Genomic DNA, 50910 nt, shown 5'->3' with positions numbered 1-50910 from the left:
TAAATCCCCTAGACGGCTAGTCAAAAGCTTAAACAACATGGTTGAGAAAATATGTATTTATAGATACAAATACACATATAAGTATATAAATACTGATTATGGCGAGTTTCAACAATTTGACTTTATTTATTGCATATTCTTATGTTTATTATTATGTTATCAGTTTATCAACTGATAGCTGCTGGATAATTACTTCCGACTGTAATACTTATAGTTATAGTTATAGACTTATAGTTTTTTTTTCGCTTAATATGTACAAATTTGTATATACTTGTCTTGATTGCCAACTTCTGTTTGTTTGTTTTTAACTTAATCAATTAATCATTGCTACTGATTGATCACAATTGTACTCCTGTGCCATCATTGACATTGTCATATAATTATTTCACACTAACCTTAAACTCACTTCTTTTTAAGCTTCCTTTCTGGCTCCTACGGAAATTGCTCAGGTTGAAAAATGTGAAAAAAGACCAGTCCAAGTATCCTTCTGATTACTATAGCTATTCGGTGGCCAGATCAACATATTTATTGCTCATATACTGACTGCCTTCATTCGCACAAGTCTTTGGCAGTAGTGAATACCTTATTCTTATCCTATTTAAAGGTCTAACTGATGGAGATGGAGTTCCGATACTGTTCTGAGGCTCTTTATCTAAATTATTTACGTTGCCTGTTGACATTTACTCTTTCTTTTATCTTGTTTCCCTCCACAAAAATGGGCAATTCAAAATTTTACAAGTATAACCTTTCTCGCTGTGTATTAATTGTAGAAGCTGCTTCAATAAATGTATGTAAAAGCACTTATTTGATTTTCTTAAGCTCCATTTTTTTCTTGCTTTTTTTGTTTTTTGTTTTTTTTTTTTTGCTATATTGTGGAAAAGAAATTCATCAAAGGAATTATTAGAAAAGTTTTCTAGTTGGCACCGTTACTGCTGCTTGTCAAGAGACTCCGTTCAAACTATGCTTAAGATAGTGAGTGGGGTGCCTGAAGCCCCGTTCACCTCCCCCCTCTCTCCTCTCCATTCCCATCCAATGGCATCCACATCGTGAATAGGGTATGCTTAAGAGTGCTCCCAACCAGCAAGCAGCAAACAGCGAAGCCGCCAATAATGTTGAGCACGTCGAACGCGACGAAATAGATGAACAAACTTTAACAAACAAACAAATAAACAAGCCAACAAACAAAAAAAAAACATATACACAGACAGACTGAGAATACCAACTTACTTATTTATTACAAGTAAGAGTGCTGCAGAGTCAAAAGTGCCTTGGCTATTATATATCCTGCAAAAGCAGTGCTCCTTCATCATCTTCTTCTTCTGCTTCTCTGACTTAGAGAAGGGTTTATTTTAGTGTTTCATATTCGTTATCAATCCTGATATTAACCGAAAATGAAACTAATCGGAAAATGAATTGTCTGTTGATCCCAATTAAGAATATATATATATATATATAGATATATTTGGACTTAATGCTGTCGGAAATGCATCTTTCTGCAGTTCTCAATTTGCGTATACCCCTTTTACACATTGTTAATGGGAACAGGGTATTCAAAACGCAACGACGAACGCCAGCGAGCATAATGAAATTCTGTGCATATTCTCACACATACACACGCACACACACACACACACACACACACGCACATTTTTGCTTTTTTGCTCATAACTGTTCGTTGTATGCGGTTGTCTAGTTTAAATCTGTACATGTATCTATATCTATATCTATATCTATATCTATATCTATATCTATATCTATATCTATATCTATATCTACATCTATATGTATATCTATATATATATATCTATATCTATATCTACATCTATATCTATATAGATATTTGCACAAGTCCTTGGCAGCTGTGAATATCTTATTCTTAAGGTCTGACTGTCTATCTATATCTATACCTATATCTTTGGCTATAGCTATATCTACATCTCTATCTTTATCTATATCTATATCTTTATCTATATCTATATCTTTATCTATATCTATATCTATATCTATATCTATATCTATATCTATATCTATATCTATATCTATATCTATATCTATATCTATATCTATATCTATATCTATATCTATATCTATATCTACATCTATATATATATATATTTATATATATATCTGTGCAAATGTATCTACTGAATAGTTCGTCCTGGCCGGCTCCTTCGTCGTGTACGTGATGTTCATTTTCTCATAGATTCAATAATTTATAAATTGTATGCCCACACACACACATACATACACGCACATGTGTGTGTCCGTGTTTTAGCTGTCTGTGTGATCTCTGCGCTGATTTGCCAGTGTCTCTTTCTATCTATCTCTGTCTCTGTCTCTGTCTGTGCGTGTGTCGACAACTTTTATTGAATTCCTTGAGCACCTTCGAGCTTCAACTTTGTCTCGCATTTCCCTTTTCCCTTTCATGCTCGCCCTCCCTCCTCGCGCGCCTCCTTCTACGCACCATCCAGCACCCACCCGCCACACCATCCATCCTCCGTTGCCAGCAGCTGATTTTGGCAGCTGTGCCAAGTTTGCTGCCTGTTTGGCCAATGACTTTTGGCCATTTAGCAAATCTGGCAACATTTCTTTTAATTAGAACGCATAGATCAAACTTAAACTGAGATTCGAGCGAAACGCTAACAAAACTAATTTGTTTTCATCTCAAAAACTGAGTAAAGCGGACTAAAGAATATTTCCAGATGAATTGTGGACTAAACTCATGTTGCCAAATTTAAATGGATTAAGAATTAATTACATTTTCTATAATTATTTATTCTCTCTGCACCAAATATTTGAAATGAAGTGTTGTAAGCTTTTTTTTTCATTTTTTTTCTCATTTTTATAATTAATTTTTAACTTACAAGCAATAGTTTTTAACTCACAGCAAACTTCTCTTTTTTTATTTACATAATACAGAAAATACAAGAGTCTATTTTATAAAACTGGTTAAGCCTGGTAATCTGCTCTGATTTGCTTCTGATCAAGTATGATTGCCGTGATGTGGCCTGGGCTGTATCCACAACACCCACAAGATCAGCTTACTGTGTTCTATAAAATGGAGCAGAGTTCTGTTCAGATATGGTCTGATTTCAGACCTAAAAAAGTCCTCTCTATATTCCAAAACGGCCTTACAATACTCTTAAATAGCACACTCTATTCTCTATAAGCAGGAATCGAATTTAGTTTCCGATTCCGTTTTTGATATTTCAAATGTTAAACATATAAAAAACATGCGTAAAATATATTAAAAAAAAGTTATTCAAAGCTAAACTAAAATTATTAGTTTTTTTTAAACATTTAACATTTTTTCGAAGATTTGTGTTTATAGTCAAAGCTAACAATGAACTACAGATTTTATGTGATTGCACTTCCGTAGTTTGAGGGCGGGAGTGGGTTGGGCGGGGGTGGGGGTCTCAACAACAATCGCAGAACAAGGAAGTCACTGAAAAAGACGGAGAGGGAGAGGATGAGGAAGAAGAAGAAAAGCATGTTGGCAAATAAAAATACAACAAGCCGAAAACGACTCTCTTGTCTGACACTTTCTGTTTTTTAACTCAATTTTCAATAAAAACAGTGCACTAAACTTTCTTTCTTTTTTTTCATCGTTTTTTGTTTTTGTTTTTTTTTTTTTTGTCTTTGCTGCTGCTGCTGGTGCTGCTGCTGTTGCTGTGTTGTTAACTTAATTTTCGCTTGGCGCTGCGAGAGCTGCGATGCTAAAAGCATTTCATTGTTGTCCAACTAGCTTCTGCTGCTGCTGCTGCTGTTGGACGGGTGGGCGGGTTGCACGAGTAACTGTGTAGGCGTGGCACCCAAAAACCGAGCAACGGCATTTTACACGCACTGAAAGATTTCACTTACAGTGACAAACGGGCAGCAAGCGGGTGCAAGCGGGTGCAAGCGGGTGCAACGCAAATTTAAAGGGGCATGGGAATGGCTAAAAAGTCGTCTACAAAATGCAGTTAGTGTCAAATGTGAGTTAGAAGCAGCAGCAGAGAATACAGACAGACAGCAAGAGAGCGAGACAGGGAGAGACAGAGAGAGAGACAGAGAGAGAGAGAGAGCGAGAGAGAGGGAGTATGAATATTTTGGAAAATTCCCAAGTTGAGTTACGAATTGTTTTAAAAAAGTAACAGCAACAACAAATACATACTTTTCAGTTCAGATCAAGACGGCAAACCGATTTTGGACAAGCAAAATTGAATGAACCGTACCCAAAACCATATTAATCTTAATTATGAATATCATCCGGTTTTCATTTTTTTTGGGTTTCGTATCATGAACCGAACCTTAAAAATATACTTATTTAACTTCAATATTACGAATACGAGTACACTTTCTTTTTGTTTGTTATTTGATTGCTCTCTAGGCGAATGAGCAAGACTTGAAGATACCCTGCAACTAGCTATTCAAATTAAAGAGTTTTAAATCGATTAAGATTTGCAGAGTAAGTGTAACTAGATTATCATGCTACTCGCTTCTCATACAATTTATATATATTTTATATATATATTTGTAGTCCAACTTATATGGTGGGAGACATCTTTATCAATGTGATCCAAGCTAAACGACAAAACGAAAAAATATTAAAAGAAAACACAGGTTTTTTTTTTTAGCAAAAATGTGACCTTTTTACATTTAAATTTCGGGATATTACTGGCGCCAAGTTTTCCTGGAATTATTTTCTGTGTGGGGTGAGTGGGGGGTGTTGTGGTGGGGTGGGGAGGAGTAAGAGGGCGCTTTTATACTGAGAAAGTGTACGAGGAGGTACGAGTAAAATAATAAATATTTGTACTTATTTGTGAATCATATCGAATATCAGCCACCGATAGAAACGACGACCATCATTCAAAGATACACACACACGCACACTCGCACACACACAAATATCGGGCACACACACACACAAATATCGGGCACACAATGCAATTATTATTGTTGTCATTTTTAGTCACTAATCACTCTCAAATAACGGGCCGATGTTGTTGTTCTTGTTGTTGTTGTTGCCGCCGGCAGCGTCATAATAAAAATAATGATGTGACATAAAGAAAATGACTCCGTGTGTGTGTGTGTGTGTGTGTGTGTACACATATAGACAGACATACATACGTCTATGGAGCGTGTTGTCATAAATCTTTCATTGATTGCAAACGAAGACATCGAAGACAACGTTGACAACGTTCAACAAACGAACGAAGATGAGCCGTTGAATCAGCTGAAGGGTGTGGAGGGGGTGGATGAGGGGGTGATTGGGTAGGGGTATCAGATTGTTGCTGTTGTTGTTGCTGATATGGTGGTGGTTGGAAGCGGTTGCTAGCCGATATGCCAAAACAGCAACTGCTGTAGGAACTGAAATAGATATACTCCTTGCCGGAGAGAGATTCACTTGCGCTTTGCACGGGAATACCCTTGATGGCAGCGGGCATTGCCACTTGAAGAGGCAGCCTCATAACTTGCCACAGCATAACCCAAAAAAATGAAAAAATGTAAAGAAAATAATAAATAAAGAGATAGAAATTCGAACGATAAATTTATGAAATTACATCTCTTAAACATCTTAGGTGTATTTGTCCTTGATATAATTAACCTAATTTGGCTAGAATATATACTAATATTTAATGTGCAGAGATGCAGAGATATTATTGATGAACTACACAACCTATATTAGAGATCGGCAAATAGACACAGATTTTGCTCGCAAACTATTCTCAACAAGCCAACTCTGTATTTAATAGCTGTATTAGGGGTATTCACCAATTGAGCTATCTCAGCCATTGCTTCAATAATTATTTCATTTCTTACACAAATATTGCTTGAAAACGGTTTTTGAATACAAATGCAACTCAAATAGATTTTTTCTATTTTTGTTTTTCCTTATGTTGAGACCTTAAATATAAAATAATATTGGAAAAGAATTTCTCGTATAGCGCAGGCAGATCAAGCTAACCGTTTCGTGAATATCGATACAAATCGATAAACGATAGCAATTAAAGAAGTAGAAATGAACAAAAAATGTATATAAATAAATAAAAAATAATATGAAAAGGGTATACATTGTTCTTGCATATATTTATGTACACACTCACACACATTTATATATATATATATATATATGTATATATATATATATAAATATAGATTTTGTTGTGTTCGCTTATCTTGTTTATCATGGATTTTATTATGGCTTTGTGGTTGCGTGTCTTTTGCTTTGCGGTGGCTTATGTCGCCATTCGATTTTCAAAATGTAAATCTCTTGTTCACCATTCACGTGCCCCACAGCCACCCACTCAATAACCACCCCCTCACCCCGCTTCCCCTTCCCAACGCTCCCTTTCTTATGCTGCTGGCGGCGTCGTTTGTCAACATGTCAGTGGCGCTGATTGGTGATTTCGATCTGAATTATTAAGTTGCTTTTAATGCGTTTGCTTGCTGCTTGCAGCTTGCTGATTTTGCTTGCTGCTTGCTGCTCGCTGCTCGCTGCTTTTGCTTGCTGCTTGGTGCTTGGTGCTCGCTGCCTTTGCTTTGCACTTCGATTTTATGTGGCATACTTTTCAGCGCCAGACACAACAACTACAAACAGTTGCAAGTGGATCACTTGGTTTCGGTTTTGGTCCTTTGGTAATTGGTTCTTTGCATTATTTAGTGACATTTGACGTGCGATGCTAAGTATTTTTCGATTGCCCCAGAGAACAAACGAGAGACAGCCAGAAAGAGAGAGAGCGAGTAGCGATTTTAGGTGGTTAAGGCCAAGTGCCAAGTGCATTTTGCTAGGCCATGTTTTGTTTACAGCTGACAGCCAGCTCTTTAGGGCAAATGTTAATCGTTAATCGTTAGTCGGTAATCGATATCGTTGACATCCAACACTCATTTAGTGGTCGTTGCTTGCATTTTGCTCTAAATTAATTCAACTATTTTACCATTAAGCACGTGAGAACACTGCAGTTGTTGCTCTCCAGATTTTTGGGGGCGACAGCGGGCATGATCGAATAAAATCCTTGGAGTGGGTTGCCAGTAATCCACATTGCATGGCTTGTAACTTTAGCTCTTAAGTTTGCGGTATATGATTTGATCGATAATTAATCAAATCTTTTATCAACCATTAGAAAAATAATGTGAAGTTGTTTAATCTGAGGCAAATGATGCTAAGAGATAGGAAATATAGCAGAGCAAAATAGGATTAAAAGAAAAGCAGTAATACGAAATAAAAAAGTTGATAAGAGAAGAAAGACGAAGATGCAAAAGTAAAAGAGAAGCGGCTAAAAAGTTACAGGGTATGCAAAGAATAAATATGCATAGAGGCATTCATTATATATGTATATGGCACATGCATATAATATCCTGTACTTAGCATCACAGAGATCTGTTCAATATTACAATGACGGACAGCTGAACAGTTGGTCGGATATATGATATCTTAACTTCGGTATCAGAGTCAAATCCATGCCCCATTCTTATTTAGAGCAATCTCAAGCTGTGCAGCAAGTATCACATGGTAATTACGTATCCAAATATAAACGTGAGCTGTTTGAGGCGATGATTGAAGCCGAAGTCGAAACGAATTCGTCTATGAGATTTACGAGCTAATTTAGACAATGATTGAGGAAGAAGTCGCATCGAATTCATCGTCTTCGTCGAGTGCAAAACTTTCAATTGCAATTTTGGTCAAGTTTGCTGTGTGATATCTTAAATTGATTAACGTTGATTTGTATGTATGTGTGTGTGTGTGGTGGGATGTGGGTGGTGGGGTGTGGGTGGGGTGATTCAGTGCGGTGTTTGCCTCGTAAAGTATGTCATGTGTCATAAATGACAGATTTCTAGGCATACTTCATTGATCCCATTTTGGCCGCAACGACTTTTACGATTTACCCACCACCTCCAACAAGGCCAGCACCAAAACCTTGCCAAATTGTTGCAGTATCTGACGCACACTTACACACACACGCACACACACAGAGAGAGAGAGAGAGAGAGAGAGAGAGACAGAGAGAGAGATATGTAGTGCGTGTTTGAAGTTTGCTTTTGATAAATGAATGGATTTTCAAAGGCGACGTTAATGAAATACGCACACAACAACACAAAACACAAATACACAAACACACACACACACACACATACACACACACACACACACACACACACACATAGACACACATGTGCCGACATTTGTGTGTGTGTGTGTGCTTTCTCTATATATGCTTCAATCTATCAAACTCACGTGTCCGTCGTGTCTCAATTTACTCGCTTGGTTTATGTTCAACTGGCGGCGCTTTTCTTCATTCAATCTGTCTCCCCTCACCGAGAGAAAGAGGGAAAGAGCGCGAAATAGAGAGAGAGAGAGAGAGTGCGAGTATGTATTTTGATAGAGTCCATTTGGCATATTTATGAAGTCAAGCAGCGGGCATTGAAAGGACACAAACAGACCAAGACCAAGACTAAAAGCCAAAGGGGGAAGCGAGATGGGGGTCAAAGAGAGGGAGTGAGAGAGATAGAAAGAGATAGAGAGAGAGAGAGAGAGGAGTAATGACATGGACATAGACACATGACCCCAGTTGTCCTATTTTTTGTTTGTCTTTGCATAGAGCTGTGACGTCATCTCTCTTGATTTCTGCATAGAAAATCAAGGAATCTGAATTAACTAGCTTACCCCCATCCCCGCCCCACACACACACAGACAACAAGTTGCACAAATTATGAATTGAGTTGGAAATCAGTAGCTGTAAAAAAAAATAGATAACAGAAATTGGAAATCATATATAGAGAAAATAGAAAACATAAATGAGATCATTCCAATTAGGACAATATTAGCTCATTAGGGCAACAGTTTTTTATTATATAGGTGTATAAAAAATATATACATATAGATATATGTGTGTATTTACATAATTTCTGGCTGCCTTCGTATGGGTTTTGTTTTATTGGTGAACTCTTCCAAAAGGGAACAACTTTTAAAGACACCAAATGAGAAATGCGTAAATATTAATTACGACTGCATTTTCATCAGAAAATTTGCCGCCAACTCCCTCCATATCTCGTGGTCAAGAGAGAGAGAGAGAGAGAGAGCAGCTGGACAGGCTGTTAAGTGAAATCCCACGGCCGTATTATAAATTAAGCACAAGGCCAGCGCACAATAATTGCAAACAACTGAAGCATTTAATATTTTGAGTGCATTTCCGCGTTCCGCAATCGAAAAAAAAAGGAAAACAGCCGGAAGCCGTCAAAAGCCGTAAAGCAAGGTGCTAGAGGAGTGTGGGAGTGTGTGTGTGTGCGTGTGTGTGCGTGTGCGTTACCCGTCAAACCATATCAAATCGAATTGTATACAAGTAAGAACGAGAGAGAGAGAGAGAGATGTGAAAAAAGTGGGATAGTTGTGAATTTTACTGCAACCGGAAATTGATTTCTATCGACGGTGACTGTTATCGATAAAATGACAGAAGCGCGATTAACTCAAAATAGACGAGAACTTTTGTTCGTTTCCGTTTCATATGCTCTGAGATTGGGAGTTCATTTGGTTGCGGACATGCCTAGATCGATTATATATATATAAATATCAGTCCAACTTCATGATACCAGTTTCATAGCCATAGCCATTTTCAATGGAAAGAAACACATCACAATCGAGAGCCCGTTAAGAGGCGCTCGGCCAAAAGAGCCGTGGGCTCAGTTTCAGTTCGACGTTCCGTTCAGGTCGGTTTGAGTGTTGAGAGATTTACACACACACACACACAGTCCCTCCACCTCCCGTATACCCTGCAGAGCTATTCTGGAGCCCATTCTTGATTCGGTCAGCCGTAAAGTTAATAAAGCGCCCTGAAGGCGATAAACAATTTGCGTTGGCGCAAAAAAATCGCAAAGGGTGATTCTCCATTGATGTCGTGCTGTGTGCGTTGTGTGTGTAAGTTGCCCCGAGGTGTGCTTTCTCTCTCCCCCTCTCTTTCTCTGTCTCTCTGTGTCTCTGACTCTATTTACACGCTCGGCAGCTTCAACGGACTGCGAACTTGAAATTCTAATTGGCATTTTATGCCCACGGACCACGCCCACTCTGCCACACACAACAGTAGCGAGAGGTGATGAGCTGGGGCGGGGGCTGCGGGGGTATGGCCGTCAAACAGGTGCGAAATCGTTGACGAGTTCTCACGAATACGTTTAATCCGCTTTCTGATTTTCGTTGCAGTCGCACACGCCGATAGATGAAGGGGCAGGGGGCCGAGTGTTGGATGGGAGGAAGGTGGGCGATTCTACAGAGTGTTGTATCATGTGTGGATTAAAAGCGCACAGTGTTGCAAATTAATTTTGCTGCAAGTCTGCCGCCAACCAGCTGACACTGACAGAAAAAATTGTGCGTCCCAAGAGAATAATTCATTTATTTCTTATTATTATATATTATTAATATCATTTTCAATTTCGAAATTTCACGATAAGGCACAAGGCAGCTATAGGATATAGTAGTTTTTTTTAGTCCAAATCTGAGTTGAGTGCCCCTCGCGTTATTTAGAAAAAATTCAATATTTACAGAACCCAAAAAAAAAAATAATGTAAGAATTCTGTTATAATAATAATATATTAAATGTAGATAGATATATAGTAATGGTTACAGATGTATATACTTTCTGAATAATAAGCAGAGTCGTCGAAAGAGACTTTTAAATTCATGACTACTGTTTTTTTTTCTGAGTGTACTCCACTCTATAGTCTGTCTGTCTGTCTGTCTGCTTGTCTGACTGTGTGTAAGGTTTTTTGGGGCAAGGCACGTTGTATCCTCTTCACACTCCCTTTGGCATAGCTCTTTCGCCTTCTTTCGCTCGTCTGACCACAAAATGTTAAAGCGGCGTGACTTTCATTTAATTGTCTGTCTGTCTGTCTGTCTGTCTGATTGTTTGAGTGTGGTTTCAGTTTTCGTTTTTAGAATCGCTCCGAAATTATACAAAAACAGTAGTTCCATTTCAGCATAACAAGCTATTTGTTGAAAATTGAAATTAGAATCCCTTTTCTTGGTGTTGCTATGGTTGTAGTTGTTATGATTTGACTACTGTGCAGCGTTGCCAGTTTTATTGTATTCATTGTGTGTTAATAGTTGTGCTGCGCTTTATGCCATTCTTTAATATAATTTCACTTTTCCTGTGTTCTGTGGTAGGCAAAGTATTCATATCATTAAGAAAATAAGAAACCACACAAGCAATTAACATTAACACGATTGCATTGAGCGCGATCGATAACATGCAGCGTCCTAGAGATCGATAACTAACATAAGCTAATTCATTCTCTTTGCACGTTTCAAATGGCTGCCAGAATCTATTTCTAACTGTTGTAAATAGTTCAGTCATAGGCAGGAGTATCCGACTGGCACATACTCTTTAACTTTTTGTTTGACTTGTGGTTAAACAAGCCGCGTTCTTTATTTAAGTTACCTGAGGCAAAAATAACAATTAAATCGAATACAACTGTCGTGCTTTCTTCAGATCTGATTTCTTGCATTTCTTTATTTCCTTTTATGTCTCTCTCTTTCCACACCTGCTCTCAGTAGTCGTCATATCCTTCACTCTGTCCATTTAGCAACCAGCAACTGAATGAACACATTACAGTTAGGTGTAACTGTTCTCTTTGTGTTTGTTGTACGCATTTGTTTTGTCTTTGTTATTCTTCCCGCTCGGATAGTGGACGTTGTTAGTGATATAAAATAATTATTTTCAAGTTCAATTTATGGTTGCGCATATTTCGACTCTTTAATCAAATGCATTTAATACTATTATGTATTTCTTTCGACTCGAGCAGAGAGCTCTTGAAATGACGACATATTCCCATTCCAATTGGATGGGCGAAAGGACTCGTTTGACAACTCGTTAAGTTTCATATAAAAAAATATAAAAAATAAGAAAAATAAAGGCGATTACGACGGGCATTATCATAAAACCTAAAAATACATACATAAATGCCGATTAAATCTTTATTTTCTGCCCTGACGCACGCAACATTGCCAGTGGGCAGCAAAAAGGGCAATGGAGGGGTTCAGAATATTTGGTTACGCTTCACTTCTTTTTTCATTGTGTCTGTGTGTCTGTCTTGGAATATATTATTTCTGAATTAAATAATATAAATGCATTAATATTTGTACATTTATATGTAGACTGATTAAATCACTTTCTTCTGCACAGTCTGCCAACTCTTAAGAAATTCCTGCTAACGCTGACCTGCTGCTTGCTATGCACCTCCGCGCAGCGTTGCCATCCTTTTTACATACTTTATCTATAAATACAAATTGTATGTGTGTGAACAAAAACAAAAGAGAGTATTGCTCAGTCGGTTGATAATTTTCTTGTAGTTTTTTTTTTCTACTCCTCCTCCTAAATTTTGAGTGTTGACAGACATGTGACAGCGGTTTGGGGCGTGCTGCCTGATCGTGCAACCTGATGATTTAATAACTGGCAAATCCTGATTACAAGAGCAGGGTTGTATTTCGCGTCCAGCTTCTAACCGGCAGCAGGGGCTGCAAAATTTAAACACGGCAAGTTTGTAAATGCTTTGCGGCAGGGTGAGTGGTGAATGACTAGAAGTGACAGGGGTAGTGTGCAACACTAACCACCAAGGATAACGGTGCTTGTTGCTTCCACGTTGTGCTGTTGTAGTTGTACTTTTTGCTATGTGAGGATGTGTGTGTGTGTGTGTGTGTGTGTGTGCAGCGTGTGTGTGATTGATGACAACTCGAATAAGCGATGATTGATGCTTATTTTACACTTTACGTTACAACACACGGCGACACATGTTTATTTATGCATGTATGTGTGTGTGTGTGTGTGTGTTTGTGTGTGTTGGGATTTTTGGCTGGCTTATATATTGGGATTATTACGAGGCACACGTTCAAGCGTCTCCAGACGATGACAACAACAACACCAACAACAACAGTCGCAATCATCAATGTCAGCAGCCAGCGCATGTGTGTGTGTGTGTGAGTGGAATGGCAAACTCTGTTAGTGTTTGTAATTGTTTGTATATCCATGCATGCATGTGCATGTATATGCCTGTGTGTGTATGTGCTTGTGAGGTGTTGTTGTGGTTTACTTATTGCTATTCTGCAATACATCATCGGCTGGCAGTTATCGCCAGGCTGGTGCTGCAGAGGGAGAGGGAGGACAAACGGTAGATTCTGCAGTTATAGCTTAACTATAGCCTCCACCCTCCCCCCTTCCCACTTCTGGTTAGCCATCCTTCCCGTTCATTCCCACAACAAAATTGAAGCAAAAATCGCCATTTCGTTGACAACTTTAAAATGCAGTTTACAGCTGAATATAATGGAAATTTGTATTTAGTAAATGCTGTATTTACAAATTGCTCACTTCATTGGAGTGCTTGGCTTGTTATCGAGTTGTCATTGTTTCGATTCCAATTATTGCACTCAATAATAACACACATTGTAACTCTAAATTCATTTCGCATTGCGCAAATTTATGACAAATGATTTATGGCAGTGATCATCAATCAATTTGAGTTTGGTTTAGTTTAGTTTAGTTTAGTATTTGTATAAATGCGAAATAACTCATTAATGCAGCAGCTTGTGTGAGTGACAAGCAGTGAAGACAGCTGTCAGCCCTGGTAATGTCGTCATTCGTTATTCCAGTGAATTTCAGCGATTTATCGATCGGCTGACGTCATTGAACTGGGCAAATTTACAGAACTATTTATATTTATATTTATAATTGTAAAATGTGTGTTATGCATTTGATTTATTATGGCAAAAAAAAAACACTGTTTTTGGCACACTTGCATATTTATGTTAATTGCGGAGGCAGTTTTATGGTTGTTGCGTACGCGCAGTAAAGATGGCGGCCGGCGCAGTGCGTGGACGCAGGGGCGACGGCTGCGTGACGTCAGAGACCAGTGTCAGTGGCCAGAGCTGCAAATACACACAAATGAGAGAAATGAGAGCATGAGTGCACGAGTGCGAGCGAGACGGGAGAAGAGTGCTGGCTCACCTTTCTGTGTGCGCGTCGAAAGCGCTGACGATGCACCTGCGCCAATTTACCGTTGGAGAGCAAAGTGCGTTTGCGCCGCTGCCAAGACTGCAAGGGAGGGAATGAGACAAAGGCAAATGCGAAGTGAATATCTTTGTTTGTATGTTTGTATGTTTAACAGTTTGCGGACAGAATGAGACAGGGCATATTCTTCATACATATGTGGAGTAAATGAGAGAAAAGTATGCATACACTCAGAGAAAAAAGCGCACTGAAACGAGAAAATACTTTCTTATAAAAAAATAAAAACGTTTCGCATATTTATAAATTATTATTTTGAAAGCTTCACAACTAATCCACAAGTATTATTTTGACCGGCTTACTTGTGATAAATTTCACGATTTTGAGCATTTAAACGTCGTCAATATTATTACAGCCAATTTCAGTCTGCACTTATATTATTTTGATCGCCTCTACATATATATATATATATATCTTTGTTTACCTGCATATTGAGATCATATTTGATGCGTTGCGCCAAGGCCGGCGCTCGATCGTGCAGCTGACGTTGCAGCCAGGCCAAGCCGTGCCACACGTCTCGTTGGTGCCCCAGATGGCACATGTGCAGCGGACAGCCGCATTCGTTGGCCAGCTGTTCGAGCCGGAAGGCATGCGCCACATCGTAGAGCTGGATGCCATCGCAGTTGCGCCACGCGACCAGCAGCACCGGCTTGCCACGCAGCTCGCGATGCTCCAGGCAGCGCTGCAACAGCCGAAAGCTAACCAGGAGCTCCTCGTAGCTGTCGCTCAGCTCGTAGCAAAAGATGAGCGCATGGCAGCTGGCATAGTAGTGTGGCCAGATCCGCTGCATATCCTCGCTGCCACCCACCTTTAAACCGACACACATTTATTTATTTACATATATTTATTTGTATTATTTTGCAGATGATAATGTCACCTCGGTGAGGAGCAGCAGGCAGCCAGCGTCCGGTTGGCAGCGATAGCAGCGCACTCCGTTTGTGGGTCCCAAATCCGCCGCGTCCCGTTCCTCTCCGCTGAGCAGATGCCCCAATTGGGTCTTGCCGCTGCCAGCGGCACCCAGCAGCAGCACTTTGAAACGCTCCGTGGCAGCGGGCTCAGAACAGCAGCAACAGCACCAGGAGCAGGAGCAGGAGCTGGCGCACCAGGAGCAGCGGCGCAGCTTAGCGCATCGCAGCCCCATTCAGAAGCACATCTCGTTAAAAAATGTTTGCAAATACGTTTAATCAATTTCAGTTATTTGTTCATGTTCCTTTTACTATTTCTTTGTTTACAAGCAACCAATTTGCCACAGCTGACTTTTGGGTTGCCACGGGCAACAAGCGTGCTTTTTTTGGTGTTTTGGTCAATTCTTGTTGTTGGCATCACTAAGCAACTTTGTCGCTGTTAAAAACAGTTCATATACATTTATATACACTTTGTTAAAAGCATTTTCTTTTCAATCCAATTCGAATCGGAAACGTTTTAGTTCAAAAAAGCTGTTCTTATGTTAAGCATAACAAAGAGCTGTTGGTTAACAGTAGCTGTTAATTAACAGTGGCTGTTCGTTAACAGCTGCCTTGATTTCGATAAAGCTACGTTCTCAATGTTTGTTGGCTGACGTTGTCGCTAGATGGCGCCTGTTGTTGTCCCAACAAATTCGAAATGTAGCTTTTTTAAAATTACCATTAAGCACTTTATGGACTTAAATTGATTGCCTTCAAGCTGTTAAACATTGGGAATTTTTAAATGGGCTAAAGTCTTTTTATACTCTCTTGAGTATTAAGAACCAAAAAACTAATTTTTCTTATCAATCATATCTTTTTTTATATGATTCGATTTTCAAAAACCAGGGCTACTTCATAATGGTTCTACTGGAAAGGAAAACTAGGTTCAAAAACATTGAAAACGCGAATCAGACTCGACATTCATGTTAAAATTACTCCCTTTAAAAAGTGTCTGGGAAAATGGAATAAAAATGTTGTACATCATCTAGAATAGTGCTTCAAATACAGGGTATCTGTACAATCTTCCAATGGTAAGATAACCAAGGAGGATTCTTATCGAAAATATATGTAAAGACGTGAACAGACATGTACGCGGCACCAGTCGCGACCGTAATCAAACCTCACGCGATAATAGTTCTCCGAACTGATAGGATAATGAGTCTAGATGCATATGCAGCAGTAAATATGTAGCTAGATAATGTCCTAAGTAGGATAAGAATAATTGTATATAACTTTGAAGTTTTCAATAAACCTGCCGAAGCAATTCAGCAGCAGTCTATGTTCGATTCTTAAACAACGTCGTCGTGTTCTCAATTTGCTCTTGAGATCACCTTTCAGTTGTACTTGTGCTTTATTACTAAACCACTTGTAAATTAAATAGTATATTTAAGTCGAGCTTCACCAATGAGATCAGCGCAAATGGAGATTAATACAAAGCTTTAACCATGATTACAAATTAATGTAGGATTTATAAAGTGTGTTGCGAAGAAGAAGAACAACAGCGAGTATCAAGTACAGTAAACATACAACATACTCCAAGAAATGCTATAGATGAGAAATTCCATCAACTTTGGCACAATTACCTGCAACAAACTCTTTTCATTCCCCCTCCCAGCAAAGAAAAAACCCACCCCTACCAAATTGAAAAGTAAGCAAGCTAAACGTTCCCCGAACTTTGTGTCACCCCACTTGGTTTTTTATTTATTTTTTTCTTTTTCTTTTCTTGTGTGCTCCCCAAAAGTCTGTGTAGCCTTGAGGCTGACTGGCAAAACTCTTTTGTAGAGCCAAGCACAAACCTGTCCTCTCCTCAAGCTACCCCTACATGAATATGATGTCAGTTAGTCATTCAGTCAGTCTGATGTAGGCAACTTTAGTTCGTCTGGGCTGCCTCGTCGTCCATTTTAATATGCACATTAATGCGGCACAAAGCGTCGCGAAAAATGACAACTTGGCAAGCGCATATAGGTACACGAGGGGAGTGGGCTGTACTCCAAGGAGGAAAGGTGAATCGCCTTAGAGTCTCTGAAGACGCTCGTTTGTGCCAAAAGGTGCAGAGTTGCAGAGAGAGCGAGAGAATGAGAGAAATAGAGAGAGAGAGAGAGAGAGAGAGGGAGAGAGACATATGCAAATAGCTGGTTGATTGCCTGCACATATCTCAAACATTCCATTTGAAGCTGAGCACGTGTGCGAGGGCAGTTTGTCAAGTTGTCCAACGAGAGGAACGAAAACAAACACTTTACACCAGCAGCAAGTGTCCAGTTTTGGAGTCAGATTGAAAGTAGTATGGATCTAGAAGTCGAACATTGATGGAGTAGCCCTGGTTTTTGAAAATCGTAACCTGGCTGTGGAAAGTTTTTAACCATTTTACCACAAATTTTGCCATAAATACATTTTTTTAATTTTTGTTTGTATTTTTTTTGTGAATGTAAATAATAAAAATAATTTATATCCCAAATTGTGTGTCTTTCCAGCTCTGAATGCCTCTGAGATCTCACACTAGATCTACTCGTATTTTGATGTTGATCAAAAATGTATACAGTGTATATTTGTGTGTATACAATTGATGGTGTCGGAGTTGCTGCCAACTACCGGTTGCATACTCAAGCACAAAACCAGGAATAACTTTTCTAGTCTGATTCACGATGTCTGCTGAAACTGAAACTGTTTCGTTGACCCTCGCATGTGTGTTTGCTAAAGCTTAAGTCAAATATTTGAAGCAGCGTGGCAGAGTGGCAGAGTTTCCCAGCAGAATGGCAGCAAGCTAAATGAAGCGACACCGCGTAATCATTTGTCCCTGCATCCTTGGGACGCACTAATGCAATAAATGAGGAGCAGGAGGAAAAGGAGGAGGAGGAGGACGCGATGGAAGAGACGGAGGTGGAGGAGCAGGAGTAGAGGAAGGAATAGCTTCAATGTCCGCCACACTGTCAGCGGGATTCTGACTTTGGCTAACCGGGGAACCGGCGAATCGGGGCGCTGGCTTCACCTGCTGCTGTTCGTTGGTCCGGACAGACACACACACATACACACAGACACACACACAGAGTCATGGGGCTACGGTTCAGCTGCGGCTTTATTCGATTATTTGTGCGCAGCAGCATCATTTCGTTTGCTTTCCGGTTGTTTTCCTTTATCCTTGGCGACTGGGCGACTGCCTCCTGGACGCAACTCCTCTTTGACTGTGTGCCACACGGCGACGTCATATTTCCTTTGCAACGCGACTTTTCTGCCTTTCTACCCCGGCCCAGAAGCATACGCATTTTGTTGTGCCGCTTGTTAGAGACACGCATCTATTTGTTTAGATGCATTCTCATCACTCTGCAAACTTGGCAGATATCCATACAACTGATGATCGATTTTCATTATAAGAAATAAGATATTATCTTATTATTATTATTATTGTTATTCAGTTTTGTTCTTGCTTCATTTCCAAAATGCACAGACTTCTTAGAATAAGTATTTAGTTGCCTAATTTATTTGTAATAAATAAAATAAAGATTTGATTGATCTGCACGATTTAATGGCGATTCAAGCTGTTTCCCCCTCTGATTATTGTATTATATAGCTTTGCAATTGCTTGTCTTCACCACGGCAAGGGTATGCAATCTTCGACATTGTTAAGACTTGGCCAGCTTTTATTTTTTTTCTTGTGCAGGTTTTGGTTTTTGTGTTGGGCGTATTTTTTTTTTTTTTTTGAATTTAGCTCGGCGAGTCACTTGTCGAGTCGTTCACCAGGAGCTTGGAACTGGGCGCGCCAGCTTGCCTCGGATTTCATTTCCGGCATGTTGCGGTTACGTTAAGTAACGGAGATTGCATCGCTAATGATGCAATTGTGTTTGGCGGAAATGAAAGCGGTTTCATGTGACGACTTGCCAGCCCTCTAAGTCGACCGCAACGTCACACACACACACATACACATAGGCACACACACAGACTCGTACACACCTGAAGCAGACAGCGGCTCTTAAGAATTGCGAGTTGCTAGTCAGCCATCTCGAAAGCCAATGAAGCACAAGTAAAACTGTAAATTAAAAACTATGCGCTTGTGTGTTAATTGTATTTGGTGGCACGAAACGGAAGTGCAGCATGCAGCATGCTACACTCAGAGAAAATATGTGTAATCGCCTAGAGTAGCTCAACTTATTAATCTGAAATTATAATATCATAGTTGTGTCTTGTTTTCCTTTCCAGTGTTGGTTTTTATAAAATGCAGACCAATTATGTCTCGCGCTTTTTTAAATTTCAGTGTGCTTTTTTGTTGAGTGTAAAAGTAGCTGGAAGCGCTTTCTGCTTTCTGTTTTCAGATCTCAGGTCTCTATTCTCTGAACTAGTTAGAAGAGAAATCTAATTTAATAGCTTGAGGAAAGATTTTCAAAGCAGATTGAATGAGTCTTTAAGCAGGCGTCGCTCTCAAACGACTTACAACATTCAAAGTTATTAATTTGGCAACTGTATATTGGAAGAAAGTATTTGTTTAGTTTTTGTTACAACACAGATAAGTATTGGGTAGAATTCTTGAGGTCAATTTTATTTGGCAAGCATGCACAAGGAGCAAGGTCCGTCGCCACAAAATGATTTGAACAATACGCCGGAACATCTGCGACCTGGTTTCAATGAACAGCAGCCAGTGCGACAATACGATCCTCGTGATTTTGGACTGACAGGCAACGAGGAGTGGCGCCATCCGGGCTTCTTTCGCAACCTAAGATGTTTGTAGTTGCTGTGCAGTTGTGTAGCATTCTGACCAACCCTAATCCAATTGCAGATGAGACTGACGATGAGCCCCGTCAGCAGCAACAGCACCAGCGACAAGCGAGGTATTATCCATTTCAGTCCCTTAATCTGAACAATCTGCCGGAGGAACAACTGGCGGATATGTCGGCACCAGCATACAATGTATCCATTCCCTCACACCTATCCAGATCTGATAACGAGTATCTGGCCAATATATCGCCACCAGACATGGCCCATACGGAAAATGAAGCTGGCAAATATCCGGATAGCGTCTACCAACAGACTGTGCATAGTTTGAAGCACCAGCGTGGAGATACTCTACTAGATCCATTGGTGAGTCACGACTGTTAGCAAACCTACTCTGTAGTTAAGATCTGGCTTTACTTCTTACTTGTCATATTATTGACAACTTATTCCATCCGCAGAACAACAATGTGCATACAACGCATCACAAGATAACCACCTATCGTGATCCGAGCGGAAATATTACCAGTCAGGTGGAGGAGACCAGCACAGTGTCAAATGCACCCTGTGACCAATTGCCCACATTGGATTGTACGCCTGCTGGCGTACGCACATCGGTGGTGGGTGCACCCATTCGTCATTTGCACTTTTCGATGCCGGTACAGTTGGACGATATATCGATGCCATCCTTCCAAGACACATCGATGCCTGCGATGAGTACGCGCATTGCTGCGGCTCAGAACATGACAAGTGAATGCCTGGCGGACCAAAGTGCTCCTTCTTTTATTATGGACTCATCGGACCGCCGATTGCTAGCGCGACCAAATAATGTTAGCAATTTCATAGCGCAATCTATCGGCAACAACACGTGCCTGGAAGATGTCAGTATGCCATCGTTTCCCCATAGCACACTTACCAGTCACTATAGTGAAAACCTGGAAAACGAATATAACGAGTGCTTGGACAATCTGACAATGCCATCGTTTGCAGGTGTCTCGGGAGCAGGAAGGGGAGCTTCGCCCGGAAAAGCCAACTGTGTGAACAGTGAATGCCAGAATAATGTAAGTCCTCTATTCGTTGATTGCTCAACGTTGCACAGTAGATCAATTCAACGTCCAGAAAAGCCCACAGTATATCAACACGAGCGTAACACAGCAGCTCTGCAGGACATCAGCATGCCTTCATTCGCAGATGTATCAGAGGCTTCCAGCGGAAGAGCTGCGACACGTCAACAGCAAACAATGCCATCCCAGAATATCAGTGATATTTCCGCTCCATCATTCGGAAGTACCGGACTTGGTCCAATGACTACTTCTGGTCAAGAACCCTCTAATAATGAGTTCATAGGGAACGTCAGTATGCCTTACTTCGGGGGAGTCTCGGGAGCTTCCAGAGAAAGAACTCCAACACGTCCACAGCAAACAATGCCATCCAAGAATATCAGTGATATTTCTGCTCCATCATTCGGAAGTACTGAACTTGGTCCAATGACTAGCTCCGGTCAAGGACCTACTCACAATCAGTTCATAGACGACTTCAGTATGCCTTCCTTCGGAGGAGTCTCGGGAGCTTCCAGAGGAAGAACTCCTATACGTCAACAGCAGACAATGCCATCCCAGAATATCTGTGACATAAGTGCTCCATCATTCGGAAGTACCGGAGTTGGTCCAATGACTACCTCTGGTCGAGGACCCTCTAATAATGAGTTCATAGAGGACGTCAGTATGCCTTCGTTTGGGGCAGTCTCCGGAGCTTCCAGAGCAAGAACTCCAACACGTCAACAGCAGACAATGCCATCCCAGAATATCTGTGACATAAGTGCTCCATCATTCGGAAGTACCGGACTTGGTCCAATGACTACTTCTGGTCAAGAACCCTCTAATAATGAGTTCATAGAGGACGTCAGTATGCCTTCCTTCGGGGGAGTCTCGGGAGCTTCCAGAGGAAGAACTCCAACACGTCAACAGCAACCAATATCATCCCAAAATATCTGTGACATAAGTGCTCCATCATTCGGAAGTACCGGAGTTGGTCCAATGACTACCTCTGGTCGAGGACCCTCTAATAATGAGTTCATAGAGGACGTCAGTATGCCTTCCTTCGGGGGAGTCTCCGGAGCTTCCAGAGGAAGAACTCCAACACGTCAACAGCAGACAATGCCATCCCAGAATATCTGTGACATAAGTGCTCCATCATTCGGAAGTACCGGACTTGGTCCAATGGCTACTTCTGGTCGAGGACCCTCTAATAATGAGTTCATAGAGGACGTCAGTATGCCTTCCTTCGGGGGAGTCTCCGGAGCTTCCAGAGGAAGAACTCCAACACGTCAACAGCAGACAATGCCATCCCAGAATATCTGTGACATAAGTGCGCCATCATTCGGAAGTACTGGACTTGGCCCCATGACTAGCTCTGGTCAAGGACCTACTCACAATCAGCTCATAGACGACTTCAGTATGCCTTCCTTCGGGGGAGTCTCGGGAGCTTCCAGAGGAAGAACTGCGACACGTCAACAGCAGACAATGCCATCCCAGAATATCTGTGACATAAGTGCGCCATCATTCGGAAGTACTGGACTTGGCCCAATGACTAGCTCTGGTCAAGGACCTACTCACAATCAGCTCATAGACGACTTCAGTATGCCTTCCTTCGGTGGAGTCTCGGGAGCTTCCAGTGGAAGAACTCCTATACGTCAACAGCAAACAATGCCATCCCAGAATATCAGTGATATTTCCGCTCCATCATTTGGAAGTACCGGACTTGGTCCAATGACTACTTCTGGTCAAGAACCCTCTAATAATGAGTTCATAGAGGACGTCAGTATGCCTTCCTTCGGGGGAGTCTCGGGAGCTTCCAGAGGAAGAACTCCAACACGTCAACAGCAACCAATATCATCCCAAAATATCTGTGACATAAGTGCTCCATCATTCGGAAGTACCGGAGTTGGTCCAATGACTACCTCTGGTCGAGGACCCTCTAATAATGAGTTCATAGAGGACGTCAGTATGCCTTCCTTCGGGGGAGTCTCCGGAGCTTCCAGAGGAAGAACTCCAACACGTCAACAGCAGACAATGCCATCCCAGAATATCTGTGACATAAGTGCTCCATCATTCGGAAGTACCGGACTTGGTCCAATGACTACCTCTGGTCGAGGACCCTCTAATAATGAGTTCATAGAGGACGTCAGTATGCCTTCCTTGGGGGGAGTCTCCGGAGCTTCCAGAGGAAGAACTCCAACACGTCAACAGCAGACAATGCCATCCCAGAATATCTGTGACATAAGTGCGCCATCATTCGGAAGTACTGGACTTGGCCCAATGACTAGCTCTGGTCAAGGACCTACTCACAATCAGCTCATAGACGACTTCAGTATGCCTTCCTTCGGGGGAGTCTCGGGAGCTTCCAGAGGAAGAACTGCGACACGTCAACAGCAGACAATGCCATCCCAGAATATCAGTGATATTTCCGCTCCATCATTTGGAAGTACCGGACTTGGTCCAATGACTACTTCTGGTCAAGAACCCTCTAATAATGAGTTTATAGGGAACGTCAGTATGCCTTCCTTCGGGGGAGTTTCGGGAGCTTCCAGAGCAACAACTTCGACACGTCAACAGCAAACAATGCCATCCCAGAATATCAGTGATATTTCCGCTCCATCATTCGGAAGTACCGGACTTGGTCCAATGACTACTTCTGGTCAAGAACCCTCTAATAATGAGTTCATAGGGAACGTTAGTATGCCGTCCTTCGGGGGAGTCTCGGGAGCTTTCAGAGGAAGAACTCCAACACGTCAACAGCAACCAATGCCATCCCAGAATATCTGTGACATAAGTGCTCCATCATTCGGAAGTACCGGAGTTGGTCCAATGACTACCTCTGGTCGAGGACCCACTAATAATGAGTTCATAGAGGACGTCAGTATGCCTTACTTCGGGGGACTCTCAGGAGCTTCCAGAGGAAGAACACGTCAACAGCAAACAATGCCATCTCAGAATATCAATGATATATCCGCTCCATCATTCGGAAGTACCGGACTTGGTCCAATGACTACTTCTGGTCAAGGACCCTCTAATAATGAGTTCATAGGGGACGTTAGTATGCCATCCTTCGAGGGAGTCTCGGGAGCTTCCAGAGGAAGAACTCCAACACGTCAACAGCAACCAATGCCATCCCAGAATATCTGTGACATAAGTGCTCCATCATTTGGAAGTACCGGACTTGGTCCAATGACTACTTCTGGTCAAGAACCCTCTAATAATGAGTTTATAGGGAACGTCAGTATGCCTTCCTTCGGGGGAGTTTCGGGAGCTTCCAGAGCAACAACTTCGACACGTCAACAGCAAACAATGCCATCCCATAATATCTGTGACATAAGTGCGCCATCATTTGGAAGTACCGGACTTGGTCCAATGACTACTTCTGGTCAAGAACCCTCTAATAATGAGTTCATAGAGGACGTCAGTATGCCTTCCTTCGGGGGAGTCTCGGGAGCTTCCAGTGGAAGAATTCCAACACGTCAACAGCAGACAATGCCATCCCAGAATATCTGTGACATAAGTGCTCCATCATTCGGAAGTACCGGAGTTGGTCCAATGACTACCTCTGGTCGAGGACCCTCTAATAATGAGTTCATAGAGGACGTCAGTATGCCTTACTTCGGGGGAGTCTCAGGAGCTTCCAGAGGAAGAACTCCAACACGTCAACAGCAACCAATGCCATCCCAGAATATCTGTGACATAAGTGCTCCATCATTTGGAAGTACCGGACTTGGTCCAATGACTACTTCTGGTCAAGAACCCTCTAATAATGAGTTTATAGGGAACGTCAGTATGCCTTCCTTCGGGGGAGTTTCGGGAGCTTCCAGAGCAACAACTTCGACACGTCAACAGCAAACAATGCCATCCCATAATATCTGTGACATAAGTGCGCCATCATTTGGAAGTACCGGACTTGGTCCAATGACTACTTCTGGTCAAGAACCCTCTAATAATGAGTTCATAGAGGACGTCAGTATGCCTTCCTTCGGGGGAGTCTCGGGAGCTTCCAGTGGAAGAATTCCAACACGTCAACAGCAGACAATGCCATCCCAGAATATCTGTGACATAAGTGCTCCATCATTCGGAAGTACCGGAGTTGGTCCAATGACTACCTCTGGTCGAGGACCCTCTAATAATGAGTTCATAGAGGACGTCAGTATGCCTTCGTTTGGGGCAGTCTCCGGAGCTTCCAGAGGAAGAACTCCAACACGTCAACAGCAACCAATGCCATCCCAGAATATCTGTGACATAAGTGCTCCATCATTTGGAAGTACCGGACTTGGTCCAATGACTACTTCTGGTCAAGAACCCTCTAATAATGAGTTTATAGGGAACGTCAGTATGCCTTCCTTCGGGGGAGTTTCGGGAGCTTCCAGAGCAACAACTTCGACACGTCAACAGCAAACAATGCCATCCCATAATATCTGTGACATAAGTGCGCCATCATTTGGAAGTACCGGACTTGGTCCAATGACTACTTCTGGTCAAGAACCCTCTAATAATGAGTTCATAGAGGACGTCAGTATGCCTTCCTTCGGGGGAGTCTCGGGAGCTTCCAGTGGAAGAATTCCAACACGTCAACAGCAGACAATGCCATCCCAGAATATCTGTGACATAAGTGCTCCATCATTCGAAAGTACCGGACTTGGTCCAATGAATACCTCTGGTAGAGGACCCTCTAATAATGAGTTCATAGGGGACGTCAGTATGCCTTACTTCGGGGGAGTCTCAGGAGCTTCCAGAGGAAGAACTCCTACACGTCAACAGCAAACAATGCCATCCCATAATATCTGTGATATTTCCGCTCCATCATTCGGAAGTACTGGATTTGGTCCAATGACTACGTCTGGTCAAGAACCCTCTAATAATGAGTTCATAGGGGACGTTAATATGACTTTCTTCGGGGGAGTTTCGGGAGCTTCTGCTCCAGAGTTTATGGAGGACGTCAGCTTGTCTTCCTTTGGGGGAGTATCAGTGGCTTCAAGAGCAAGAAATCAGTCGCATCAAAAGCGATCTCTTCACTCCCAGACTGTGCGTGACATATTGGCTCAGTCTTTCCAAAATAGCAGGTGTGGGTGCACTAAGAGGGATCGCTTAGAAAACATGCTTTCATTTGGGAGCTCAGGTAAAGGACTCTCTAATAATAATAATAAGCGTTTAGAGGACGTCAGTATGCCGTCTTTCGAGGGAGTCTCGGGAGCTTCCAGAGGAAGAACTGCGACACGTCAACAGCAAACAATGCCGTCCCATAATATCAGTGATAATTCCGCTCCATCATTCGGAAGTAACGGACTTGGTGCAATGACTAGCTCTGGTCAAGGACCCTCTAATAATGAGTTCATAGGGAACGTCAATATGCCGTCCTTCGGGGGAGTATCGGGGGCTTCCAGAGGAAGATATCCGACTCGTCAACAGCACAATAATATCTGTGACTCAGGTGCTCCACCATTCGGAAAAAGTCGACGTAGTCCAGTGTCTCGTGTATCTAGTTCACCGAAGAAACATCCTGTGCGAAGCTTGTCGCAAGAAGCAAAACCCCGACGTCAACAATGTTCGTCTGCAGATTTGTCAAACTCTGGCAGAGGTCAATTATCAAATGAGTGTTTAGAGAATGTAACAATGCCTTCGCTTGCTGGCGCTTCGGGTGCCACTTCTAGTCGATGGAACATAACTGGCAATCAACGACGACCACGCTTCGAGTCGACTAACCGCAGCGAGCGTCTTGATAATGTGACTCCTCCCAGCTGTGGCATGAGCAGTCGCGTCCCTGGAAATCGAAGTCAGTTGCCGAATGTTACCAGCGAATACTTAACAGATATATCCATGGACTCAATGCAGTCAGGAATATCGCCTCGACGCGTCCAGAGTTTCCCGGCCATACCCAGTCAACAACAGATTGGTGACATAACAGCGCCATCAATGTATGACTCCAACCCCATTTCTAGAACTGGTCAGCGTTGCCCTGCCAATGTATCCTATCCCAGCGAGATGCTAGGAAATCAAAGCGCTCCTTCTTATTGTGACACCACGAATCTGTCCAACCAGTCCGGAATTAAAGATCCGATATTCAAGAATTTGAGTTCGACAAATGAGAACAGCGATAATATAACAAAACCATCGTTGCTCTTTAATGGATCCGCGTTGGCAGATAATGATAAAATGTCCACAAAGGTGGCTCCGAAGTCGAGTTGCCCAAAATCAAACAAAGTGAAGCACACCAGTGACAACAAAATATCAAACTTAGAGCAATCAGGGGCAAGGTGTCGCGAGATCAAGAAACAATCCGATCAACTAAGCAATAAAACTGATCGATCTCTGCAGAATAAAACCCAAGGCCCAGTACCCGTCAAGGTTGAGGTCAAGCATGTGACACTTAGGACATCGCTGACCTCAGTGAAGCGCTCCTGTACGGTTAATAATGTGAATGCGGAAGACACCGAAAATAGTTGCCGGTATCGAGATCAGAATGTCTGCCAGCCAAATATTGAGGATATTTCGATGCCGGCATATGAGAGTATGGGCATCAGTCCGAGTCCGGGGCAATCAACAAAGTTCCTCACGGATATCAGTGAGCCGAGCTATGGTCCCTCCTATCAGTCCACACAGCAGCCATTTCACAGTGAACCCAATCGACCAAATGAGACCTTTCACGGCTTTGACTCCATGGATAATTATGCGCCATTCGATGAGCTAGTCAATTCGACGCCGCAAACGCAAATATCAAATCAAGAATCGGTTCATTCCTATGCAACACCAGAAGCAGTGCGCCGCAACAATGCCGCAGTCGATAAAACATCCAATGCAATCCAAACATCACATCAGCAAACGCAATGCTCTTGCAAAAGAAGGATGCACGGACGATCAATAATCCAATAATCGTGATGGCAATCAATTTCCGCTAGAAAGCGTTTTACTCTCATTGATCAGCATTTATAATTTCAAATTTAATCGAAAATTAGGTTACATAATAAATTCAAAGTAAATTGAAAACTAAATTAAATCTCAGCTAATACACTCAGCATAAGGAATATTCGATAAAAAAAAAAAAACAAATTAAAAAATGACTCCAACAGTTTTTTTTTCTGAGTACAGCAGATAGAAGAAATTAAAAGAGAGAGAAAAGTGTGGAAGGATAATGGATGGACAAGAATGCAACAAGCAATAAATGTGAACATAATTGTTGTGAGGATATTCCCAACTGTTTCGAATATCATCATTTGCAGTTGCATCCTTCCATTTTGTGTTGACTTCTTTGCATTTCCCACTTCGAACTCTCTCGCCCAAGGATATGCATTTGGAAAGGATGTTTGCGTTAATTGTGTTATGGGCACTTCCGCCCACTCTACATACAACAACAACCATTTGAAACTGCTTCCATCCGCTTCACATTTGCTGTTTTCTCCTCGATTCCTTCCCCTGGATTTTAGTTCAAATTGCCAATAACTTTTCTATATTGAGACAATATACCCTGTCCCAAGGGAGGTGGAAAGGGACTGAGACGAGGGCGGGGATGGGGCACCTCCTTACTTGCTGTGTGTCATAAGACAATTGAATAAATGCAAAATTATTTGAGCCAACTGCTACAAAATGGCTAACAAAAAAGAAGAAGAAGTACAACAACAGCATAGCTAAGACTAAAGTGAGTGTAAAGGAATGGGAACAAAAACATAATAAAATTGAAAACAAATAAGTTCAGCAACCAGGAAGCGCCAACGGAAGCGTCAGTGTTGATTGTTAGCTTCTGTCGTTTGACTCTGGTTGTTGTTATTATTGTTGTTGTTACCCTGATACCCTGTAAATAGAAGAATATCAATTAGAAGGAGTTTTTGGGCACGTTCTTGACTCATTTAGACTTCAATAATGCATGTTGCAATATTTAAGCTCGGGAGTTTAAAGATATACATATAAAGTGAACCCAAGATATTGCAAATAGAATAATACGCTGAGTGAGTGTAATAATAAGGAGGGGGCTTCTGAGATAAATTTAAGCTTCGATATTAGTTACTATTATCTATGTTAAAAATTACCTATGTCAATAATCAGTTTTAGGGAAATGCTTAACTCTCTTAAAGTTAAATGAAATATAACTCCGGAATTGAAAGATGTACAGATAGCTCACTTGATATCGCAGCTTACTAACCTGAAAGAACATTGGAAACTATTAAGTTAAAATGCACTCTATTATTTTCAACTTGCAATCTAATACAGGACAGGACAAAACTGGGTATATGATAAACTTTTATCTGTGGAAGTTTGTATTCCCTTTACGACTAGGGAACAGGGTAGTTTCTACTTGAGTATTCTCTCTCTCTCTTACACTCACACACACACACACACACACAAACACATACGGACGTGCAACATTGTGCCGCGGGAGCGTTTCGAGCATTGTGAGAGCTATTTAAAAACAATTTATTTTTAACAACTGCCTTGCCAGAAGCAAAATCAACCTGTCGCGCTGCATGTGTGTTGTGTGTGTGTGTGTGTTTGTGTGTGTGTATGGGCGGTCGTATTTGTTCTTGATTTTCAGCTAAAAAATATGCAACAAAAAATGAAAGCGAGAGCAGAGGGAGAATGTAAAAAAATGGGAAGCGTCGCGTTGTTTGGCGTCTGTCATTCAGTTAGTGAGTCAGTCAGTCAGTCAGTCAGTCTGGTATGCAAAACATGAAGTGCAGATGCTCCAGATTGGTTTTCCAATTACTCAACATTTCAATGCAAATAACATACAGAACCACAGCGACGGTTAACGCCAGCGTTCAGGAATTTAAAAGTCAAACGCACACAGCTATTCGCACACTCGCACACACACACACACACACACACACACACATACAGGCACACACATGCATATTGAAAGCTTGGGCAGCTGTGCGGCAGCTAAAGCCCAATCCACATATTTCTTCGATTTTTTGCCAAAGATAAAATTTCAATCACGTTTCCTCACTTTTGCTTAACATACGTATTTATTCATGCAAATGTGTGTGTGTGTAGGTGTGTGCGTGTGTGTGTGTGTATTTCTACATGTGTGATGCAAAAGGTGTAGTAGCTGTAGCACCAACAACAGCAACAGCAACAACAACATCGGCGACGCAACATAGACAAAAATCGTGTGTTCGCAAGTGTCACGGGAAAAAAAGAAGAGAAGATAAAAAACCAAACTGATGATTTGAGTTGTGATTTTGAGTGTAAAACCGACATTAACCTTACCGAAGACATTTCAATATTTATCTATGCTATCTAAATGTGCAGAGGAAACGAACAGAGATGCCAAACATTATAATCTTTTTTAAATATGTTTTCTTCAATGGGAATGTGAGCTCTGAGCGGCTTGGTAAAATCGGCACAGTGTTTGATGGCAAATCTAAACTAGAAAAAGTAAGCAGAAGCTTGGAACAATAACAACTTAAATAGTCGCACCTTCGTACTATAAAAAGTACAAAGTATTCCTAATGGAGATATTTTGCAAGCAATTTTGATACTTTGCAAGCATTTTTGATCATTTTGATAGCCAACGAGAAAGGCAAAACTATTATTCCCTGGAGACCTTAGTTATTTTAACTCTTTTGTTACTAAACTGTAATGCAATTACTTCTTAAAGGTCTACACATTAATATATTTTCTAAATTTTATATTATTTTGAGCTCAACTGTACATCGATGTTAGTCGGACTTAATAAATTATAATTAACATTTATTAAATACACCTACTTCAAATATGAATATGTACTGGTTTAAGGCTTCTCTCTGACTAATATTGTCTTTAAATAAAGCTCCTTTCATTCATACGAGATTAATTGTTCCTTGTTAAATTGCAATGTGCTATTAAGTGCATCAATTTTGTATGTTGAATAGAAACAAGTGAACGAACTTTGACACAAATGTGGCAAGTGGCAAGTGGGTCCTGCCTGGCTTAAGCAATTAGACAACAAAATATTTGTGGCGCAGATAGTCAACACCAATTAATTTTGTGGAATGCAGAGAATCAAGCAAAAGGTGTGTGTGGAAAGCAGCAGGCAGACACGTACAGAATCCCAGAGAGAGAGAGAGAGAGAGAGAGGGAGAGAGGAGAACCACACATAGGGACAGAGAGAGCGAGATAAATACACACAAAATGGCTCTTACCTTTTATCATCAACTCCATCATGGGCTGATTTACGTGGCGCATTTATTGCAAGGGCAGCCACTAAAAGTTTTTAAATTACAATTTACAGTTGCTTTATATGCTATGTGTATATGTGTGTGTGTGTGTGCCTATGAGTATTCGAGTTTGTGTGTGTATGTGTGTGTGTATTTAGTTGCTGTGTGCTCATTGTTTTTAGCATTCAAGTGGCAGTTAAAATGGCTTCAGCCTCAATTGCTGCATCCGGCAATCCCAAGAGCTGCCCTAACCACAACCCCCTCTTTCAGCCACCCCTCCACCTATAACCCCTCTTCCTGCCACTTGCCACCTGCACCCTAGGCTGCACCCCCTTCATACATTAGGAAAGTTGACGTGCCGCTGTGAGCGATTTATTGTTTTTGTGTAGAGAGCGTAAAATGGAACAAATTTTGCACACACACACACTTACACACTGTGCCACGCCTACTTTTAGGCCAGTACCTCGCAGCAGCAGCAGCAGCAGCAGCAGCAACAGCAGGAGACGTCATCGCGACTCGATTGCTTGCTATGCAACCCCTCCCCTGCCCCAACTCCTTGCAACAAGGCAGTTAATTGTAATGCTGCAAAAATCCTGTCGAAAGTTGTGCGAGTGCGAAAATGTCCACGGGCACATGCCATGCATGGCAGGCAGGGCTCTAGCAGGAGCCTAGCAGTCTGAGAGGAGCCTAGCTGCCACTTGACAGCAGAGAGTCGCCTGAGTCCCGAGTCCTCAGAGTCCCAGCTACCACGCTCTGCAGCCCACACTCAGAAAAACAAATATTGCCATTCAAATTCGAATTTTTCTTCGAATTTGAATGTATAAACTAAGTAAATTGTATTTCTATAGTATGTGAAATCTTAAAATATCCTAATGCTTAATAATTATTATAAGACATGATGAATAATGAAGTGTGGAACCCTTGTCGCCAAAAGTATGGCGAATTTCTAAAATTCAACATGATTTTTTTTCTGAGTGCAACAAACATTCGAGTGCCCTCGCTACTTGTTTCAAATTGCAATTAGTTTTTTATCCAATTTTTTATTTTTTTTTTTGTTTCTGTTGCGCCATCGTTTAAAGGAATTCAAAATGCAGGGATTGGTAGGGTATCTCAAAGTATGGTGTACCCAAGATAGAGGACGCATTTAATATACTGTTCAGAGTTGATGAAAGTTGCAAGCTAAGTAAATCGAATTATGGCCCTCAAAATGGGCAAAATGCTATAATGAGTTTGTTTGAGTATGTTACAGGCAGAGGGAGACATCTGTGACCCCATTTATATATTCATATATACTTGATATATTTGGCAATCATTTATAATAGATCCGAAATGGTATATATAAAGAAAAAGAAAATAAGAAATAAACACTTGACCTTCAAAGAGGTCACCAACCAATAAACAATTGATCCACAATAAAATTGAACAGGGACATATTAGCAATAATTAGTATTTTTTTAAAACAAATTGAACAAAGCAACTTCAGTTTTTTAAGAAAAAAAAGAAAATGGGCAAATAAAATAATAAAATATATAAATATAAGTATATTTCTCATGGTTTGACTTCTAGAATAATACCACACTCAAAGTTGAAAACGCGATTCTGATTCAAAATTCATGTCAAAATTGTGCTCTCTGAAAGATTTAACGAGATGGTTCAATACTTTACGAAGCCATTACTTTTTCAAAGGTGATCCGGCCAGAACTTCTTAATCATGGGTTTATAACACAAACTCAAACTCACTAGCTATCTAACATCCAGCTTTGATGATTCAGCTTTTACAGTGTAAAAGATATGTGATCTGATTGACTTGGAATTATCCACGTTATCGATTTTTCAGCTCCGTAGCAGCCCAATTTAAACACGTAGACGTATATATTCTCCAAGTTTTGAGTTTATAGGTCTTTTCTTCTCAAGTTGCTTGCAAAAGTAGGAACGGTGTCCCAGAGACGGACAGACAGCATGACGTATATGGCACAAAACCAATATTGAATAATTTGATACTTTCAATATCATATTTTATTCTAAAATTATATACATTTTCCCACATGCTAACTTACATACATAATTAAATCACAGTCGAGTTGCGAGACTTTTCACATTCCAGATTCCAGATTTATTTTATTTTATTTTTTTTTTTTCGTTTTCAATGCTGAAAGCAATATTCGCACGCTCATAATTTACAATACGAAAGTTTTCCCGCATAGGGGAAGGAAATTGTTACTTACATTACAGATTTGCATATATTGTCTGTGTGTGTGTGTGCGGGTTGGCAGGAAGAGTGGGTAGGGTAGGAGGGGGGCGGAGTTTTCTGGTTAGGCGTATGCGATTTAAGGCAAATTTGTCATTGCTCCAACTACAGCAAACCAAGCATATAAGACAAGGCCCCAAGTGAGAAAGAGAACTATTCCTAAAGTCGATTGGGGAGGGCGGAGGGGTGCATGGAAATCAAAAAGGAAATAGGAAATGGAAAATGAAAAAAAAATCGGTATACATATATATATATATAAATATATATATAATATTATACCACACAGACACACGCGCACACACACACACACACACGAACGCACAGAGTGAAACCAAAGTAAAGTAAAAGAATGCGAAGAGAAAAGTTTGCCTTCAATGAAATGAAATAAAATTGCATTACAACGGGCACAAAACGGGGAGTGTGAATGCTTCAAGGGCGCTTGTTGCCCTTAGCTTAGGTGAAAGCGGTAGTCATTGAGGGGGCGATGGCATATAGCAGTGAAGGGGGATGGGGGGACAGTGCGACGTGTGGCATAAAAACTTTCGGCATGCCACCAGTTTTCAGAGTGCTCTGTGCGAAAGGCTGGCTTAAGTAAAGTCAACGAGAGGCATAGTCCACAATTCTTATATATATATATACATATTTATATATATATATATATCTAAATATGCATGTATATACACTTTTAAAAATAAATTGAGAGTGCAGACGCCGTCAAGGTCAAAGATGCAGAACACAAAATTAGTATTACAAAAACCATTTTTTTTCGTTATACGAATTTTCTGATATATAAAACTCTTTTCAGAATCAGTTGCAAATAGTTACCAAATCAATCAGCTTGATATCTTAAGAAAGACCTTTAGTTAATTTAAGTAATCAATCAATCAATCATCTGTAGGTTTCTAAGATAGGTGCTAAGATCGCTATGATAAAATTCACTTCCAACTCAGCACCCTTGTGTATTATTCATTTTCAATTTTGTTTTTCACATTAGTAAACATTTATAACCAAAAATAAAAAATAGACTTCCTAATTAAAATGTTTTTCCGTTTATTTAGCAATGGTGGTGAAAATCCTAAACATTTTTCTAGTTTTCATTGCCTTTTTCTGAGAGTATTTTGTACATATATGGTATATAGTAGATGGTGCTTTATTTTTCTGAGTGTAGGCATATAGAGGTATAAATTTGTATAACCCGCACATGTGTCAAAGTTTTTTAACCCAATTTCCGCAATTAAGTTTATATCATTCAGCAAGCACCTCAGCATGGCTCTCCCAACTTTATATATCAGTCAAGCCAAATGTGACGTATGTGAGTGTGTTTATGCTGGTGTGTGTAAGCAGGTGTGTATGTGTGTGTGTGTGTGTGTGTGTTGAGATCCGTGTCCATGTCCGGGGCGTCGACAACGTCATGTAAACTTTAAACGACCTGCAGAAGAGCGCTGCACAGAGTTCGATGTGGGTGGCTGACGCCTATTATTCCGTGTGTGTGCGTGTGTGTGTGTGTGTATATGTGTGTGTGAGTGTGTTTGTCAGCTGACATTTGACAGGCACTGTATGCATATGCATGCATAAGACAAGCTGCCAACACACTAGATATGCACAAACATACATACAGAGGTGTTTTAACAAACAATATCAAATTTAATTGAATTACTGCTAAACAATTTTGCAAATCCTTTCTCATTTTGTTTGAGCTGTGCATACACCAAAAAATTGCAGTTTGAGGTTAATTAACAAATGATTTTAATTAACAAATGGGGAACGGGGGTCGCAGAATGAAAAAAATTGTGTTTATATCTCTACAGTGGAATTAGAGAGTGGAGTGCTTTTATTATTAGTGGAGTTCGTTTAGCTCAAAGAGATGGGATAAAAACACACACAGACACAAATCATAAGCAAAATAAAATGTCCGCAAGGACGTAAATAAAAGAAAGCAAAGGAGAGTAAAAGCTGTGATCAGAAAGAGAAAAGTATCATATCTGGTCTGTCCGCTTGTCAAACTCGTCATCAAAATATTTTCAAATATTCTCGTAGAGGGATGTTTTTTGAAAGACTGGAATAGTTTTCAAAATACACACAAAACTCTGGATTGATTTATGATTGTTGGACAGGCAGATATCATAGGACATCAATCTGTGTGGTGGCGTCGGCCTGTAACAAATGCATAAGGGAATATATACCACTTGTGGTTGTTCTTTTAGGAATTAAAGAAGAGATTAGAGCCCCTTTGAATACCGTGTTGTGGCATAGGCAAACACACAATCCAACTGTATTCATGCAACAGGTGGCAGACAAGTCAAATATATCTTGGCCAGCTAAAATCAGGCATCATTAAAGCACAAAGCACATCATGGCAAAATATTTTTATATTTCGAATCCCGTCGGAATACAATTTCAGGGAATCATTCACAAATTATAAAAAGAGGCCAGCAAACAGTAAGCCATAGTTCAATTAATTGAAAAGAAGATAATACAAAATTGCATTAAGGAATTAGTATTTGGCGAGTCGTAAGTGGGCTAATATTTGATATCTTAAAGGCGCTTGCTTGCCAGGTCAGGTCACAGACCCCATTCACAATATACACACAGACACACATACACACATACAAAGAAAAAGAGAGACAGGCAGACAGACAAGGACTTAAGGAAGGAAGCACTGCGATTGTCAAAAATTGTTCAAAGGATGTTCGGGTAGAGGACGAAGGACGGAGACAACGAAAGTCTAAGAGAGACGCAGACAGACAGACAGATAGACAAACAGAGAACAAAAATATAGAAAAAAACTGAGCTGCATTAAATCTATGCTTGTTTGTTTTTCATATGTATTTGCAAACAAGGACACACCAGGATGAGCGTCACATGTGCAACCAACAGCTGTCACTGTGTATGCGAGTGTGCGTGTGTGTGTGTGTGTGTGTGTGAATGTGGTTGTGTGTGTGCAGCGCGGCTTTATGTTAGTGGAAAAAATAATTCTAACAGCAACTCAAACAAACAAACAAACAGCCAAACAAACAAAACAGCCAAACAGCCAACACAAAAAGCGGCCCAAGTGCTGCACACACATATATATATATATATATATATATATATATATATATATATATCTATTTATGTATGTGTGTGTGTGTGGATATGTGCATGCATGTTTTGTACAATAACAACAACACAGAGAAGAGAAAGATGCTCAAATGCAAGACACCCTGGAATGTCTTGGACTAATATTCTAAGCAAATGCTTTGTTACTAGCTGTGCCAATAAGATTGTGCCAACGATTTTGGGGGACAAGTTTGTCTCCAATATGTAGGGTTCTTATTGTCATTAATTTAATGGAATTGCCTTGATATTTCGAAAATCACCATTCTTTTGGAGACAAGCGCTGCTCACCGTATTATGCATTAAAGTGTATTTTAAATAAGCAAGAATTTGGATAAAAAAAAATATGTTTAATTTCCAGGGTTTACTTTTTTATATGTGTACACACACAATATTTTAAAATTTGGCTGTTTTGTTACCTAAATTATTATTAAACATTGGTATGATTTTTAAACAGTTTTATTTTTCTCAAAAAATAATAGTTTTAGTTTTCATTAGAAAGTAGTATCTTAATAATTAAAAAAAAAAATTACATAAAGTAAAGACCAGAAAATGTATCTAATTTGCAAGGTAATTTTCATTTTTCTGGCGATATCTTTCTCAATTTAAAATATTTTTTAATATATTTATATATATATATGTGTATAGATCTCAATCTTTGTGGGCTAGCTTTAAAACAACTGAACCGCATATTCAACCAATTTTATTATATTACAGGATATGAAAGCGTATTCAATTCTGTGTCTCTTTCACACATACATGTGCAGGAAGGGAGGTAAAGAGAGTGAGACAAAGAAAGAGAGCGAGAGAGAGAGAGAGAGAGAGAGAGAGAGAGAGGAAGACTTAAGGCGTGAGTTTGGCGCAGCATTTGATGTTTGTGCTGTGCAAACTTTGGCACGCAAAACTTGGGCCAAAAGACACCTGAGCGTATGTGTTATCCACTTCTTCAAACCGTCACCACCCCCCACCATCTCTCTCCCCTTTGCCATGCACACTACATTCCCCTTTTCACTATAGCACCCTAGACTTCTCCCATTCCCATTTCATTTCTTTCTGTACATCCTCCTACTTGGCATCTGCATCTGTCTAAAGATCGATCATGTGTTTGAAAAGCGCTAACACAAGATGAAATATGTATGTGGTGGGCGGGTGTGTGTGTTGTGTGTGTTGTGTGTGATTGGGAGGCAGATATTATTGGGAGACGCTTAGGTATTTTCGACTCACCCCTCTGCCTGTCTCCCGCACTTTTTCTCTATCCTTATGCCAATTTTGTTTGCATACTTTTCATTCAAAATATATATTTAAGGCAATTTTTTCTTGTCATTGCTTGTGGGATGTTTGCTGTCAGGTGTGTGCGTGTGTGTGATTGTCTGTGTGTGTGTGTGTGTGTGCCTACATTCAATCACATTCAATTTCATGCAGTTCACACTGAGTGTAAGTGTGTTTGAGTGTATTTGTGGCATTTGTCTAGCGATTGACCTATTTTGTGGTCACAAGAAAGTCGGATTGTATTTGGTGCGAATATTGAATACACTGGCGAATATTTCTTTACGTTATGTAAACTTTACTATATAATTATCTTCATTTTCGCTTCAGCTAAATTGCTTAAGTTTTTTATTTTAAATAACAATAAAAATCAAAAAAATGATTAAAGAACAGGTCACTTGGCTCCAGCTAAAATATATTTAAATTACAAATAGAGTTCACTAAACAATATGCAGTTGCTTTAATATAAAGATAATCAGATTCGGATAAAACTTAGCATAGTTAAATTTTTAACAAATTGATTAAGAAACAAAAAATTCAATTTATATATTAAAAGTCAGTTTTTGACCTACTTCAATAATTAACGGATTGTCAAACTTTTTGAAGAAGTTCTCACTGCGCTCAAAGTAAGAGTATCGACAAAAGTAACAAATAGCTACAGAAATCAGCTCGCAGCTCTCAACTGTTTATTTTTTTTACAATATATTCGAACAATGGCAACAATTTTGGCGGTAGATTTGATTAGCAAACGATTTTTGATACGTGAATGTGTGTGTAGTGCCTGCACATACTCATAAATATGCAGATACAGATACAAATACAAATACGAATACGAATACAAATACATGTGTACTTAGTTATGATGAGTTCGCCTTTCTTTTTAACTTGTTTGATTTTGCTGGCTCATTCGCATAGTCACAAAAGAACTAAATGTTGGATGGGGCTGGGAGGGGTTAGGCAGGGAGGGGGTGTTGGCTAAAGATAACTTTCCCTTTTTTTTCTTGCTGTTCTGCTTCTTATTTTCTTTGCATTTAACATTTCTATTAGGTTTCTGATTTATATATTGATTGCATTGCTAGTTTTTATTGCTTTTAACAAGTTTTTGATTTTCAAAGTTATCAAGTTCTTGAATTTTATACTCTCTGTTGCTTTTCAACGTCTTTTGCCTTATTTTTACTCTCTCCCTCGCTTTCTCTCTCTCTCTCTCTCTCGCTCTTTCTCTCTATTTTGCTTGCACTCCAAAAGTTGAAAACTAAATCATCCATGTGAAAATCTCAGATAGCATTTAAGTCTATATTGTGCAATACATATTGCACAAGCAGTAGTTATGCCAAACCTCGATATGCTGGCTATGCCTGCCTTAATCTCTCCCCTCCCCTCCGCTCCCCTACCCTCCAATACACAAACACACACACACACACACACCCCATGCAGCCACCGCCATAAAGTGTGAAAATGCCAAAATTGTCGTTCGTTGCGGTTTTGAGGACGAATTTTATCCCAAAAATTATTGCAATTTTGTGAGTTTGCCAACGTGCACTTGTACACATATATATATATATATATAAATATATATATATATATATATATATATATGTGTGTGTGTGTCTGTGTGTAACTATATTTGGTATTTGTCTTAGTGCTTTCTCGATGCTGGCAGCGTTGAGCATTCATAAAGTTGACTTACGCCTAAGTAAACAGCAAAAGTGTGAAATGATTTCATCTGATGATGACTTGGCTCCAGCATCAGCTTTGCTATTGCCATTGGCAACACACACAGACACAGACACACACACACACACACCAACTCTCACACACTTACACACACAGACGCACGTAGTTATATAAAGTATTTGTATGGCATCTACACAATTATACAAGTTAATATGGCAAACAGTTACATTTATGATTACGTTTACTTGCCACATACGTGCGGCAATGCCTCAGTGCCAAAAACCACAGTTATGTCTGCCACATTATATATATATATATGCAGCCTAAGCCGCATCCAAATCTGCCCCTTGGTCTGCCTTGAAACGCTGAAAGCAATGTAAAAATGTTTGAGTATCACTCAGTTAGAGATTAGTTTAGTTTAGCTTAGATTAAGGCAAGTTAACCAACTGTCAGAGATTGAAATAGTGTATTTTGATGCCTACCAATCATTTTTGACAGAAGACTTACGTGGGAAGCCGACATGGTAGGAATCATTGTAGAAAATCTAGTGATTATTTTATAAACTCCAACTTTTCAAATATATATTAGTAAGCAACCATAGTATAAACCATATTTACAACCAAAAGAATACTCAAAAGACTTTATAGTAAGCTATACAACAGTATAAATTATGAGTGTATAAATAGTTCCTACTGCAGTGATTATCTCTCTCGAGAAATACAAAATAAAATCAGCTACTCTCAGTCAACTATTTATTATTTATAATTCATTATTTATTTCCAATTGATTTATTTATTTAACAGCTGAATTCTGGGTGCTCACTCGACTGGAGCATTCCTACTTGATTTATTTTTTATTTATTTTAGAACTTCAACAATTCTTGGCCAGAAGTTAAACTTTAAAGCATTTATTTCGATTTTAACATAAACTTCGTTTCTCCGGATTTTGTAAATTAGATTTTCTGGATGATCGCTACATACTTCGTCCATATATAAACTCTCATTGCGGTTCCTTTGCCATTTACTGGCTGTGCCAGCCGCAATCCAAGTTGAGACGACAACATCATTTGGCTCAGCGAAAGTAATCCCCGAGAATCACATGCGAGCCCCGGCTCGCCAATCACTTTGCCAGCTAGCTTATAGGGATCAGAGGTAGTATTAACTATGAGGCAAGTAAATTTCACTGCCGGCACTCGGTGATTAGCTGGCAAAAAAAAAAAAAATAGTGGCGCAAAAGATAGATGAAAATGCTGAATGGCCAAAAAAAAAAAAGACGAACAAAATTACAATTTTCACACGTGGTGAAAGAGCGCGAAAGAAATCCGCTTTTATCCGGTACTTTTCGGGTGTGCTGAAATTGTAATACCCTTGATATCAAAAATATATTATTATTATGTGAGATGTATTCCAAATGTGAAATTGATTAGTCTTTATAACTGCTTTATAATAAAAAATTATTTTATGATTTGAAATATTAAAAATGTTGTTAAATAAGATAATCACATTTAGAACGGAATTTGCTTAATTATCATAATTATTTTGGATTTGTGTTTTCTTAAAGTTTTTTATTATTATTGTTAGGGAGTATTTGTATGCCATTGTTAGGGCATTGCATTGCTTCAGATAAGATCAAGTATGCGCCCTGTGTGCCGCTTCTCTTGTTGCTCGCCGTTCGTCTACTACTTGTTGAGCATCATCGCAAGGGCAGCAACTAACGAGCTGTCTGCTAGCTAGGAGACACACTCACACACACACACACACACACACATATATAAGTTGAGAGCGTGCTAAAAAAGTTTTCATAATTGAGAACATGTAAGAATGTGTGCGGGGAAAAGTCGTTTAATTGTCTGTCCTGTCTCCTGTCTCCTGTCTCTGCCTCTAATGATGATAATGAGAATGATAATGATGTTGGAGTACAAATATTTTACGTCATTAATTAGTGCAGGACAGACGGCTCTTGAAACTATTACACAATGCGTTGACAATAACTGCAACTCCACCATTGGTTCTGTGCGATATTTTTAATGAGACTGTGCAGCAACCAAGGCAAGCAGGACTCGTAAGGAAAGGTGCTGCTAATGAATAAGACTGGATGTCGCTTTGCACATTTTTGATTTAATAATTCAATTATTCTGTCACCGCACAGAAAGCAAGCAGATTAGATAACTTATCATTAGTTGGGCAAAAGTTGAGCAATATTCAACTTATCACTATACCCCCAACCCCTTTCCGCCCACCACCGCTACTACTTGCAGCACTCACATGCACACACACACACACACGCACACACACACACACACACACACATTCACACGCATCGAGCGAGATAATGAGAATTTAAATCGCAATAAAGTGTTGGGAAGCAGGCGGCAACGAAATAACAAGCCAAATAAATGTTTAGCGGGAAAAAGATGGCATGTGTATAGTCTGTGTGTGTGAGTGTGCATATGTGTGTGAGTGTGTGTTTTCGTGTGTGTGTGGGTGGTTAGTGAAAGTGTTGCCAACTTCACGACAAGCGTCTAGAACGAGTTCGTGTCTTTCTCTCTGTATGTGTGTGTTGTTGTGTGTGTGTCTGTTTCTCTCTGCGTGTATGCGTGCGTTCATAAAATGTAATTTTAACTCTGTAACTATAGGGGATAAAGTCCAAATACACACACACACACACACACACACAGTCTCAGTAAAAAGAGTAATACTAAAATCAAGTACAAATATGCTCAAGGTCGCGAAGAATCTCCCCTAAATGTAAAACGTTGCTGGATAACTTAAGTATTATTCTCATTTGAAAATTAGTTATTTATTAAAATAACAATTAAATTGCCTCGAGTGAGTTTTGTAGTTAATTTACACACATCATCGTCAAAATTAAGTGTAGTTTTCATTTGGAGAATAGTCAATTCTTAAAGCAACAATTGGATTGCTTTGAATAAGATATTTAGTTAATTGAAGTGTTCGAGCTCTTAAACTTATATACATATCATCAAAATGAAACTTGAAAATTGAAGAATTAATCGTTTAAGTTCTTAAATTAAGAACTTGTTCCTAATTTGACCTTACATGAGTAATAGTATGTCTAATAATTTGTCTAGAAAGACTTCTTGTTTAAATTTACCTGACTTTTGCACAGAGATTTTCTCTCAGTGATAACTTATTTAATAAGCCGATTAGCTTGCCAGCTGACCACTTAACCAAAAGTACACCTAAAATTAATTAGATTGATTGATCAGCAAAATTCGATTAGGTTAACAATTAACGATGATTCCACAGTTGATGAATAATATCTCAGTGTATATTATATATTAATTGGAAGATAATTGATATCGCAAATCGATGTTTATCGATATTCGCAGTGCGGGGGGAGTTAAAAAATTAACCAAACTTGATATGTGCGTAGTTTTCGAGAACTAATGATCCAAATTTGAAATCTCTGACTCTCATTGTCTCAGAGATCAGCTCATTTATACAAACTGCGCGACGAATATAGCCAAATCGACTCGACTGTTCGTGGTGATCAAGAACATATATATCTCATGTATACTTTTTCATTGCACAACATCATTATGCCGCCTTTGCCATTTTTAATTTTTGCAACATTTGTAGCGTTATAGCTATTTAGTTCCCAGGCAACTTCTCGCTTTCTTCTCTTTACTCTCGACAGGCAATAATTAAATGTTTTTGACTTCAATTAAATTTTGAAGTAACCGTTCTATTGTAGATTTTGCTGGTACAGTCACGTTTGAAAGTCGCACACACACACACACAGTTATATCAAATAACTACACACAGAACTAGCTTTACAGCTACAGACGCATAAATGATTATTAGTTTTGGGCGAGTATTATGAGAATTCAGACAAATACGCGACTCGCATTCCATCCTAAGATTGCATTTGAGTGTGAATATCTGTGTGTGTGTGCGGATGTGTGTGTGCGGGTGTGTGTGTGCGGGTGTGTGTGTGCGGGTGTGTGTGTGCAGATGTGTGTGTAGACACGTAAGCGCCTTAACACCAGACAGCAAAGGTCTTTGTCTTAGAAGCCACTTGCATGTTTCCATTAACATTTGATTATTGACTTCTGCCCACTCCCACTCAACAAACAGCCGGCAATGTTATTGAAATATTGGCATACCATATATATCTATGTGTGTGTGTGTGTTTGTCATGCTATTCGCAATTTCTGTCAGGGTGCGGTGCTTGGGCGTGGTTATAAGCTGCTTAGAAGCCGTCATTCAGCTTGTCACCAAATTCGCACCTATTGAGTAGAAGTCAAACTTGCATTGTTATCGCAATATGCGCATTATTTGACTATGCAATACTGTCGATTTCAGTGGGGAATCATGGGCATGAATCCATCCTCTTAGCAATGCTTCCCATTTCCATAGGATCTTGCTCTCGTTAAAGTATAGGCTTAAGAGATTTATTAATATTTATACCTTCAACTGTACAATGAGAAATCTCCAATCCCATCTATTAGAATGTCCTCATTTCTTGTATTTTTCTTAAAAATGATTTGGACTCTCTTAGTTTTAAATGTCTATCATATTTAAGTTCAAATTGGAAATTGATAATCGTCAAACGGGGTCAGTTATCGAAACTTGATCTGCACGAAGTATACGAGAAATAATACTCCAAACTTTATATCTCTACCTCTCATAGTCTCTGAGATCTGAGACGGACATATAGCTAGATCTATCTTGATCCTGACTAAGCATATATATACGTATATATACTACCTTATGGGGGGTTAGACTTCTTCTGTATAAATTTACGTACATTACACACATTTACGCAATGGGTTCATGGTATACAAATTATACTTAATTATTGAAGCAATTTGTTTTTGTTTCAAATGAGTTTCAATACAAGTTATAGGAGAAAGTATTTAAAAGATATGAGTGTTCCGATTATAATTTTTCTGTGTGCAGATATTTATATTATTAATTGTCAGTCCTCGCAAAATGCGAATTGTTCACAAAGCAGGATCAACGCTGTGTAAATCTGTCTATGAAAATAGATAAATAACTTATGGACTCGCAAACTAATTTGATTCCAAACTTTAATAAATTTAATTGGTTAAAGTTGAACTTTTAGTTTGCAGTCTATTTGTGGATAGGAAATGTATCTGTCAGCATAGGAAATGTATCTGTCAGATACTCTCGAAGTGCGTGCGTGCCAGTGTTTTTAATTTGTGGCAATAAATCTCACAAATAGTATGCTAATCAATTCGATTCCTGTTAATAACATTACGAAAATGACTGCTTCTCGTACTTCTGCTCCTATTTCATAGGGTTAGTTTCCTGTAGCTGCCTGCTGTCTGATGAAGCCCAGCTGCTAGATTATATTAAAAACGCAGCGTCGTTCACAATTTTGCCGGAAATTACAATTTTTTTCTTTGCTTCTTGCCACTCTTCACACTTTGCGCTGCCTAAGTTGAGGGGGCGGGGTGGAGGGGAGAGAGAAAGCTTTGGTCTCCACCTAACGTCCCTAAAAGGTGCCTTTGCTGCAGTTGCATGCGAAATTTTTTGTTAGTTTTTTTTTCGATTTTTTTTCGTTGCCTTTTTTGCATTGATAACAAAAGGCAGTCTTATTAGAGTGTTCCTTTATTTTAATGCCACATTTCACACTTGCAGCCTGCTGCGAGTCGTGAAGCAGGAAAGGCAGAAGGGGCGGGGTATAGGGGGCAGAGGGTGCTTTCTATTGTGCGCGTTGTTCGCCTTTTTGGTTTTTTTTTTTCGTTGCCTTTGCCTTCTCGTCATTGTTGTCGTCACAGTGGCTCCTTTGTTTTAGCTTTCGGTTCGGATAGACACCCGCCTCCCCCACCGCCCAGCTCTATTCAAGGCCCTATCCCCTCTTGTCAATGACCCAGCCGAGAGCTAACTACTCCAGCAGAAAGGCAATCGTAGGCGTGCATTGTTTGTGGTCTTGTGCTTGATTGCCAGCCGCCCACCCAGCCAGCCAGCCAGCCAGATAACTTGTCTGTTGTTTTAACCCACTCGCGACTTCTTTAGAACCAACACACACACAAACAACTAAGGCTATTAGTAGCAATTTTTCATTATTGAAAGCCGGCATTGAATGCAGCGAAGGTTCAATGTGTTCTTAATCAAACATTGACGTCGACCACAAATGGTTAAGTGTGTCAACGTCTCGCTGCGAATGGCATTGGCTCTTCTTCTTAAATACGTCATTTTAAATGGGTATTCAAATCGCATATGAATTCGAATTTGAAATAAAAATTACAAGTTTAGGTTACACATTAAATAATTAATGAAAGTAAATGTGAAAAATTACATGAAAATGAACAAAATTAAGAAACAAAATTACTATTCATTTTTCTAATAACACAAGTTGCTGGTAAGAATGGTTCAGTGATGTTAAGTGCAAAACTAACATTTTTGAATGATCGACGAATTATATGTAAAATGCGTCAACATTATTTAAAATACAAAAACAAATCAAACCCAGAATTGTTAACCTTATTATTAAGAGAAGTGAAAGTTAACAAGTGTGACAGAAATGAGATAGATATAGAGCGAAAGGGAGAGATGGAGATGTAGGCTTGTTCATTTGATATCTCGAAAGAGGGATTAAGTCGCTTTGTGCACTTTCGAGATGTTATTCACATTTATAAGTTGGTTTTATCAGGGCTACGCCGAGTATACTAATAGATGTGCGCAATGTTTGTTCTCCATGTTGGTTGTCCATCAAGTGTTGCCTTCTGATCAGATTTATGTTGGCCTTTTCTTCAAAGTCCGGACGTAGACACTTTGAATGCCAAATTAAACTGAGCACCGGTCCGTGAACTTCAGCGTTGGCCAAGGAGCAGTGGGGCGTGGGGCGGGGGGGTCGGGGTGCGGGCATCGAAAACCGGCGACTGCTGTTAAGAAATTGATGGCCGAGACGCAACTGAGACACAGCCGGAGACAGAGACGAGTGGCAAGACGACAGGACATTAACTAATTGAAATTGCGCGCCAATTTTGTGGCTTGTTGGCTGCTGCTGCTGCTGCTGTTGCTGTTGCTGTTGCGTGTCCTTCGTCTTCGTCTTTGCTCTGCTCACGGGTCATGCGCAACTAAAAACAGCTGGTCGGCTGCTCGTGCGTTCGTTTTCTTCGTTTCGTTGTCGTCGGTTGTCGTTGGTCGTGGTTCGAAGTTCCTTTCGTTTCGTTTCGACTCGATTCGTTTCGTGTACGCTGTTCGTCCTCGCTGTGCGTCCTATGCGTTGCGTGTGTGTGTGCGTGTGTGCGTCGTGTTAAATTCGCTGACGAAAACACTGTCGAATGCAGTCTGTGTCGGTATTTGCAGCGGGCAACGTTGTCCTCTCCCGCACGCTCGCGAGTCTGCTTGTGTGTGTGTGTGTGTGGTGTTTGTGTCTGTATGCGAATGCGAAGGCGAACGTGTTTGATTGAAAGTGGCAGCAGGTCTCGCTGGCTGGCCGCGCAACTGGCTGCTTCAGTGACCCAATGAGCCGGGCCGCGACGATATCGTGTCGTCAATTGCGTTACGCTATTTCATTTACGGAGTGTTTCCCATTTTTGTTGTTTGTCTGTTCTCGCGCCGGGCTACGAACTTTACGAGCGCTCAATTGCCGCGTGCTGCTTGTTTGTTGTGATTTCCATAGTCACACATCACATTCGGCGTATTTCGCGCTTCTTCCACATAATTAGTATATTTTGTTTTTTTTTTTTAATTTTTGTTTTGGTTTTCCAACGCACACGAGAGCTGGCACATAAATTGCAACAAATATATACGCATATATACATATATAAATATATATATATATATATATATTATCAGTGATGGAAATCGCATTGCATAATTCCATTGGCCACTGCACAGTGTTGAGTGTGTGTCTTGAAGTGTGTGCGTAATCTGCAAATAAACCCCGTATCCGGATCGCGAAGCAGCTCGCAAAGTGGGTGAAGAAACAACTGATTAGAGACACTTGATTGAAGCGCGTTTGCCTTTTGAAGCGATCAGGTATGTCACAAATAAGTCACTATTTAAATAAATACATTTCAAAATCGCATCAAATTTAAACTATTTAAATAAAAAGTAGTTTAAGCTTACAAAATAAAATAAAAAATACAGTTTCTTTATAAGACTTCAAATTTTTGTAATATGAGTTCTCGGATATCCCCGGATCAAGTTTGCTTCAGTTGACTGATAGCTGCCCCCTTTTCGAAAATATCGATACATATCGATTTCCGATAGCAATAAAAGCAAGCCTTAAAGGCTGACGCTTCTTATAGATATATTATATGCATTAACATATCAATGATCAACTGCAGAAAATTTCAACAAGATCGGTTACGAAATATTCAAGTTTTACGTATATTCTCGTATTTATCTCATCAGATTTCGGAATTTTTAAATGACTGGCAGACCTTACACTTTAAATAACTTTTTTCAACTAAAACATCTGGGATAAAATACAATAATTTTAATTTGATTAAAATTTAGCTGCTATCCAAATGAATACAATTGAAATATGGAACAAGATCTAAGATTTGATCCATCGTGCGTATGATTTGGCTGGTACAATTCGACACAAATCTCTTTTTGATGTTACTTTGATGAACTTTGCTCTGGTGATATGTGAATACATCTGTCTATATGTATATAGCAGCCGGGGAATGTGAATCAGATGCATGTTTGCTCATATGTATAACCAGAGATAAGGGCTGATCAAACGATTGAGAGGCATGAGCTGGCATGTTGATTGTTTATGTCAATGGAGGCCAACTGGCATTGTCTGTTTGGTTATTAGCCCAAAAAGTGGAATTTTGACTAAACGAACAAATGAGTTCAACTTGTCCCTAAGCACTGCACTTTCGGAAATGTTGCACAGCTCGACCCCTGGGTCTAATTCGATTTGGGGAACTAAAGCCGAAACCAATTGGAGAGGCTCTGTGGCAGAGGAGTGGAGCATGCAGCAATGGAAAAACAAACACACACACACACATGATACACACATAAATTTATTCATTGTAAAATGGCATTCAGCTCATCGTCGGATGTCGGAGCTGTCGGATGTGGACATCGATAATAAATGCATGCGATATGCATTTTATTTTAATTTAATTAAAATGTGTTTATTTATGCACTTAAGTTGCAACAGCAACAGCAACAGCAACGGCAACGGCAATAACAGCAACACTAATAACAACAAGCCAGCTGTATGCATAAATGCATAAATACTAAAGTGCACATTTAACATGCACAATAATCAAATGCATTGTACACGTTGCTCATACGCACCATGCGCCCGCTTCCACAACGAAAATAATACACAAAAAAAAAGAATGTAATATATTTATCTAAACGGAAATATTCTACTTGATTAGCTATTCATGCTATTCATCAGCCCTGAATATATTTATAAACTGAACCCATTCAAACTGTAGAAACGTGTGTAATCAAGTCGAAGATATGTATGTGCCAGTATACACATACTTATAATATTGTATACAAATATAATATACTCGTACATATTATTGACGAATGCAACGTAAATTCATGTTTAACAAACTATTAAGAGACAGCGTACTCTGCATTGAATATTGAAGAGCTGAGCTCAACTAGCAAATTCTAACTTTAATCTGTGACTGATATCTCCGAGATGGTAATTCAACTTGATGGGCATGCTTATGCATTTGACACACTTATTTTACACATATGTATATATAGTCCATGTTTATGCAAAATTTGAAGTAAAAGCCGTGGAATTTCCTATGCATTGTGTATAAAATATTTTGCTTAAATACTATTGAATATAAACAGTATATATGTAAATATTAAAAAAAAAACAAATTGAAATGTTTATTTGCAAGTATACATAATTGCAGCTTGGAGAGTAATTAAAGAGCACAAGTGCAGTAGGTCGAGTGTAAAATAAACATTGCCAAGCAACAATGCGAAAAATAGACCAAAATAACCAAAAATACCAAATAAATATTGAACCAATGCACACACACTTACACACACGCACACACACTGCTAAAGTTTACCACACAAACAGGTAAACAAAATCTGAACTCTTATTTAATCTCCTGAAGGCTGGAAACGGCAATAAGCTCAATATTGTTTTGGTTTAGTTTTTGGTACATTGCAAGTAGGAAGACATATGTCTTCGCTATTTGGGATTGTTTTGCAATTTGTAAACGATATATAAAATTCGCATTGACAAATCTATCTGTGAATTAAGAATGCATTTTGTTGTTATTCGTATTTCATTTGGTACAACTCTGAATACCAAATAATATTCCCAACATATACATTAGTTTCAGTCTACTAAATGATGGCTGTCAGTTTCGTCTTGATTGCCATCTAAATCTGATTGCTTAACTCAAACATTTTTTCAATGATTCCTGAATTGGAATTGTTAAATTTCTTGATTTTGTTTGAATGGTCAAAGCCGAACTAAAATCTATTTTTAATTTGTCATTTATACTTTAGGCATTGACAATATTTGCTGATGTTTGGAAAGCCATTTAGGTTGCCTGCCTAGGAAAGTTTTTTCATTTTATTTAAGACAAATATATTATTGATCAGGATTTTTGAATGGCACAACCTCTGCAAAATTAACTTTATATATGTTTATTAATGTGCTACTCTACTTCATAGATTTCCGTTGTACTATTGCTACTTCTACGAAAATTTACAGAGCGATAGCAGAGCCAATGGCAGAAAACTTACATAAATGCTCTTTGGCTCTGTTTGCTCTGTCATTTGCAAGAACAATAGTAGTAGCAAGCGCAAAAAAATATCCATTGTGCTCTTCGTAGTTGTAGCAATAGCAGAAAAACCAAGATCAGAGCGAGAGCATTGCAGCCAAATAGTCAAACTTGTGCCACTGCTATTCTAATCGCATATTTGATTTGCTCTTTTACTCCGCGTAGCTGTTAGCTGGATCTGCTACCAGAAGAGCTACCTAAGCTGCAATTACTATTCTATTAGGTAACTTCTTATGACCTCTGTTTATTTAGCTATTGCTCCAACTACAGAGAGCATTAAATTTGAATTTGCATTGCTTTTGCTACTGCTATTGCTCTGGCAAATATCAGAGCAAAGTATATATAACACATCTCTCTGCTATTGACGCTGCCATTACTCTATTAAGGAATTGATCTATTAAAGATCGCAGCAATAGCAACGGCAGGACAACATTTCTATTGCTCTTGCTGCTACAGAGTAGTATTTTGAAACATTGATTTCAATACGATAGCCACGCCTGCCAATTGCTATAATTGGATAGGATATTGGGTGTTTGGGGTTTGTATGTATGTGTGTATATATATATATATATGTATTTATTTGTGTGGCAGTTTCCTTTTAACATTTGTAATGCAACTTTTGAAAATGAAACTAAAATATGTATGTATGACAACTGTTGGCTGGCTGTGCAAAATAAATTCAACGGCATGCAGATGTGCGGGTGTGTGTGTGTGTGTGTGTGTCTGTTCATATGTGTGTGTCACACACTCGGAGCACACAGTTTCGTGTGCATGCAGCGCAAATCCCCTTGATTATCCCGTTGCATTTTCAAACGTAGCAGCAAAGTCTGCTTGTTTTAGTCTTGCAATAAAATTGAGCAACAAATATTCATTGCAATATCAACAACAAAAACATCAACAGCAACAACAAGGAAAACAACCGCAACAGCAACAATAAATAACACACAAGTGAACATACGTAGAATGTTGTTTGTTTATTTTTGTTTTTATTTTTATTCTTTTGTAAATATCTCCAACACTAAATATTGCATACATAACAACAACAACACAAA

The 50910-nt window shown here is 39.6% G+C and overlaps 2 protein-coding genes across 3 annotated transcripts; one reads left to right on the top strand and one right to left on the bottom strand.

Moving 5' to 3' along the window:
- Positions 1-13783: 13783 nt before the first annotated feature.
- LOC6569178 (ADP-ribosylation factor-like protein 15) lies at positions 13784-15165 on the bottom strand. Its single transcript, XM_001995790.3, has 4 exons — positions 14902-15165; positions 14449-14832; positions 13965-14051; positions 13784-13885 (listed from the first exon to the last, which is right to left on the bottom strand). Exons 1-4 carry the CDS (start codon positions 15163-15165, stop codon positions 13784-13786), a joined length of 837 nt encoding a protein of 278 aa, XP_001995826.3.
- Positions 15166-19492: 4327 nt separating this feature from the next.
- On the top strand, positions 19493-27692 carry LOC6569177 (hornerin). Of its 2 annotated transcripts, XM_032741404.2 has the most exons (4): positions 19493-19677; positions 19734-20035; positions 20128-20727; positions 20791-27692. In XM_032741404.2, exons 1-4 carry the CDS (start codon positions 19509-19511, stop codon positions 27577-27579), a joined length of 7860 nt encoding a protein of 2619 aa, XP_032597295.2. In that variant the 5' UTR covers positions 19493-19508; the 3' UTR covers positions 27580-27692. The 2 variants fall into 2 exon arrangements, with proteins under 2 accessions (XP_032597295.2, XP_032597296.2); XM_032741405.2 differs by lacking the exons at positions 19493-19677; positions 19734-20035 and having other exon boundaries at positions 20687-20727; positions 20798-27691.
- Positions 27693-50910: the final 23218 nt, after the last annotated feature.

This window comes from Drosophila grimshawi, unplaced genomic scaffold (genome assembly GCF_018153295.1).
Source record: "Drosophila grimshawi isolate 15287-2541.00 unplaced genomic scaffold, ASM1815329v1 contig_848, whole genome shotgun sequence".
Lineage (NCBI taxonomy): Eukaryota > Metazoa > Arthropoda > Insecta > Diptera > Drosophilidae > Drosophila > Drosophila grimshawi.
Note: the sequence above shows the minus strand (reverse complement) of the source record. Positions and strands in the feature narration are given on the sequence as shown.

Bases quoted from the DNA above. Each gene is read 5' to 3' on its own strand.
- LOC6569178 (XM_001995790.3), bottom strand. From the start codon at position 15,165: ATGGGGCTGCGATGCGCTAAGCTGCGCCGCTGCTCCTGGTGCGCCAGC. The intron at 14,833-14,901 runs GTGACATTATCA...GTCGGTTTAAAG, and splicing joins GCCTGCTGCTCCTCACCGAG to GTGGGTGGCAGCGAGGATAT. The intron at 13,886-13,964 runs GTGAGCCAGCAC...GTGTATTTGCAG, and splicing joins TTCGACGCGCACACAGAAAG to CTCTGGCCACTGACACTGGT.
- LOC6569177 (XM_032741404.2), top strand. From the start codon at position 19,509: ATGCACAAGGAGCAAGGTCCGTCGCCACAAAATGATTTGAACAATACG. The intron at 19,678-19,733 runs GTTTGTAGTTGC...ATCCAATTGCAG, and splicing joins CTTCTTTCGCAACCTAAGAT to ATGAGACTGACGATGAGCCC. The intron at 20,728-20,790 runs GTAAGTCCTCTA...CGTCCAGAAAAG, and splicing joins ACAGTGAATGCCAGAATAAT to CCCACAGTATATCAACACGA.